General features: G+C 32.9%; 4 protein-coding genes and 1 non-coding gene across 7 annotated transcripts; 4 read left to right on the forward strand and 1 right to left on the reverse strand.

The window, feature by feature from the left end:
- Positions 1 to 12,164: 12,164 nt before the first annotated feature.
- LOC131610049 (uncharacterized) lies at positions 12,165 to 14,491 on the forward strand. Of its 2 annotated transcripts, none has more exons than XM_058881908.1 (4): positions 12,165 to 12,313; positions 12,446 to 13,251; positions 13,860 to 14,032; positions 14,163 to 14,491. In XM_058881908.1, the coding sequence occupies exons 2-4, from the start codon at positions 12,499 to 12,501 to the stop codon at positions 14,287 to 14,289; spliced, it is 1,053 nt and encodes a 350-aa protein (XP_058737891.1). In that variant the 5' UTR covers positions 12,165 to 12,313; positions 12,446 to 12,498; the 3' UTR covers positions 14,290 to 14,491. The 2 variants fall into 2 exon arrangements, with proteins under 2 accessions (XP_058737891.1, XP_058737892.1); XM_058881909.1 differs by having other exon boundaries at positions 12,226 to 12,343.
- Positions 14,492 to 14,865: 374 nt separating this feature from the next.
- On the forward strand, positions 14,866 to 18,078 carry LOC131610047 (uncharacterized). The gene is made up of 12 exons (XM_058881907.1): positions 14,866 to 14,975; positions 15,054 to 15,143; positions 15,846 to 15,923; positions 16,012 to 16,086; positions 16,310 to 16,362; positions 16,513 to 16,663; positions 16,792 to 16,902; positions 17,000 to 17,126; positions 17,243 to 17,343; positions 17,478 to 17,616; positions 17,698 to 17,750; positions 17,824 to 18,078. The coding sequence occupies exons 1-12, from the start codon at positions 14,940 to 14,942 to the stop codon at positions 17,905 to 17,907; spliced, it is 1,098 nt and encodes a 365-aa protein (XP_058737890.1). The 5' UTR covers positions 14,866 to 14,939; the 3' UTR covers positions 17,908 to 18,078.
- An 18-nt stretch (positions 18,079 to 18,096) lies between these two features.
- Positions 18,097 to 18,168, reverse strand: TRNAH-GUG (transfer RNA histidin (anticodon GUG)). The gene has a single exon. It is a non-coding gene; the product is annotated as a tRNA-His (tRNA).
- Positions 18,169 to 25,846: 7,678 nt separating this feature from the next.
- LOC131610050 (uncharacterized) lies at positions 25,847 to 31,458 on the forward strand. Of its 2 annotated transcripts, XM_058881910.1 has the most exons (11): positions 25,847 to 26,104; positions 26,195 to 26,362; positions 26,466 to 26,540; positions 26,649 to 26,701; positions 27,178 to 27,328; positions 28,174 to 28,284; positions 28,625 to 28,751; positions 28,894 to 28,991; positions 29,810 to 29,948; positions 30,723 to 30,775; positions 30,874 to 31,454. In XM_058881910.1, exons 1-11 carry the CDS (start codon positions 25,919 to 25,921, stop codon positions 30,955 to 30,957), a joined length of 1,245 nt encoding a protein of 414 aa, XP_058737893.1. In that variant the 5' UTR covers positions 25,847 to 25,918; the 3' UTR covers positions 30,958 to 31,454. The 2 variants fall into 2 exon arrangements, with proteins under 2 accessions (XP_058737893.1, XP_058737894.1); XM_058881911.1 differs by lacking the exon at positions 28,174 to 28,284 and having other exon boundaries at positions 30,874 to 31,458.
- Positions 31,459 to 39,485: 8,027 nt separating this feature from the next.
- Positions 39,486 to 51,082, forward strand: LOC131610051 (myosin-6-like). Its single transcript, XM_058881913.1, has 39 exons — positions 39,486 to 39,788; positions 40,887 to 41,018; positions 41,247 to 41,390; positions 41,498 to 41,643; positions 41,724 to 41,883; positions 42,030 to 42,088; positions 42,187 to 42,346; positions 42,557 to 42,706; positions 42,805 to 42,941; positions 43,023 to 43,169; positions 43,295 to 43,396; positions 43,593 to 43,650; positions 43,775 to 43,876; positions 44,163 to 44,200; positions 44,286 to 44,412; positions 44,524 to 44,694; positions 44,785 to 44,916; positions 45,027 to 45,136; positions 45,218 to 45,278; positions 45,370 to 45,547; positions 45,639 to 45,844; positions 46,004 to 46,123; positions 46,498 to 46,596; positions 46,845 to 47,057; positions 47,194 to 47,333; positions 47,466 to 47,580; positions 47,667 to 47,711; positions 47,797 to 47,883; positions 47,979 to 48,149; positions 48,493 to 48,648; positions 48,748 to 48,936; positions 49,142 to 49,267; positions 49,384 to 49,454; positions 49,567 to 49,666; positions 49,815 to 49,871; positions 50,139 to 50,195; positions 50,350 to 50,430; positions 50,516 to 50,586; positions 50,720 to 51,082. Exons 1-39 carry the CDS (start codon positions 39,786 to 39,788, stop codon positions 50,832 to 50,834), a joined length of 4,536 nt encoding a protein of 1,511 aa, XP_058737896.1. The 5' UTR covers positions 39,486 to 39,785; the 3' UTR covers positions 50,835 to 51,082.
- Positions 51,083 to 72,089: the final 21,007 nt, after the last annotated feature.

A 72,089-nucleotide genomic window follows, 5' to 3' on the forward strand; every position in this document is an offset into this window, starting at 1 on the left:
TCAATGTTTCAGTATTGTATACTCTGTAGCCTTTTGAGCGTTCAGAATATCCAAGAAGGAAACATTTCTGTGCTTTGGAATCAAACTTACCAAGATAATCTTTAGTGTTCAGAATAAAGCATACACATCCAAAAGGATGGAAATATGAAATGTTGGGCTTTCTATTCTTCCACAATTCATAGGGAGTCTTATTTAGAATAGGTCTGATAGAGATTCTATTCTGAATATAACATGCAGTGTTTATTGCTTCTGCCCAGAAATGCTTAGCCATATTGGTTTCATTGATCATGGTTCTGGCCATTTCTTGCAGAGTCCTATTCTTTCGTTCTACAACCCCATTTTGCTGTGGAGTTCTAGGACAAGAGAAATCATGGGCAATACCATTTTCTTTGAAGAAATCTTCAAAGGATCTGTTCTCAAATTCACCACCATGATCACTTCTGACCTTTATGATTTTACACTCTTTTTCAGATTGAATCTGAATGCAGAAATCAAAGAACACTGAATGAGTCTCATCCTTGTGTTTCAAGAATTTTACCCATGTCCAGCGGCTATAATCATCTACGATGACTAATCCATATTTCTTTCCTCTGACAGATGCTGTTTTGACTGGTCCAAACAGATCAATGTGCAAGAGTTCTAATGGCCTTGAGGTAGAAACAACATTCTTAGACTTGAATGCAGGTTTGGAGAACTTGCCCTTCTGACATGCTTCACAAAGAGCATCTGATTTGAATTTCAGATTAGGGAGTCCTCTGACAAGATTCAGTTTGTTAATCTGAGAGATCTTTCTCAAACTAGCATGACCTAATCTCCTGTGCCAGACCCACTGCTCTTCAGAAACAGACATAAGACAAGTCACCTTCTGACTCATAAGATCTTGCAGATCTGTCTTATAAATGTTGTTCTTCCTCTTGCCTGTAAATAGGATTGAGCCATCCTTCTGATTTACAGCCTTGCAAGACTTTTGATTGAAGATTATATCATAACCATTGTCACTTAATTGACTGATAGATAAGAGGTTATGAGTTAAACCTTCTACAAGAAGTACATTAGAAATGGAAGGAGAATTACCAGACTTTATAGTTCCAGAGCCAATTATCTTGCCCTTCTGATCTCCTCCAAACTTGACTTCTCCTCCAGACTTAAGCACCAGGTCTTGGAACATAGACCTTCTTCCTGTCATGTGTCGCGAGCATCCAGAGTCCAGGTACCATGACATGTTGTGCCTTGTCCTTTTTGCAGTCAAGGATATCTGCAATAGGAATAATCTTATCCTTAGGTACCCACATTTTCTTGGGTCCTTTCTTGTTAGTTCTCCTTAAGTTCTGATTGAACTTGGGTTTAACATTGTAAGCAATAGGAGGAACAGCATGATAATTTTTAATGTGAGTTTCATGATATTTCCTAGGTTGTGTCACATGCTTTTTGGTGTGTGTTATGTGAAAACTTTGTGCATGTGAAGTGTGCCTAATATCATGAGAGTGGCCATACTTGAACTGATCATACAAAGGCTTGTATGTAATTTTCATTTCATCAACAGGTTCAAGTTTGTATGGGGTTTCACCCTCAAAGCCAATGCCAACTCTTTTGTTTCCAGACACAGCATATATCATAGAAGCTAGCTGACTTCTGCCAATACTTCTAGATAAGAACTTCCTGAAACTTAAATCATATTCTTTCAGAATATGGTTTAGACTAGAAGTGGATTTTTCTGAATCAGAAGGAGATCCAACATTATTGGATAATTTTAAAAGTTTTTCTTTTAATTCAGAATTTTCCAACTCAAGCTTCTTTGTTTCAAATTCAAATTGCTTTTTCAGCTTTTTGTATTTGAGACTAATCTGAGACTTGAGTTCCAGAAGTTCAGTTAGACCGGAAACTAACTCATCTCTAGTAAGTTCAGAAAATACCTCTTCAGAATCTGATTCTGATGTAGATTCTGATCCGTCATCTTCTGTCGCCATCAGCGCACAGTTAGCCTGCTCATCTTCTGAATCATCTTCTGACTCATCCCAGGTTGCCATAAGACCTTTCTTCTTATGAAACTTCTTCTTGGGATTCTCCTTCTGAAGATTTGGACATTCATTCCTGAAGTGTCCTGGTTCATTGCATTCATAGCACATGACCTTCTTCTTGTCAGATTTTCTGTCATCAGAAGATTCTCCATGTTCAAATCTCTTTGAACTTCTGAAGCCTCTGAACTTCCTTTGCTTGCTCTTCCAGAGTTGATTTACCCTTCTGGAAATCATGGACAGTTCATCTTCTTCTTCAGATTCTGATTCTTCAGGATCTTCTTCTTTGGCCTGAAAAGCGTTAGTGCATTTCTTGATATTAGATTTTAATGCAATAGATTTACCTTTCTTTTGAGGCTCATTTGCATCCAGCTCAATCTCATGGCTTCTCAAGGCACTGATCAGCTCTTCCAGAGAAACTTCATTCAGATTCTTTGCAATCTTGAATGCAGTCACCATAGGACCCCATCTTCTGGGTAAGCTTCTGATGATCTTCTTTACGTGATCAGCCTTGGTGTATCCCTTGTCAAGAACTCTCAATCCAGCAGTAAGAGTTTGAAATCTTGAAAACATCTTTTCAATGTCTTCATCATCCTCCATCTTGAAGGCTTCATACTTCTGGATTAAAGCTAGAGCTTTAGTTTCCTTGACTTGAGCATTTCCTTCATGAGTCATTTTCAAGGACTCATATATGTCATAGGCCGTTTCCCTGTTAGATATCTTCTCATACTCAGCATGAGAGATAGCATTCAGCAAAACAGTTCTGCATTTATGATGATTCCTGAAAAGCTTTTTCTGATCATCATCCATTTCTTGCCTTGTCAGCTTTACGCCTCTGGCATTTACAGGATGTTTGTAACCATCCATCAGAAGATCCCATAGATCACCATCTAGACCCAGAAAGTAACTTTCCAGTTTATCTTTCCAGTATTCAAAGTTTTCACCATCAAATACCGGCGGTCTAGTATAACCATTGTTACCGTTGTATTGCTCAGCAGAGCCAGATGTAGATGCAGGTGTAGGTGTAGACTTTTCACTTTCATCAACCATCTTTTACTGAAGCGTTTTTCTCTTCCTGAATCTTTTCTAAACACGGTTAAGTGCTTGCACCTTAGAACCGGCGCTCTGATGCCAATTGAAGGATAGAAAAACACTTAGAAAGGGGGGGGATTGAATAAGTGTGACTTTAAATCTTGGACGATAAAAATAAATTGCACAATTATTTTTATCCTGGTTCGCTGTTAACGAAGCTACTCCAGTCCACCCCCGCAGAGATGATTTACCTCAACCTGAGGATTTAATCCACTAATCGCACGGATTACAATGGTTTTCCACTTAGTCCGCAACTAAGTCTTCCAGAGTCTTCTGATCACACACTGATCACTCCAGGAACAACTGCTTAGATACCCTCTAAGACTTTTCTAGAGTCTACTGATCAACACGATCACTCTAGGCTTAGTTCACTCCTAAGACTTCCCTAGAGTATTCTGATCAACACGATCACTCTAGTTCCTTACAACTTAATGTAATCTATTCAAGAGTTTACAAATGCTTCTTAAAAGCGATAATCACAACTGTGATATTTCTCTTAACGTTTAAGCTTAATCTCACTAATATATTACAACAGCAATGTAGTGAGTTGATGAAGATTCTGAGCTTTGATTGAATAGCGTTTCAGCAAGTTTATTTTCGTTCAGAGTTGTTAAGAATTGGTAACCTTGCTTCTCATCAGAACTTCATATTTATAGGCGTTGAGAAGATGACCGTTGAATGCATTTAATGCTTTGCGTGTTCCGTACAGCATCGCATTTAATGTTATACGCTTTTGTCAACTACCTCGAGCCTTGTTCACGCTGTGTCTACTGACGTAGCCTTTAGTAGCTTTTAACGTTCCTTTTGTCAGTCAGCGTAGTCTGCCACGTGTACTTCCTTCTGATCTGATGTTTGTGAATATAACGTTTGAATATCATCAGAGTCAAACAGCTTGGTGCATAGCATCTTCTGATCTTCTGACCTTGAAGTGCTTCTGAGCGTGATACTATCTTCTGATCTTCAGTGCTTCTGATCTCATGTTCTTCTGATGCTTCCATAGACCCATGTTCTGATTCTGCTTCGACCATCTTCTGATGTCTTGCCAGACCATGTTCTGATGTTGCATGCTGAACCATTTGAGACACAACTTCAGAGCGCTGAATTATGCGTACTCTTTATATATATTTCCTGAAAGGGAAATTGCATTGGATTAGAGTACCATATTATCTTAAGCAAAATTCATATTATTGTTATCATCAAAACTAAGATAATTGATAAGAACAAATCTTGTTCTAACACTATATGTTCTACGTAGGGTGACCGCGTGACAACGTCTATAGTTAGTGCATTGATACTCTTTCTATACTCAATAAAACCACATGGGTTTGCATGACTGTCTTTTCATCTATTGGCCTGTGTGGAGCCAATACTGGTAGGAGTAACATGCCTTTCACAAATGGAGGAGCGGTTGTCGTCCCTCAGGGTTACCTAAAACCTATGGCCAAAAGGTCTCTATAAATACTCCTCCCTCTATAGGAAGAGAGACAAATCATTACACCCCAAAGCATAACTATACCATAACTCATACCGATCACAAACCTCAGAAGCTTATTCATAAGCAGATTTTTCATCAATAGAGCATCTCACCTCACGTGAGCATAACTCATAGAACCCCCACAAAACATCATCATACAAGACTTCTCCCCATCATTGACAAACCCTAATCACTATATAGGATAATATACCTACAAAGGCCTTTGAGTTCCCCTACCCTTGCAAGAGGAACACACACTTGTACTTTTTGACCAGTACAGTGACACCCAACGTGGGACCCCGATAAAGCTAACATAGGGCAAATCGTCCTCATCACCATCATTGTGCCCGCTGTTACCCTTCACTCATACACCTAGCCATTTTTAGTCATGGTTAACATGAGTGCTCAATCCCCTACACCAGAAGGTACCAACGGTAGCGGTGATGTTGATGCCTTGGCAAAGATGTGTGCTGCCATGGACGAGTTACGCCGCCATAACCACACACTAGAGGATAACGTCTACAACATCAGATAGCGCCAATAGGAGTCTAATCCTTTAGAGGAGATGCAACTGCAAGACCCCCCAACCACTCTCAGACGGGGTATGGGGGTACCTGTCCCCAAGGGTTTCAAGTCTTCCTCATTGGCCAAGTTTGATGTGCACAACAATCCCTATGAACATGTTGCCTTCATCACTACACAGATGACCATCATAGGAGAACCCGACTCCCTGAAGTTCAAGCTGGTCTCTAGCACTTTTAGGGACGTCGCCCTCAAATAGTATATGAGTTTACCTCGTGCCTCCATCAATTGTTATCTAGAACTAGTAAAGAAACTGGTATAACAGTTCGCCGCCAACCGCCATAGGAAGATGTCCTCCACAATCCTGATTAACATACATCAAGGTCCATCAGAGTTAGGGGTGGGAATAGGCTGAGCTAGACTTTGCCAAGCCTCAGCCTGGCCTGCTAAAAAATTCAAAGCCTAAGCATGGCCTGTAGCCTATCGTATGCTTATTTTTTGGCCTGAGTCTGGCCTTTTTGAAGGCATGATTGACCTATTAGCCTACTTAAAAGTCTATTTCATTTAAAAATTTGTAAATAAGTCATTCAACTCAACTTTATATAGACTAACAAATTAAAAGATTAGTGAGATTAAATGTTTGTTTGCATTGACTTATTTGAGTTTATCTAGTAGCATAAATTTTGTGATACTATTTGTTTGAGAGAACTTATGGAAGCAACTTATGACATTGTTCATAAGGTTTTTTTCATCTTATTTTCATAATTTCTTCAAGATAACTAAGATTTATTTTTATATTTTAATTCAAAGTACAAAACACAATATAATAATAATAAAATTATTCATATTTATTTAAATAGGCCGGTCTCATAGGCTTAAAAGGCTTTTTATATGGCCTGTGCCTAGCCTTTTTAGCTAAATGGGCTTATAAAAAAGCTTAGACCTTTTCTATTTATATAAAAAGTCTGGCCTGACATAGGCCTATGTAAGCTGGACCGTAGGCCCCTGTTAGTCGGTCTGGCCTATTCCCACCCCTAATCAAAATCATTGAGGGACTATCTCACCCGTTTTGATGAGACCACATCAAGGTCGTCCCACCAAACTAAAAAATATTTGTGGAAGCGTTTCAAAATAGACCATTAATTTATATTTTTCTCTAATAGTTTGTTATATATTTTTAAAAAATTCTTTAAATTAAAAATTAAATATAGATTAATTTGCTGAAAAAAGACCATTAAATTTTTTTTTAAAAATGTAAAAATTATCAACTTAGCAACAATACAATAGTCTTGAAAAAATCTCAATTAAAATATATTAGGCAGACTTAAAATTAAATGGTACTATGAGAAAATATGTTTACTTTCAACAATTAAATATATTTAAAGAATCAATTATCTATAACATTGTTATAATTTAGTTTTTTATAATAATAGTTGATTTTACTAAAACCACAATTGATTGATTAAAAGATATACACACTTATTTTATAATACTTAAATTGTCTTCTATAATAAAAAAAATAAAAGATATACACAATTATTGAATATATAGAAAAATGTTGATGTAAAAATATTTGTGAAAGAGAATATTTGAATCAATATAATAAATATTAGAACATAAACCGATATAAAAAAGAATTTCATAAATGGAAGAGATGGTGAAGATATCTTTTAGGTCATTAATTTTAGGGTTATTATTATGGAGTATTTTTACATTTGAGCTTTTATTTATGAACATTATAATTTATGAGAGACACCACATATTTGTTAGAAAATTAATTGTAAATTAAATGGATGGAGAATAGAATTATGACGACGTCACTTTTTTTTAAGTATTTCAAATACTTTTAAATGTTTTAGAGTTAGAATGTGAGAATTAATAAAATATCCAGCACCTATTTGTTATAGATCTAGGGTTTCACCATGGGATAAACCTAAAACTAAGAAAGAAGATAAAATAAAAATTCTGTATAATTTTCTACCATTCATTAAGTCAAAAGTTCCTTAAATACAAGCTGAATCCTATTGGATTGGACTAATGGGCCTAGTCCACTTGAAGGAATATTAAATAAACATAACAAATACAAATTAAATTATGCCATTTTGGAACAAAGTCTTGCATCCACTTGGGCATGATTCTAATTCGTATTGGTCTGTTATCAGGAATATCTAAGATAGTTCAACCTATATTCAAGTTTGCACAACCGATGAAAACTCGGTAGTATGGAAGATGAAATCTATAATTTTTTGTGAAGAGGTTAAATTTTTATTATGTTTTTTCCGAATCTGGAATGCTCAATTTATAGGCCAAACTAATGTTGTTTCATAAGGTTGCGATGCGATCCTTGATGAAACACACACTTTCAACAACATTTTTGTTAAATGTTGCATTGTTTCACCTACTGCAACACTTCAAACTTCGCATTATTTTGCCTACAACAATAATTTTCAAAGGTTGTATTGTTCCGCGTTCTGCAACACTTCATCAAGTGTTGCCAATTTCTAAATTCAAAATTCAAACTGCCTAGTGCAACACTTCACGAAGTGTTACCTATTTTCAAATTCAAAATACAAACTTCCTAGTGTAGCACTTCACAAGTGACTTGATTTTGGACATGTAGTCTGAACACGTCAAAGTATGAAACCAATGGGATATAAATGAGTATATGTGAAAAAACAAAATAAGAATGGTATAAAACTTAATTCGTTGCTCAATGATTTTCACAAAGACGTAAGATAAATTTGATGAAACATTTCCACCTGTAGTGGTTTCAATTAATTTTTTATATTTAAATTAATTAGCCTTTTAAAAAAATGAAAGGCTTAATTTAAATATGATGGATGTTGTGACATTTTATTTATACGACTCACTTAATAGTGACATTTACTAAAACTCTTTAAAGACTTTAATATATCAAATAATCCCTCCGTCCCAAATTATATGTCGCAATGACCCACTTCACACAGATTTAGAAACAGTAATAAATGAAAGAGAGAATTGTGACTTTACCCAATTATCCTGATTAACTATTGATGTATTCGAAATAACATTAATATTAAGTGAGAAAACAATAAATTGAAAGTATTTAATAGAGGGTACAATTGGAAGATTAAATATAAAATTGCATTGGTAATTTAGAGTGAGAAGTATTTTGGGATAAATTTTTTGTCCAAATGTGACATTTATTTTGGGAGAGAGGGAGTATTGTCACCAAACAAACCTTTTATTATTATACAAGCTTATTAGTTATAAGCTTCAAAAATATCTTGCCAAACAGCGTCTTACTTTTCCCTTGTGCAAGTTCGACCCTGTGCAGGAGTAGCATGCTCTACAACACGTAGCTTCTAATTTTGGAGGGTTCCGAATCTTAAAAAGTTTAATTTTTTACTTTAATATTAATAAACATAAAAATATTATAAAAATCCAATAAATCAAGAAAATGGTATGATAATACATTAAATAATAAAAGTGATCAAAATCAAATTAATTATTATTAAACATTTTATTAATATATAATTATATTTTTGATATATTATTTTTAATTATTATAATTATTTTTAAAAAAAAAATTGAACTCATTTTTTAAATTAGTAGAGACCTTTAGTTTAATTAAGTCGACATTGCTCTTATGTACACAATATTCAAATATAAAATAGGAGAAAAAGTTAAGTTTTATTTTTGTATCATATCCCTTAGGGCTTGTTTGGTGCGCTTGATAAAAGACATGATGGATATGTGTATTATATCCTATCTCAATTCAGTGTTTGCTGACACAACAGGATATGATAAGTTAATCCTGAAACTTATCCTATCTTGCCTCATAATTCAAATTGTTATCCTGAATATGAGCTTGGTTAGAATTCGGCAGGATAAGATAAGAAAATGATTTACTAATTTACCCCTATAAAATATAATTTAAAATAAAAAAAGTAAATATGACAAAATATAAATAAAAATTAATTTGATATTAAATTAAAAATATTAATAATTAATTTAATAAAAAAAATTAGATTTAATTTCAAAAATTTTTTTTACAAGAACAAAACTATCTCATATCATTAGTAATAACCATCGCAATACAAGGAGGAACACAGTGCATAGAACTACGCCTAATTTAGAAATTGGCCGCATTTGCTAAGAAATGGACAACCTATTTGTTTGACGTTTAACAAACTTTACCTCAAAGTTGTGAAAATAAGATAAAACCAACTAATGGTACGGATAATAAAATAAAATTCTTACATCCCACTAAAATTAGAATACAAAACATTAACCACACTGAGAGAATCACTTTCAAAAATAATTCGATGAAGCTGAAGAGCTATAAAGTCCTTTATAGCCTCTTTCAGAGCTAAAGTCTCTATTTCGTTAATAGAGAGATTACCAACGTTTCAAGCCACATCTGCATGAATGAAAGTACAATTTTGAAACAGTTTTAAAAGGTAGAAAAGAAGAAAAATAATAAGCTACATCATTGTTATAGATTTATTGTTATATAGTGTGATTTCTAAATATTTTTTAATGATATTAAAGGTAGTGCACTGACAGTGTAAACAAACTTTACACATACATCCAATCAAAATCCTTACACTTGCCATGTCATATTAATTTTTTTAAATTAAAATTGTGTTTTAATTGGATGCATAGTTGTGATTGGTTGACAGTGTAAAATTATTTTACACTGTCAGTGCATATCCCTTTTTCTCTTTTTTAATTAATAATGATAACTTATTTTCATTTAGTAATTTTAACAACTTTTTAAATTAATTTTAGTGTGTATTTATTGTTCATATTCTTTTTATACGACATATTTCTTTTCTATTTAGAGGGTTGCTATTTTTACACTAAAAACTCTATACCATATGCTACACCGTATCAAATACAAATGTGTGTTTGTGATTCAGTATTTGAAAAAAAAGTGGAAAAAAATTTAGATATATTAAAAAAAACCTAAAACCGTATCACGGTGATAGTTGTCACTTTTTGTGTATAATATTATTTCTCTCCTTTTTATATTATGGGTCATGTTAATCTGTACTCCAATGCATTAGTTAAGAATTCTAAATAAAGAAAGTGCTTTATGATCATGTATTGAATACAAATAATATTCTTAAAAAAGGTAATTATTTATATTTTTAATGCATTGAATTAATATACAATTTTTTTTATAAAACTTATCTTTTAATCTTTTTAATTTTTTTAAAAATGTCAAATTTATCTTTTTAATCTCTTAATCAATATTTTGGGAACACTCATTAGTATTTTCTTTATATTATGAGAAACTCTTACCCCACTCATTGATTCTCTCATCCACCATAAGAGTTGCAAAAAATGTCCATATGCTTTCGTAGATGTACACCTAGAACACTTTTTTTTTAAAAAAATTGATTTTTTCGTAAGTACATCTACAGAAGCGTAAAAAACATAGTAAACATTGAGAAAATTCAAATTATTTTAGTTCAATAAATCTTCCGGAGATGTATCTACGGAACGTGTTAAATACAGAGTGTTATATTTGTGTTATATTTTGATGTTCCATTTTTTAAATCATAAACCATAAACCCTAACCTCTAAGACAATGAAAAATAGTACACAAAAAAATATATCTTATACATAGCATAAATTGCACTATAATTTGATGTTCCATTTTTTTAAACTCTAAGGTAACGGAAAATAGTACAACAAAAGAATACATAGTATAAGATTGCACTATAATTTGATGTTCCATATTTGATAAGAAAATTGGAATTTATAATGTTCAGTAGGTACATCTACGGAATACTCTGTTTATGTTGTAAATGCTTCTGTAAATGTACCTACGAAATAAACTAAGTTTTTTTTCAAAAAAAGTTGCTTCTGGATGTTTATCTACGAAGCATAATTGGAACTTCGTCAGGTGGCTGAGAGAATTAAGGGGTATAATAAGATATTCTCTATTATAAGTAGAATGGCAAACGGGCATGCCCTCACCGTTTAGGCCCGCCTTGCAAAAGCTCGCAAAAAAACGGAGCGGGGCGGCATAGTTGAGGGTGCGGGCCTAAAACTTTGGCCCTTCCCGCAAAAAAGTGAGAGCGGAGCGGGGAATGTTCGCAGGCCTTGTACTTTTTAGACGTAAAAATGTAAATTTTCATGTAAATGTCGGTGCCTGCAAAAGCCCGCAAAAAAAGGGGGCGGGGCGGGACAGACATATTAGAGGTTGCGAGTCTAAAATTTTAGTCTACCCTGTAAAAAAATGCGGGCAAAACAGACATGTCCAATGTGCCAGGCCTGTTTTGCCGGCACTAATTATAAGTATGTTTATGATTGAATTATTTAGAAGATACTATTACAAATGATTTAACTAAAAATTATTCAATAAATTGCAAATTCGCATATTCAATTACAATCTCGAAATAAAACACTCATAAAAATAGTCTTGACCATTATTTCATATATATTTTTTACATTATTTCCTTTTTGTTATGTTAAATATCTCATGATTATATATTTCATATTACTTTCTTAAAGAAAAACAAATACAATTTTTGTCATGTTAAATGAATTTCGTAAGGAATTTTACAACTCAATTCCCTCATGCAGAATTTCCAGAACAATAATAAGCGTGAACAATTCAATTTTGGTCACAACATAATAACAATAATAATATTCCACGAAACATTATAAGTGGCACGTGTAGTTACAAATACAGAAGATGTTTTTTCCGTGGCTTAAAACATCTACTATTTCGGTTTCATGAACAATTTTCTCTGCTACCATAACCTTGTGGAGAAAATTCCCTCATCATGTAATGCTTGGCGTAGTTTTTCTTAACCTCATGTTTTCATTTTATCATGTTTTTGTTTCATGTGGAAAAGATAATGACAGTGATTTTTTCAATGTACTTTATGTTTGAGCCAAGTAAAACACCTCACCAAACGTTTGATGTTTTGTCTCAACCAATTGAGACATAAAAATATTCATCCAAACTTTGTCCACCACTCAATTACTACCCTTTTGAACCTTTTATTTTTATTTATTTTTCGGTGAAAATTAATTAAAGTTTTGTTTTTTTCCTCAAAATAATGCATAAGAATATTAGGGTTTAGCTTTAGTTTTTTTCCCTATATATATAGAATAAGAGATAACCCTAGTTTCACATATTAAAAAAAAATGTTCACATTTTCTCTAAAATTCTTTTCTTTCATCTGTTAACTCTCCACTATCTAAAAAGGTATTGCCTTTTTCTTTTTTATATTAAAAGGTATTGCTTCTTTCTTCTCCTTTCTGCTGTTTTTATGCCAATTAGTCTTTTTTGTGTTCAAAAAAACTTCTAGTTTTTTTTTTTTTTTTGTGTGTGTTTTAGATTTCTACTTCAAAAGCAAAGAATCAAGGGACAAGGACAACCAATCAGAAAACATGTTGCTAAGAAGCTCTTCAACACCAATTCTTGGTTCTCTGATATCTTCTTTCACAGACAGTCCTAATCATACTCATAGTCTTCACCTTGAATCCTGTCATATGCTTAATCATCTACCACCACCAACCACTCACAGACTCTCATGCAGTTCTTCTCCAATTTCCCCCTCCATTGCTGATCTTGAAAGGCAAAACAAAGGATTGATTAGAAGGGTTCAATCTGAGGGAAACTTGGAGGATTTAGCCTATGCTACTTGCAATAATGAAGAGAGATACAATCATATGGATCCTTCTAAGAGGTATTCAGGGAAGCAAAGAGGCTTGCCACTTGAGACAATTCCATCTTTCTCTCTTTCTAAACAAACAGGCTTGCGGGAAGAAGAGGAAGATGAAGAATCTGATATGGAAGAGGAAGGGTATGATGAGTTTAGTGTGATGAGTAGGATGATGGTGAGTGAAGAAGTGGAGGATAGAGTTTGCAGGGTGAGTTTTGGTGATGAGGGAGAGGTTGGTAATAGAGAAATGTATCTTGCAAAGGGGCTTGGTATTGATAGTTGTGGTGGTGGTGATGGCATAGGTGGTGGCTGCAGAGGAGGAGGAGGCAATGGAGGTGGTGATTATAATTCTATGGATTCTGACAGAAATGATGGTGATAATAATAATCATGGGGTGGAAGAATATTACAAGAAAATGGTGCAGCAAAATCCTGGGAATCCATTGTTCCTGAGGAATTATGCTCAATACTTGTATCAGGTAACCTCTACTTCCTTCTGTATGCATAAACAACTTGACTAAAAATTCACTAGATAAACTGATGAAAATAAGCTGTGAAAACAACTTATAAACATATTATAAGTTGTTGCTTATGCCAAGTCAATCCAAACAGGCCTGTAGCTCTCAATTGTTGTAAATCTCATTCTGGTAGCCTACTAGTTGTGTATTACTACCATGCTATGTTCATAACTTTTTTCACAATAATATCTTACACAAACCATATTATTTTTCAACTTATGAAGTACGGATGACACGAACACCGGGATACGGACAGGACGCTGACATGTTACATGTTTAACCCTTTTAGATGGGTGTGAAATTTGTTCAAGAAATATATAGGGCGTGTTGAAACAAAGAAAATAATAGAATTTTAATGAACACCTCTCTTAATTGTCCGACACAAGTGTTGTATAAGTGTCATACTAGTGCCAGACACCAATTCAAAGAGTGTCAAATCAAAGAAAAAACCATTTTCTTCGATCCTTGTCTGACTTTTCCGACACGTGTCATACAAATACACAGGCTTTATTAATGGATACTATATTATTGGTGATGATTGGAAAATTGATTTTGTTTTGATTTGACAGTGCAAACAAGACCTTGAAGGAGCAGAGGAGTATTATTCCAGAGCCATATTAGCAGATCCAAATGATGGAGAAGTTTTATCACAGTATGGGAAGCTAATTTGGGAGCTACACCATGACGAAGAAAGAGCTTCAAGCTATTTTGAACGAGCAGTACAAGCCTCTCCTCTAGACAGGTACAAATACAATATCATCTGCTTCACTCATAACATTATGTTAAGATTATTTTTGTTCTTTTTACATTAAGTTGTCATTTTACATGCTTGGAAACCATTCTAACAATAGCTGTTGGTTTCATGATATCAGCCATGTACAAGCAGCATATGCAAGTTTCCTTTGGGACACAGAGGAAGATGAGGGCACAGGTTACAATGACTCACAATGTTTCCCTCAACAATTTCATTTTGGAGAAATGGCCACTACCGGTGCTTAGAAGAGATATGATACAATGAATTGATGAAGAAGCTTTTGTTGAGAGAAATAAGCACACTGTATTCTATAATAACTGAAACAACAAATTGATGTGTAGCTTTGTGTTTCTTCAGCATAGTATGTACAGTTCTTTAGAGATTTTTCAGATTTGTATGCAGACCGTTTAATCAATTGAATTCCAGATTTGGGAACTGATTCTAATACTTAATTTGCATCAAAGACACTCCAACTTAAGATTAACCACGATTATAGTTTTTCACTTTACAATAATGACATATAATGCCATCAATGTGGAAAATGGAATTTCTGCTGTACATCTCTTAAAGATCAAACTTGCTTTATACCAGTTTCAAAACAAAATTTTGAAGTTTCCTGCATTTTATTTAACAATGATAAGTAGGATTCTATTTTTTCAACACAGAATATAACAACATTATTATTATAACCAGATTATAAAACAGATGATCATAGAAAAGCTAGATAATTCAGCTGCAATAAAAGACAAACAGTTTGACTATAATAAGACAAACCAAATTTTCATTTTGACCATATAATATGTGTGTCATAATGGATATATTTGTAATTTTAAAAATAACTTTAAGCTACTCCATAACTTTTCACCCTCTTTGGGTTTGTCTTAGAGTGAGCACTATGTCTGGTGATTTCCTTCCTGAAAATTCAGTTGTGGTGAGTCCTCTCCTTGATTCAATCTCTCCTTTTTAGTCTTTGAAGCTTAAAAATGGAACCTCTATTGTGTTTGTGTAGGTGGGGTGTGGAGCGGCGGGCTTGGATTTCCTGGCCACTGTTGCTGCTTATCCCAACCCAGATCAAAAAATCAGAAGCACTTCCTTCAAAGTACTTTTCTTTTCAACTTATATTCATTCGTGCTTTTTTCTTCCTTCCATCAGAAGCACTCACAACAAATACTTTTTAGTGTGTTTTTTAGGTTTTTGGGCTAAAAATAGTAATAATTGGATTGTGAAGTTGTAAATAATCTGTATTTAAGTCCTTAATCAAAACAATTTTTTTGGTCAAGTAGCCTAGTAGCTAATCTCACACACCTTAAAAGTAGACAAGTGGAAAATCTCGGGTACGAACCCAGACTCATACATTGGGAAATTGCGTGTTCGAACCAGGGCTCCTGCATACGCCATTGAAGCTACAGACGAGTATGAACAATGGACTGGAGGGAGAGAAAAATCATATAAATATATACTGAATGTCGGATTTTGTGTCATTTTTTTAATGGAAAAGATTCTTCTTATTTGAAAGTTCATATATCCAATTAATTTACTTTTTAAACTTAGGAGCCTAATTATAAATTTTTAACAAGTTTTTTCTTTCATAAACCTATTTAAAAATCTCCCGATAGTATTCGGATCTTAAGAGTAATTGAACTTTTCTTATTGTGTGTGTTTCCAATTTAATGAGTTTGTTGGGTGACCTTTAAAAATAAGATTATGAGTTTAAAAACAAACAAAACTTTGTTTTTTATGTAATAGAAAAATACATTTTCTTAGAGATTCTTGTGAGTTGAGTCTGCATTGTTTTCTGTAGATTGAAGGAGGTGGCAATGCAGGCAATGCCTTAACCTGCGCAGCTCGCTTGGGTCTCAAGCCAAGGATCATCTCCAAGGTTTTTCACTACCGCACACACTCTATGCATCTATATTCTCTTCATAAATCTTGTGTTATGACTTCAAGAAAACTGTGATACTCATTAGGTAGCAGATGACACTCAAGGAAGGGGCATATTAAAAGAGCTGCAGGCTGATGGTGTAGATACCTCCTTTATGGTGGTAATTTTCTCACAATATTATGTTCGGAATCTTAATGATGCTTTGTTTTTTCGTAATAACTATGTAGCATTTCGGTGCTGACTTCAAGATTGAGTGTGATCTTGGATTTTTAAGAATACTGTCATAGGGCTTCGGTGCCGACTATTTCATATTTGTTTCTTCAAAATATTTTTAATGCATATGTATGCTCCCTCTTGCTATTTATGGAGCTTCTTATTTGCAGGTTTCTAAGGAAGGCACTTCACCATTTACCTATATCATTGTTGACAGTCAAACGTAAGAATCATTGGTCTAGTCCTCCTTTTAATCTTAAAAACTAAGTTCTATCATGATTTGTTTTAAAATAAGATCTTCAAAGATCTGATGTTAATGCGGCAATTGAAAATTTTATGTGTAACTTGAGTAGTTTTTATTGTAATGTTTCAGCAAGTCGCGCACTTGTATACATACACCAGGTTTTCCTCCAATGAAACGTGAAGATCTTCCTGATTCAAGTGTGTTCTCAGCATTGAATGGAACGAGAATTGCTTATTTTGATGGGAGATTGCATGAAACTGCTCTAGTTCTTGCAAACGAGGTTGTTATTTACATTACTTCTGAAGCTTCCCGATATTCACGGTTATGTCTTTTAGTTGTAATATATGCTAAATGTATCCAATTAGCATGTTTTAGCATATAAACAAAATCTTATATTTTTCAGTACAGGCAGTGAAGATGAATATACCTATCTTAATGGATGCGGAAAGGCTAAGAGAGGGTTTGGATGATCTCTTGAAAGTAGTTGATTATGTTGTTTGCGCTGCCCAGTTTCCACAGGCAAGTTCGTTGTTTTCATTATAAATTATATTTTGTAACAGAATTATAATGCTAAGGTTCTTGCATAAGCTTTGTTTTGTTCAACTATTGGTAATAGGCATGGACAGAGGTAGCAACTATTCCAAAAGCACTTGTTTCTATGCTTCTTAAGTTGCCGAAAGTCAAATTTGTGATTGTAACTTTGGGAAAAGATGGTTGTGTAATGCTTGAGAGAAGTGCTAATGGTTAGTAGTCCATACAACTTTTTTTTACGTTTGCGTGAAATATTAATTGTATTTTGTATGCTCTCTTATTGTATACACTAAACATGCTCTTTTCACTTATTTTGCTTTTCTGGCAGAGGTCCCATCCACAGAAGAAGAAATGGATGTTGACAAATTACTGGAATCTCTGGAAACAAGAAAAAATGGGAGCATATGCACCCCAACCTGCATATCATCGGTAATTGTAATGAAACTCGCAACACCTTTTTCGTCTGAAGTCCTATTTTGCACATAAAAAATTAGTCGCCCTTTCTTGTATATGAATTTATAAAATGGATTGTAGCAGAACTGAATTTTTTGTGTTACTTACAGTTGGCGACAAAGTTGAGAGCAGAAGGTATAGGAACAATTTGTGGTAGGTTGTACATTGGAACGGCGGAAAACATACCACCATCAGAGCTTATCGATACCACTGGTGCCGGTGATGCATTCACGGGAGCTGTTCTCTATGGTAATACCGCTTTATTCGATGTCTTATCCTTGAATCACCATAGCTTTATTGTTTATACAAGATTTCCTTGATTACTTTCAGCAATCTGCGCCAACTTTGCAACAGAGAAAATGCTATGCTTTGCTGCCAATGTGGTAAATACAATAATCTTGCACTCAAGTGGAAATTAGATGGATAGATGTTTATGAATTGTTTTGACAAATGCAGGCAGCTGCCAAGTGCAGAGCTCTCGGGGCGAGAAGTGGTCTTCCGTGCTGCAATGATCCGCGTCTAGCAACCTTCATGCAGTAGTTTTAAATTTGTAGTGAGATGCTGAGTAGTACTGTTTTACTTTTAGTTGGCAAGTTGATGCAATTATGAAAAGCTAAAAAGACTTATTTCCATGAAATCTGAAATTGTTACCCGCAAAAGTGTGCTCCTGAATGTTATTGAAAAATTAGATAGATTTTTATAGTTTGAAAAGGTAAATAAAGGAAAAAATGTGGCTGCTGGGATTCGAGCCCAGGTCTCCACGGCCACAACGTGGAATTCTTACCACTAAACTACAGCCACTTTTGTTGTTTTGTCTGTAAAACGTTCATATATAAACTAATGATTCCATACTGATAAAATCATAAAATACAATAGTAATATTTACCATTAAAAAAAGTAAAACTACTTTCTTATTTAGGTATATATAAGGTTCCATTTTCACATATTTGATTTCTTCACAAAACATGTGTTGTAGAATATCTAATTATCCATATATATTAGTAGTGGAAACTATTACACACATCATGTTATAGTTGATTAATTAGTATGTCATTTTGTGATTGGTATCAAACTCATGGCTTCAATGTTAATTTTTTTTCTTAACACCACTAGTTTAATTCAGTTCGGAGACCAGTTCTGACATCATACTAATGCTAGATGTGACTACCTTTATGGGGCACCATTAGTCATTTAGAGAGGTGTCAGAACTGCTTGATTCAAAGACCTTTGTTTTTACACCGGACAAGACTGTGGTGCATCTTTAGAAGTAACAAATCTAGTCGGAGTCAAGTCTCTTCTACAATGGCAATCTTTTATACCTCGGTTTTAGCGGACATGCAAGCTAACAGTGTTGAAAAAGACCCTTTGGTTCATCCTTCAAGCCAAGGAGTACTTCATGGATCTCCTCCACAACTTTCAAAGGTCATTCTGGCATCAAATAGGTCCAATCCCCTCTAGATTATAGTTTTAAGAGATCAAACCGTAATCCTTTCTACCAAATCCAACATCAATCACTACTGTACCAATTAAAGATTGGTTGGCTTCAATGTTAATTTGTTACTAAAAATAGTCTTGAATTATTTGGTCTTGAAATTATGATCTTACATTTAAAAATGATAAATTCCTTACAAATAAATGAGTGCAATTAATTGAAAAGTACTCAATATTATTATCACAGTTGTTATAAATTTAATTATTATATTTTTTTAACTAAAGAAATTTAATTATTATGTATGAAGTTATTAAATATTTTTTAATTTGGTTTAAAAAATGTTATATTTCAATTAATATGGATGCATTGGCTAAGAAAGGTAAACTTACTCTTGAGAACATGATTTATTTAAGTGAAAATATAAATGATAAATGATAGGCTGGGTCGAGTTAGGGTTGGTCAAGCCTGAGTCTGACCTGTCAAAAAATTTAAAGTCTAAATTTGGTCTGTGGCCTATCAAAGACTTATTTTTAGGATTAAGTTTGGCCTTTTCGAAGGCCTGTTTGGCCTAAGAGCCTACATAAAAACCTATTTTATTTGAACATTTGTAAATAAGAAATTTAACTAATGTTTAAATAGACTAACAAATTTAAAGATCAACAAGACTAAATACTTCTTTGTGTTCACTTATTCAAGTTTACTTATTAACATAAATTTTTTGATGCTATTTGTTTAAGAGAACTAAAGAAAACAACTTATGACATTGTTCATAAAGTTTTTGCAGTTAATTTTCATCTGTTCATCAAAATCACTAAGCTTAATTTGTGTATTTTAATTTAAAGTATGAATACAATATTATAATAATAATTAAATTATTCATATGTAATTAAATAGGTCAGCCTACTGATAACAGGATTTTATATCGCATATTTAGCTTAAAATCCATGAATATTATTAGCATTTTCTTTTATTTATATTGTTTTACTATGATATTACGGGGGTATTTGTGATGTTTCAGGTTTTACGTTCATATCAAGGCTATTTGTGAAAAGGAGAAGAAATGGAGCTAAATTCATTACTATTTATGCTTAAAAGATGAAAAAGAAGTGTTGAAGAAATAAAAGGGGTGCAAAAGGAGACCCAAAAGCCCAAAGAGAGAGACCATCCCACGAAGGAGCTGGAAAAGACCTAAAGAGCATGTGGAGACGCCCGTCTCCAACAGCTCTCTGCCACGTCACGCAATGGAGACGCCAGTCTCCAACCGTTCCTATATTTTCTCCACTTGAGACGCACGTCTCAAGTCATTCACCTGGTCTCCCCAAAAAGTGGAGACGCACGTCTCCCAAGTCCAAGTCAGAAGCCCTATTTTCATGCAATGCAACTGCAAAGCCTCAGCTATAAAAGGAGACCGATACCTCAGTTCTCCAAGTCCGAATTTCTGCTAACGAAGTGCTGCCAATTTTATTCTTCAAGCATTTTAATTCCTTCCGCATTTCATTTAATTGCTTTCTTTTTCTCACAACAATTTCTACACCGAAAATTGTTGTGAACCTTTCATAGATCTAGCCTTACGTTAGATTTATTTTTACATTCCTTGCCTTTAAATTTTACGCCTAATAATTTCTGAAGAACGATCCAGCCAACCTGTGGTGGAAGTTCGAGTACTTCAAGATTCAATTTCATTTTAGATTAATTTTATTCAGGTTTATTATTTACCGCCTTTATTTATATTTATTTGCATGATATATTGTATGCCTTTTGATATGCCTTTTATTACGAACCAAACAAATTTATGCACGTTTAACCGTATCAATATGTCTGGCTAATTAATTAAGATATCGGTATGTAAAGTAAGTTAACCGTAGGATCCGAAATAAATTGGCTTAATTATGTTTTATTAAATATCACTTGTTTTTGGTTTTTATGTCTAATTTAATTAGTAGAGTCTTAAGATCAATAGAGCGAAAGTTTGAGGTTTTAAGGCAGTCAAAGGTTAAAATCAATAGAGCGGAAGTTTGAGATCTTTAACTGGATAGTAGACATAAGGCATTAGTTTTAAGGATGGCGAAAGCGTATTAAAACTAATTGGAAACTATTTACTTTCAAAAAGTATTTTTAAACCCGACGCGGGATGGCGAAAGCGTACGTTAGGGAATACTAGCATGAACCGAGTCAACAGAGCGAGAGTTTGAGACTAGGGGATTTAAGTAGATAACGACTTCATAAAACAAGCATTTTATTAACTATATTGTTTTCAAAGAGCTTTTCTAAATCTCATGGGATTGGCGAGAGCGTACATTACGAGTTAGGATAGTAGTCTAAATCCGCGAGAGTTTGAGAGGAGGACTTTTAATCAATGGAATTAATAAAGATTTTTAATTGGATTAATACATTAGCCAATGAACCTTCGGATCACCTAAGTTAAACGAAATACATACTGATATCCGTTTATTATTATATCTCTTAGAATTCACAATCACATTCCCTTTAGAAACAATCAAAATATTAGTCGCCTTAGCTTTACATAGTAACCTTAGATAACGGTAGATCGATTCATAGTCCCTGTGGATTCGATATCTTTTAAAACTACACGACACAACTGTGCACTTGCAGTCATCAGATTTATAGACACGTAAAGTTGCGATCACCTACTAGGCTTAAAAGACTTTTTATATGGCCTGTGGTCTAGCCTTTTTAGCTAAATAGGCTTTTAAAAAAGTCTAGGCCTTTTCTATTTGAAAAAAAGTCTGGTCTGGCCTGGGCCTATGTAGGCTAGGCCGTAGGCCCCTGTTAGTCGGTCTGGCCTATTCCCATCCACTATTGGTTTCAATTTTGTTTTTATTTTAAATTTGGTATTCAGCCTTGAGATCAATTAATTCAATAAAAGTAATTTCACCGTCTATTAACAGAGACCATTTAAATTCAAAACAAAATTATCTATCGACTAATTTAACATACAAAATTCTCTATCGATTAATCCAACATAAGAATTTTTAGCATTTAACGGCATTTGACACTGAGGTTTTTAGAAGAGTACATTCTCATATCTCAAACATTCATCAACATACAAACCTCTAAATTTCTTTAGTTTTAAATATTATAAAAAAAGTTTTAATAACATACCAACCTCTAAATTTCTTTAGTTTTAAATATTATAAAAAAAAGTTTTAATAGAATAAATGTGCAATCTTATAAAAGATGGTTTGAACTAATCAGCTGAACTCAAAGAACACTACTTCACTCAAAAGAAGGAGCATAAGAGAAGCAAATAATTATATCAGAACCCTATAATTGCACATAAGTTGAATATCACCTGATTCATGCCCATTTCATGAATGATTATTTTGAGCTGAAGATATTAACCGAGAAACTAATATGGGAAGGTTACCTACTACTGTTTGTGGATTAAAAAGATAGACTCAAGGATGCAAACATGTCTCTGTTGCATATTTGTGGTTGTTGGTGGATATGTGGCAGCACTAGAACAAAAAAGGTATTGATGAATGTCGTACTTGAAAAATTTAAAGCGTGTGAATTTCACATTAACCTTTAGGATCAATTTGCTCCACCAATTCTAGTATATTGGATGCAATTAAGACTAATAGTCAATTCCCATCAAGATACTTTAAATTCCTTAATATGAATTGCACAAACACACTAAGCGTATCTTTTGATAATACGTTACAAAAAATGTTTCCTACATTTCACTCATGCATTAATAAAGTAAAGAATTATTTGAGAATAATTGAAATGGTGGAAAACGGGTGCGTATATTTCTATTTTCATGTGTTTTCTATTTCTCAAGTGTCTCTATTTATGGAGAAGTTAATGCCACTTGATAAAGAAGAAAATCTTTTGCAATATAAATTCTGCACCCGTTAAAGAACGAATATAATGTTATAAAGTTCATAACTCTTCACAATCGATGCAATGGCTCAGTTGGTAATGCTTTGCGCCTATAATCTAACAGTTGCATATTCGACCTTTGACATTGCTTCATTTTGAATTTATTTTATTACCATGGGTAAAATAAACATTCAAAAATTGGCAAAAGGGAGTATTCAAACCGTGGACATTTAGGTTGAAGGACACAACTTCTAACCATATATTCCAACATGTTTATTTTTACTTCCAACTAATAATAATTTTAATTGTCAAAAAATATTTTGAAAATCTCTAACAATCCCCCACCATTTTCAAAATATAATTAAATCTCATATTTCTGGAAATATCATGGTTTCAGATAATGGTATCTTACGATTTGAACCATTACTTAATATTTTAAATTTTTACTCATCCCTTAATAAATTGGTAGACAAGTTTTGAACCAATTTTTTACTAGGACAAGAGTGCATAATTCACACATGAAATCTCGACACTATCCAAAGAATTATAAAAATTGACACACTTAACATGGCCTTGTGTCACGTATCCTTTTCACGAAGAATTTAAGAGTAAATCCCTCTAACTCTATGATATAGCCCCACTTCATTCTCATTTAGGTAGACTATATCGGAAATGCACCCATAATTATGCATTCTAGCAAATATATGATATATGTCTATTAAGAGGAAAACTTTATTCTACCACATTTATTCTTAGGTCCAAGTTCTTTTAAGACTTGGGATGTATCTTTTGTCAAGTACTTCAATCACTCTAATAATGTATTAGAACAAGATTTTGTTTTGCATTCAATCTTTAAGTTTTGATGATAACAACACAAATATTTTTTGTGTAATAATTTTGTACTATAATAGTTTCTTAAGTGTGCAGATTTACTATTTTGGTTGATTAAGGATTATTGTCTAGAAAATCATCAAAATCAACGTCAACACACATTAGAAGAACTATTAATCAAATTTCTAAAGTGACATCAGCAGTTTTGAAGAATGTTGAATGCTCATCAGAAAAGGTTATTTGAAAGTGTTTCTAAAGATAAGCTTCTATCATATCTGAAATCAAGATTTCAAGACTCAAATAAACTTTTGCTTCCAACTCGTAAATCAAAATGCATCATTCAGATAAGCTGCTGCTTCAACTCTGAAGACTTCATTCTGACTTTGAAGACTCAACTCTCTTGGGACGTCTACGTTACCTCATCTCTTCCATGCTTTCTCTACTTGCACTAGAAGCAATATGGTACAATAGTACATCATCTTTTCCACTACTGCAAGGACGTATTATACGAATCTGGCGTTGGTGTATTTCAATTTCAAAGAAAACTCATACACCAACTCAAATATGAAAAAAGAAGAAACACAACAAAATCATAGCTCCACATAGGGATAGATACATACCTTGACAGAGACCACAATCAGAAATGGATGCATCAGAGAGGGAAATCCGCGATGGTCGGCAAGGAGGTGGTCATGAGATTTCCCAGCGCAATGGGCTACTACAATGGGTTTGTGGTGGATCTTGCTTGTCGGTGACAATCAGTACCCTTAGCCAATCAAATACTATGATTCAACGTCATGTCATTTTTTATTTTTAAAATAAATTAAAATTTTAACACAAATTACACTAAAGATAGGGATACCCAACTTAAATTTATGGATATCAAAGAATTTATCTTATTATTTTTGGTAAGAGTCCTAAATATTTGACATACATGTAAAGAGTTAAACGGTAAAAATGATAATAATTTAATAAAATTGATTAAGAATACAAAATGACAATTAAGGGTATGAATAATCTTGTTTAATTAGTGTTAATTAGTGTTATGGGGTAATTTTGGTACTAGTAGATTTGTTAAATTTCAGTATTTATTTAAGAGTGAAGACCCATTTTGGTCCCTCACAAATATTACACGAGTCAAATTAGTCTTTCACAAAAAATTGACCCAACTTAATCCCTTACAAAATTTAACCGGATCATATTAGTCCTTCTGCTAATATTTTTCTCAAATCCATTTTTTCCTACTTCTAAACCGGTTCTTTTCATTCTTTTAAACCGTGACTGGACTGACACGTTGAATTTTTTTAATTTTTAATTTTTTAAATACTAAATTATTTTTTATTTTTAATTTCATTTTAAACAGTTATCAATGAATACTATCAAAAAAGTCAAAATTATTTCTTATAAAGTAATTTTTAAACAAGTAATTTCCATGATTTCTACTAATATTAACAAATTCTATACATAAATTTTTACCTATGAGGTCTCAAATTCAAGTCCCTTCAAATTAAATGATTTTCACTTTACAACTACTAGACAGATCAATTTCTATCGTTAATAAAGTGACTATCATTTACAACTAGAAAATTCGATTTCTATTGTTAGTAAAGTGACTATTATTTTACAACAAGACAAATCAATTTTTATTTTTAATAAAGTGACTATTATTTACAACTAGACAAATTAATTTCTATTGTTAGTAAAGTGACTATTATTTACAACTAGATAAATCAATTTCTACGGTTAGTAAAGTGACTATCCATAACAACTAGACAAATCTATTTCTATTGTTAGTAAAGTGACTATCATTTACAACTAGATAAATCAATTTCTACGGTTAGTAAAGTGACTATCCATAACAACTAGACAAATCTATTTCTATTGTTAGTAAAGTGACTATCATGTACAAATAGATAAATCAATTTCTATTGTATTAAATTGACTGTCATTTAATCTGAAGAGACTTAGGTTTGAGACCATATTGATACAAATTTTGTATTTCTTATTTTAAATTTAGAATTGTTTAAGATTAATCACATGGGTCTGAGTTCAACTCCTTATAAGAAACAATTTTAGCTTTTTTATATTATTAATTTATAATTGTTTAAAAATAAAATTAAAAATAAAAATCAATTTAATATTTAAAAAATGAAAAATAAATAAAATTCAACGTGACAGTCTAGTCACAGTTTAAAACTAGAAAAGAACCGGTTTGAAAAAAATATTAACAGAAGGACTAATATGATTCGGTTAAATTTTATAAGGATTAAATTGAGTCTATTTTATTGTGAAAGACTAATTTGACTCCTGTAATATTTGCGTGGGACTAAAATGGATCTTCATTCTATATTTAATTTTTTACAATTTTGTTCGATCAACTTCCATTGTTGAACCACCGTTGAAGGTAGAACAGAACCGCAACTAGCAACCGTAGAATCTCCAATGACATGCATTTCGAAACCATTCAATGCCACCGTTTTCCACAAACATTCATCCCCTTTCCCTCAATTTCCATCCCGCCTCCATTCTAATGCACACTCTTTTTTTCACTCAAACACATTCCGCTCCACGAAAAGCATCAATATCTCATCCCACGCCGTTCCTCCTCTCCCCCAAAACCAAATCATCGTTCGTTCCCTCCTCCTCCTCTCTCTATCTATCTCCCCCACTCTCCTCCTGCGCGCGCGTTTAGTTACATAGCTTTCTTTTTCTGTACAGATCGGATGCGGAATGACGACGGTGGATATCTTAGCTACCGTGGACGGATATCCGAAACCGGACGATAAGATCCGAACAACCTCCTCTAAGGTGCAAGGAGGCGGAAATGCCGGTAATGCTTTAACATGTGCGGCTCGACTCGGTTTGAAACCCAAGCTTATTTCCAAGGTTTTTCAATTTTGTTTCTGTTTATTTATTTTCTGATCTGATGAATCTGATTGGGACTGTTGAATTTTGATTGAGTTGTTTGTTTGTATATGTTTTCGACTAGGTTGCTGATGATGCTAGAGGAAAGAGCATATTGGAGGAACTTGAAGCTGATGGTGTCGATACTTCCTTTATTATTGTAAGATTCAGCTTGTGTGTTTTGTAGGCACAGTGGAAGAACCTTCTTCGTTTTCTTCTAATTAGTTATAACTTTCTGAGTTGAGAGTTTAATGTTTTCATTTTTCAGGTATCCAAGGGTGGTAGTTCTACATTTTCATATGTACTTGTAGACAGCCAAACGTAAGGATTTGTTTCTATCTTTTACTCTTTACTTCCCATGGATTAATATTAGGACGACTTTCATTAACAATATCAAGAAGCCTGTAGACCCAAGGCTTACAATGGTATAATAGGAATTTTTTTTCAGAAAATGCACTCTCGTGAACTTATGGTGAAGCTCTATTATCTTTCAGCCAGTGCCCCACTTATTTAACATAACATGTCCTCAAAATGAAATTATGCGTAAAGTCCAAGTTCTCAATCCTCGTGTATAATGTATATCAATATAAAATTTTAATTCTAGCTAAAGTGACTCTCCTGGCTATGCAGCCGTAGTCTCTCGAAGCTAATATGTATTAACAATACTGCTACATCAATTATATTTTGTAGTATTAGAGCTGATTAAAATAAAAATATATGATTAAATATATTTGAGGCAATCTACCTAGAATTTCAATAGTTTAATTGAGTCAACTAATTATAAGCTATACTCTCAGAAAAACTCGCACAAGTATTTACACCCCTGGAGATCCTCCCTTAATGCCAGATGATTTGTCTCAGTCAATGTTGTTGTCTGCATTTGATGGAGCAAGATTAGTTTATTTTGATGGAATGTCTATCGAAACTGCTCTATTTGTGGGACAAGAGGTAATCATCATCTCACTTGTGCTCACACCTCTTCCACTATGGATGGATAACTTTTTAAGGCATACATACTAGTAAGCTATAAATTACTTTTAGTTGTAGGTTGTCATTTCAAAATTACTCATGAAGACAAAAAGGTCAGGCATAAAGCTTACTTGTTGAGGCTGTGATTTGTCTCGTTGGCGAGGTTTCTTTTTGTTTCCCAGCTACGTGTATGCGAACTATAATATTATGATTGAAAGAATACCTACTACACTTAGTCTGCATGAACATGTTTCTCCAACTCTCAAGTTAACTCATACAATCTTATGTTTCTAGGCATCAAAATCGAATTAACTCGCTTACAGTATCCTTTGTGTCAACTTATGTAGACTCACAAAAACTTGTATAGACCTGTGATTTTGAGGACGATTGAATGAGAGTACACCATAATTGGTATTTTCTCCCAAATATAAACAAATATACAGGGAAGGGGAATGATGCTCCATTGAGTCCCAACCCCACCGTAGTTCCTAGAGTAAACAAAGTCATAACACCAGGAAACATGAACAAATCCATTGTTGCGAGTATGCAATGAACCCAAAAGGCCAACGAGGTGAACGAACCTAAATATGGGCTGAAACCTAGGTCTACCGAGTTGAATCCAGCCCCAATGAGGGGGAGCCCAGTCCCTTCATCTTTCATTCATTTGTAATTTTAAACTGTGATTTTTTAATTTGTCCATCGATTTTGAATATGTAAAGCTCTTTTTCTTTAGTGGGCTGTGAACCTATTTCCTGTCATGTAAATTTGTCCATCAATACTTGTCTGTTCTGGTTTAATCTTTAGAATTTGACAACCTTGTACAGGCAGCTCGCAATAATATTCCTATTTTAGTTGAGGCAGAATCGCCAAGGGAAGGGTTGGATGAGCTATTGAAGCTTGCTGATTTTGTTGTATGTTCAGCAAAGTTTCCACTGGTAATGAGGGGCTCACATGCATTTTTCCATGAATTTGGAACTATATGAAAATGTTTATCTTCTCGGATTCCACTAAGAGGGAGACAATTAATTCAATTTTCAACACTTCATGGTGTTTTCAGAATTTCAGTACTCCCAAAACAAAAAGAAGTTTCTTCAATTTTGGCAATTATCATTATAAATTTACTTTTTAACTCTTCTATCATGTCATGGTTAGCTTGAATTGGTTTTTAGGTAGGGCACACCTCCAATTGCATATATAAGGTGTCCAACTGTCCATATGCTTCTGTTCATGATTAATCTTTCTTGGTGTTCATTTGGTTGGTTCTTGTTGTGTTAGGCTTGGACACAGGCACCATCTATCCCAAGTGCATTGGTTTCCATGCTTATAAGATTGCCAAATGTCAAGTTTGTGATTGTGACTCTGGGTGAAGATGGCTGTCTAATGTTGGAGAGAAGTACAAATGGTGAACACCCGAATGACTTTTTCATTTCAAATTTTTAATTTTACTTCTCGAAAGAGTAGAATGTTCTAAATTATCATTGCTTTGAATCACACGCTTTTCTTTGAACAAATGTAACTTACAAGTTTAATGCTCTTGTGGGCAGAGGATGTCGGCATAGAAGAAAGGAATGTAGAGAGCTTCTTAGAACTCTTGTACAAAGAGAAAGATGATAGCTTGGCTATTCCAACCTGCATATCATCGGTAAACTATTGATGAACCTATAACTTGTATAACTTTTATTTTAATGTGGAGATACATTCTGTAATTCCAGATTGAGTTTAAAAATATATTTTTTGTTTGAATAAAAGAAGAAAATTTGAAGACGGAGACAATAATTTGCATAAGAGAGGGGAATTATATGGCTAATTCAAAAGAATCTTGTCAAATTCTGTCACTAGGTTTCTGTTTAGCGTGGAATTACAGACCATGAAAAGCAATCATGGATTTAAAACCACATGCTTAAATTCGAGTACGGGCGAATCTTGCAAATTACGTCTTTTGGTTCATAAGCATTATTTAAATTGTAAGGAATATCACTGCATTGGCGTGTGAAAAGTATTATTGTCCAGTTTTGTTATTGATATTTTCAATATTACACCAACTGATCAATGACAACCAAGTTTATCTCCGGGTCGGCTGTATCTGTATGTGTCACTGTAAACTGATACCAAAAATCATATCAATATAAAAGTTAAAGCAATTGAGTGAAACATCTTTTTATGATCATAATATCAAACAAGAATCTAAATTTATACTACATTTGTTAGGATTCAATTTTGTGTTTCAATTCATTTAAATTAGACAAGCTATATTCATATTGATTAAGAAATGATAACTTCGTATAGAATTTGCATTTGTATGCCTACTCAAGTTTGACGTTAAAACTGCCAACATAAGTTGAGGGACAACAACATCATAGATAAACCTAGACTAGTTCAATTCTTTGTCAAATAGATGATCATGATAAATTCTTATAAAATAGATTTTCTCCTCTTATCTTCACCCATTTATTTTCTTAGGTGGTGAGAAAGTTCAGATCAAATGGAATAGGCACAGTTTGTGGGAGATTCTTTATCGGAACAGCAGAGAAGATACCAGATTCTGAGCTTATTGATACAACAGGTGCCGGGGATGCATTTATTGGAGCAATTATGTATGGTAGGTGTAGTTACTCGAGACTTCACCTGGATATTCATTTTTGGTTTGTTTACTTGTGTCCATTTACAGTAGAGTCACAAAAAGAAACAAAAACATCTCCATGATGTGGTACACAGACTTCACCCTTTTCATCCTTATGGATGGGCTCATCCTAGTGGCAGTGGGTAGTGATGCCACCCTTGCCTGAACCCCAAAAAGAAATTTTGATTTAATCTCATTGGAAAAAAAATTATGGCGTGTTCCATTCACGATTGTTTGTCTAGGTCAAAGCTTGCATTGTTTCCATATATCTGCTAGTTTCCTGAGGTTTTAAACTGGTCCAACATTTTCATGTGAAATCTTAATCAAGTAGACATGCAACTTTATTTGTTCCAGAATCTTTGCAGTAGTATCTATTCGGCATTATTTTCTTACCTAGAGTCCCATGCTGAGTCAGTTCGCTCGTGAGTTAGCTGTTTTTTTTAGCTAGACAGTTATCAAGTGGGTGGAACTTAACAGAAGTAGAACTCTCAAAATCTCTATGGTTCAACACATTTGTTTGGCTGTTTTGCATGGTTGCAAGAAGATACTCTCCTATCAGTATCTAGTCAAAGACTAAGCTTGGAGTAGCAGAATACAAAACCAATAGCTCAAACTAAGTCCTCTAAGGATAATTGTGAAGTTATATGAATGACACACTTTCCGTCTCTGCATGTTAACATTTTTTTGGAAGTTTATTTTGGCATTTTTTATTTACAAAGTAATTGATTTTGCTCTGACTTGTTTTATTTATAGCCATTTGCTCAAACATGGTACCAGAGATAATGTTACCCTTTGCTGCACAAGTAGTAAGTTGCTCAAGACAATTTATTCATATTATTTCCAACAGAAGTAAGAAAATAGAATGTTGGAGATTTTTTTACTCATTTCATTGTGATAACTGCAGGCAGCTGCCAAGTGTAGAGCTTTGGGAGCTCGAACCGGTCTTCCTCACCGAACAGATCCATGCTTAACATCCTTTTTATGCTGAGAAGGAAGTTCTGTTGTAGTGCTCATGTTTACTTCGTGGTTCTTTATTCATGTCTTAAAAAATGTCCTATAGTTTGTGCAGAATGTGAGTACATGATTTTAATTTTAATTTATCACAGGTAATAAACTTGTCTTAAAGTGTGTGTACTTTTCTTTTGATTAAGACAAAAAAAAATACACTTAATCTTTTCTTATAATAGGGATAACAGATAGTGTTTTACATGCCAAAAAAAACATATTTAACTTTATTTATTGTTATATTTTAATTAAATGTACACCAAAGAATCATAGTGGGAGGAGCAGATACAAAAGGGTCTTTGGGAATGGACTGCATGTAGTCGAACTGACGCATGACGTGCTCAGATAGATAAGGAGCTGTCAAACGTAACCTGCAAGCCAACCATCCTGAGTTTAAGACAATATCATCAAAGGAAATCGTCTCACGGTGATCGGTGTAATAGTGGAAGTGTATATTCTCAAATACCAAGCTGTCAATATACACTCTGAACGACTCTGATGCATGTGATGTCTTAGGTGCCGCCTGGGACTGTGATGTCTGAGGTGTCGCCTGGGCGTGTGATGCATCAGGTGCCGCCTGGGACTGGGACGCCTCAGGTGCTGCTAGTGTCGCCTGGGCCTGTGATGCCTCAGGTGCCTTAGGTGTTGCTTGGGCCTTTGATGCCTCTCCTGCCTCAAGTATCTGAATAGGTGAACTCACGCGTCTACGTGAAAATGGAGGCGATGAGGCATGAGCAAGGGGTCGAAGAAGAAGGCGGAGAGACAAGAGTCCTGGAAATTGACGCCGCCTCCGCATCGACCTGTTTAGAGGTAGATTGAGTCTGGGAAGGTTGACTCTTTTCCCTCTAAACGGATGCATGTTGCGTAACCCGGTTATGTCTTAATATGGATAGTCTTTCAACCATAATTCATGTAAATATACAAGACAGGTGTTACACCATGAGTTCATTACAACAACAAAAAATCGCAAATCGACTGTTTACGAAGATGTATCTCTGATTTCTGAATAAACGTTGAAAAAAGTGTAAATATAGAGAATAAGACGAGCATGCAAATAAATGAGTCTTGGCGTGGAAAAAGAAAATGAGGTGAAGAAAGGTGGAGAAAAAATAATGTGAGTTAAAAAAAACGGGTTTGTTATAGAGAGTAATTCTCTTATTGCATTGAGGGAAAACAAGTGTCTTGTTCCACTTGAGATGTGATTTGAAACAATATAGAGAGTAGTTCTTTTATTGCACTGAGGGAAAACAAGTGTCTTGTTCCACTTGAGATGTGATTTGAAACAATATGTAGTAGAATGTGAAACATTAATAGCAAATATGCAAATTTACAAAGACAGTGTTAACCCCATTTTTTGATAAGTAAAAATTTTAGTTTGAGGGTAATATTGGCTTTGTGCTAATATAAAATTTGAGTTAATTATTGAATAATACATTTATAGGTTTTTTCTGGTAAAAATCAAACATCTTTTATGCACAATTGCAAAAATTAATCTATCGAGTTAAGAATAATCATAATGGGTGGTAGAACCCTATTAACTTTAACACAAAATGATTCAATATTTTTAGGCAAAATATTTATTTTGGTCCCTTAACTATACCCTCTGATTCACTTTTGTCCCATTTTTTTCGTGTCTCTTTGATACTTTAATTTTCTAAAAGCAACAACGTTAGTCCTTCCGTTAGTGAATCGTTAGTCAAAGTCCAAAAACACGTTTCAGGTGGCAGTTGACTTGATGAGGTGGATAAGTGGAGTCCATATGGCAAAGGAAATGAACGGTTGATACTATGTTAGGCAAAATGACGTGAACAAAAGCTCATTTTGTGAATTCTTCTACACTAACACATTAGATAAAACAGACGTGAAGCGACAAAGGCAGTTTCGAAGGAAGATGGTGAATGCGATTGTAGGGACGACTGGAGGCAAAGTTTCGATTCCAGGTAAGTAAAACCTACATGTTTTCGTAATTGAATTATGGCTTTCTACATATTGTTGGTAGATTTTGGGTTTTCTGCAGATTTAGGGTTTGGTAGATTTAGGGCTTTCTGCAGATTTAGGGTTTTGGTAGATTTAGGATTTTGAATGTTTGTTTTGGTCTTGTGTTAGGTGATGATTACTACTTGAATAGTGGTAATGGATGAATTTCTGAAGCTCACAATTCACCACAGTGGTGCATCCGTTGATCCTGAACTTAGTTTGTATGAAGGAGGCTTGGTAGCTCAATTGACCATAGATGTTGATAAGTGGTATTATTTTGAGTTAGTTGATACTTTGAAAGAGTTAGGTTATTGGGACAATGTTGAGAGAATTTATTACAAGAACCCACAATTTGGGATGAATGCCTTAGTTGATGACAAAGGAGCTATAGAAATTGCATACCTTTATACAGTGTGCACCAAAGGATTGATATCTACATTGTACACAATTTGTCTCAACCTAATTATTTTGTTGGTCCCGTGGTTAATGTAGATGAGGCGCCTGGCAATATTGTAGATGAGGTGGAAGAGTTGGTTAACAAGTTGCATGATGACCTTGTGAAGAAGTTGAATAGAGCTAATGTTGGGGATGAAGGTTCCAGTGCTGCACTGAATGATGAGAATCTTGTTCTGCAAGAAGGTGATCTTGGATTGAATGATGGTATTGTTGGGGTGGAAGAAGCTGGCAATGTTGAATTGAATGATAATATTGTTGGGCATGGAGGTGACAATGCTAGTGTAGAAGCAAACAATGTTGAAGTGGAAGCAAACAATATTGAAATGGAATCAACAAATATTGGAGTGGAATCAATAAATGTTGGAGTGGAATCAACAACTGTTGGAGTAGAAGCAGACAATATTGGTGAGGTGCATAATGAATACAATTCTCATGATAATGAGGAAGAGAGCTACCAGTATGATAGTGCTTTTGAAGTAACATTTGAAGATGAATCTGATAGGTATGATGAGATGGATGAAAATGAGCTAGTTGATCTCCTTTTTTGTGAAAGTGATGGAAATGCTAAGCGGAAAGGAGAGAATGGAGAAGATACAGAAGAATACAAGGGGAGTGATAATGACAGTGATGATCTTTAAAGTGGTTGTGACAGTGATGACAGTAATGGAGTTAAGAGGAAGAAGTATCCAATTTTCAAAGCACCCAAAGATATGACCAACTACAAATGGGAGGTAGGCATGTATTTTACCTCAAAGAATAACATTAAGGATGCAATAGCCATGTTGTTCACAATGGTAGAGACCTAAAGTTCAGAAAAAATTGCAAGAGAAAGGTGAGAGTGAGATGTAAGGATGGTTGTGAGTGGGAGGTGTATTTTTCCAAGTTAAAAGATGAGAAATCTTGGGAAGTAAGAAAGGTAATTGACAAATATAACTATATTAGGGAGTATAATGTTAAGATGCTAAGATATTTGACTATTGTTATGAACTATTAAGAGCTAATCCAGGGTCAATAGTTAAGATGAATGTTGAACCTGTTCCAGATGGTATTGAGGACCAAAGACCATTTTTATAAAGGTTTATATATGCTATGCAACATACAAATAAAGCTTTAAATTGTGTAAACATGTCATAGGTCTGGATGGTTATTTTTTAAAGGGGCTTTGTGGAGGTTAAATTTTGGCAACTATTGGAGTAGATCCTAGCGATTAGATGTTTCTGATATCATATGCAATTATGGAAGGTGAAAATAGGGACAATTGAACCTGGTTTCTAGAACTATTGATTGATGACCTAGGAGGTGTAACTGAATGTCTCACATATACTTTCATTTCAGACCAACAAAAGGTAAATTAACTTGATATACAAACTTTTATCATTACATTGTTATATGTTGGTATATAAACTTGTTTCTCAATGTTGAACAAATATTTTATGTTAGGCATTTATACAACAATTTCAAGAAGAGGTGTCTTGGAAAGATGTTTAAGGAAATTATTTGGAAGGCTGCAAAGTCTACATACTCACAAGCTTGGGAAAGAGAGATGAAGGGTATGAGATTAATCAGTGAAGAGGCATTTCTTCGTATGATGAAGACACCACCAATATTCTGAAGTAGATCATATTTGGGGACAACCAACAAGTGTGATGTTTTGCTTAATAACATGTCAGAGATTTTTAATTATGTTATTCTTGACTCAAGAGCTAAACCACTAGTAACAATGCTTGAGGAGATTATAACTTACATCATGGAGAGATGGAAAAAAAATAGGATGAGGTTCCAAGATGTATCTGGAAATGATATATTGCCCAAACATTAGGAAGAAGCTTGATAAAACAAGTTCTTTTACAACTTATGGCTTGTCAGGTATGAAACACATTTTGTGAATAGATATTTTGGTTGTTATTATTACTTATACTTATTGCATTGGTTGTTATTGTAGAATGTCAGATGAGCACGTGCTTGAAGTAAGGCATGTAGAAAACCCAGGTGAAACATTCATTGTGAACTTGAAGGATTACTAGTGCTCTTGTAGAAGATGGGATCTCACAGGACTTCCATGTGTCCATGCATGTCAACTATGAAAAGCAGGAATTTTAAAGTTGATGACTATATTCTAGAATATTATAGGACATCTAGGTACAAGGCAGTCTACAAGCATGTGCTTTACCTTATTAATGGATCCAATTTGTGGGAAAAGACTCCATATCCATATGTGCAACCATCTGAGTATAGGAAGATGCTTGATAGGCCAAAGAAAAGGAGAAACCTTGAGCAAGGTTAGATTGATGGGACTCATAAAAAATTGAGAAGATCGGGTTTTATAGTCAAATGCTCTAGGTGCTAAAAAATAGGACATAACAAAAGACTTGCAAGGTCAGACCAACTGAAGCAACCCATACCACTACTAGACAGGCTTCACCAATACAAGCTGCTACATATCAGGCCAATGCTACACAGTCTTCAAAAACACAAGCTGCTGCATCTCAGGAAAATGTTGCAAATGCCAAAGCTACACTGGCTGCTGCAAAACAAGGTGCTGCAACACAGGGATACATGAATGCAAATTAGTCTTCTCAAGGAAAGGCAACATCAGGGCAAGGCAAAACTGACAATGCAAAAGGAACTGACAAGAAAAAAAACTTGATATAAGAAGGCCATTTTCTCCACCAAGACTAACAACAAGATCCTCTGCATCCAAGAATATGGTTGGTCCTACCACCAAAAGGTTTTTATGTCTGTGTAACATGTCAGTGCACTTTGGAATCTTTATGGAAATATGCCTATATCTTGCAACAATATCAATTAATGTCATTTTGTCTTGCAACAATATCTACTTATGTCTTAATGTCATTTTGTAATAAGCCAACAATTTTCTGTTAATGTTTAGGAAATTTGTTATGTGTTTAAGTGATTTCAATATATTGTGTCATTATGGATGTGAAATTTCTATCCCATATGCCGAAATATTAGGAATAACAATCAACTGATAAACTGTGTCAAACAACATTAATAATATTCAACTGATAATTGTGACCAAATACACATGATATTACACATTTTTGTGACAGTGTTACAAAAACACATAGACATTATACATAATAGCTGATACATACTCCTAAAAAAGTTTAAAACACATACACCTAAAATTATAATACACATCAAGTTCACAATTTTTTTCCACTTCAATATCTTGTTCAGTTGAATTTGTATTTCCATCATCGAATTCTCTAGTTCTTCATTTCTAATCCGCAATTTCTCATACAATTTTTTGGTTTCACCAAATTCTCTTGATATGCATTTCAACCTATTCATTAAGACCTGATTTATGTCTTCTGTCATTTCCTCATTAAACCAACAGAAAAATCCACATCCTCTTTTCAAGGATCCCTGCAAATTTCAAATTTAAATCAAAACGTGTTTACCATATGTTAACATACCCAAACACAAATCAGGGCTTACCTTCTAATTGTGACAACCCCAAAATTTCTTTCCAAAATTCTTCTCAGTAGTTGCCATACGAAGCACAACTTTATCTCCACAATGGCAATTTGGTACAATTAGGGAGCTAGTGTATACACATGACTCATAACTTTCAGAATTTTTCTACTTCAAATGCGAAGAACAATGGCCAACCTTCACCAATCAATGACCAAAATGAGATGAACAACAAAATAACGATGATGGCGAAGAGAACCATGATGGTGGAGATGTTGAACAAACAAAGTGAAAGAGGAAGAAGAACTTACCCTAATTTGGCCTCAGCTGGAAACGACGAGGAAGATAAAAAATAACACATGGGAACACATGAAATATAAAGAACATGAAGAAAACTTGCCAACTCACCTGCCACGTAGCTAAAATAGACGGACATTTGAGGCTAACTGACGGAAGGGACATGTTTGCATCTTTTATAAAATTAAAGGACCAAAGTGACACGAAAGAAAGATAAGGGACCAAAGTGAACCGTAAAGTATAGTTAAGAGACCAAAATAGGTATTTTGCCATATTTTTATTACTAACATAACATTACTTCCAATATTATTATATTCATTTCGAATATGAAATCTAAAATATATTAAAAATAATAATTACACTAACAAATATAGTAATTCATTAAAGTTTCCAAATTATTAAAAAAATTAAATTAAAATATTTAAATGACAACTTCTGATCCACAGATTTTTGGTTTCACAAAATTCTCTTGATATGTATGCATTCCAACTTATTCATGAAGACTTGATTTCTGTCTTATGCCATTTCCTCATTAAACCAACAGAAAAACCCACATCGTCTTTCCAAGGATCCCTGCAAATTTAAAATTTAAATCAAAACGTGTTTACTATATGTTAACATACCCAAATAGAAATCAAGACTTACCTTGTAATTGTGGCAACCTCAAAATTTCTTTCCAAATTTTTCTCAGTAGTTGCCATACAAAGAAAAACTTTATCTCCACAAATGGAAATCTGGTACAATTGGGGAGCTAGTGTATACACATGACTCACAACTTTCAGAATTTTTATGCTTCATATGTGAAGAACAATGACTAACCTTCATCAATCAATGACCAAAACAAGATGAATAACAAGAGAATGATGATGGTGAAGATGTTAAACAAACGAAGAGAAAGAGGAGAAGAACTTGCCCTAATTTGACCTCAGCTGAAAATGACGAGAAAAATGAAGAATAACGCAAAGGAACTCAAGAAATATAAAGAACATGAATAAAACTTGCGAACTCATTTGCCACGTGTGTATATATATATATATATATATATATATATATATATATATATATATATATATATATATATATATATATATATATATATATATATATATATATATATATATATATAATATAAAGCTCAACCTAAAATGATTAATTTTTTAATATTAATGACCTACCATTAATTTCATTCCTTTTTATAAAATCTATTAAAAATAAAATACAAAAAATTGGGTAGTCAACCTCCAACCAATTACATGATTCCATCTCATTTAACACATTTAATCATTTATTAAAATACTATAAATATATTTGTTGTTTTCAAAACATTTTACAAAGGAGGTAATCTTACCCAACTTTTTGAGTTGGGTAGATAAGAATTCACCCTAAATATAATAATGATAATAGTTGACTCACAAATAAAATAATATTATTTATATTAAAATATTAATTAAAAAAATTAGAGTGCAGAGACATCTTATGACGTCACTGTTTAAAATATTAATTTTTTGTTTTTGTTATTGACCAATACATATTCTCATAAATATTTATAAATATAGGAAAATATTAAAACATAAATTTAAATTCATAATTTCAACAAAACTAAAACATTTAAATTGTAAACATTACATTAAATTAAAATAATAATACTTTATATGTGTAGATTCTTAATTCAAATTCTTGTCACCCTAGTTTTTTTTATATGTATATTTATTCAAGAAAAAAATCTTACTTAAAATATTTAGTCAAATTAATTGTATTTCTCATTTAAAAATATATTAAAATATTTTAGTAAATAATAATTTATTAAATTGTAAAATTATTTTAAATTTTTTGTGCATATATATTTTTTTTCCTTTTATTAATACATTAAATTAGTTTTAAACGTTAGAAAAGTTTAAACAAAACCTTTTTTAAGAGAAAGATGAAGTATTAATTATAGAAGATTTTGAGTTAAGTGGGTACCATTACCATATATGATGTGATCATGGACACAGTTTAGCGCCTCAAATTTTTTGATTTTTTTTAAATTTAATGTTTAATTTCCAACAATATCATGTCTGATTGTGACATTTGTCATGAAAAGGGCATTTACGGAAATCTACTGCTTAAACAAACGAACCGTTTCATATTGCTTTATACCTATAATAATATTTTTCATTTAATTTTTTTATTTGTTTAATTTAATTATCAATGAAATTATGTGTGTGAGTGTGAGTTTGAGTGTCACGTGAGTTTCATCTAGAATAAATGAATAATTATTTTTTACTTTAAATTCAAAGGCCAAAATCGGTATAAAAAAAAAAGGAAATGAAAATATATTAGTACCACATTGCACCAATAGAAGGAACGCTATAAACTCTCAGAAACGAAAATTACGCCATTGCAGCACCAAACTTTGCTGTTACAGTTGCAGTATGCTTCAAAAGTTTGATTTTTGTTAAAGGGCTTTTCATTTTAAGCTTCTCATTATTCTATCCACATTATCATTATTCACTTCATAACCATTTTTTATTCCGTGTGCACCGTTTTCTGCATTTGAAAGTTGTTGTAAACCGCGTTAAATTTGAGCTTTGAAGTGGCGGAGTTGTCATTGGAGGTGGATCCAATTGCAAGCTGAGTTTTTCGTCAGATCTTTTTTGGAATATGGTAATTGCTTCTTGTTCATTTGGGTTTTTCTTGTGGTAGTTGTTTAGTCAATTTCTAGTCTGTTGGAATTGAATTTTTCTAGGATAATGGGGGTGTGGTTTTTTCTTGTATTGATTATAATGAGGTTGCGGTGTTCGTTATGTTGATGCAAATGGAGTTGTTGATGCTGTTTTCCTTGTGTTACTGAATTCATCTGCCAATGTAATACAATAGATAACAGATTAGGGTCTCTGTCTTTTGTCTTAGAACTGATTAATGTTACAATTAGTAGTGGTTGTTTTTATTTTCTATGAATGTTGTTCTTTCTTATTGCTAGCTGACAATGTAGGAATCTAATTTTTTATTTTTTTGATTTGTAATGGAACCGATCATAACCACTAGACACTCATACACACGATCCCGAGGGTATGTTTGGATTGGTGGAATGCCATGGAATGGAGTGAAATAGAGTAGTATATAAGTAGATTCCATTGTTTGAATTTGTAAATAATGGATGGAGCGGAATGGAACATGATGAAATCCATTCCATACTATTCCATTCATTTCTTCATTTTTCATTCCCTAATTTGGGATGTATGCAATAGAATGAACTAATTTGCTCTATTCCGTTCCGTCAAATTATGTAAAATACACAAACAATGGAATGAAATATCTGTTCCATTCCGCTCCGTTCTCGTTCACCATAACCTAGCAATATCGGCTTTTTTCCAGCTGAGCTGTGATTTGCGGGCAAGAATCCACTTCTATAGTGTTAGTGATTTTCATTTTAACTATAGTTTATATTGATATGAAGTTATTTCACTATGAATTTTGTGAATGATTTCATCTGTCTTATAAATCTTCTGTTTTGAATTGGTTATTCAAATCTATTAGTTTGTTTTTGAAATCTGACCATGATGGATTGACATTGCTGATTATTACTAAATAAATATACTGCCATTATGTTGTTGATTGATTTAATTTTTTTTCATTGGCTTAAGTGTAGATAGCTTCTTTTTCTATGTTCTTTAATTTCGTCCAAAGTTGACCTTTCCATTTTTCGGTATTTTTGTGAGCTTTACCCTAGTTGCTTGATTGTGCATAAATTTTGGATTGTAGGCTGCTGCGTCTGCCAATCTTATAGTTGGGACCCATGTTTGGTTGGAGGATTCTGATATAGCTTGGATAGATGGCGAGGTCTTGGAGATTAATGGAGAACAAATCAAAGTCCTTTGCACTTCCGGGAAGACGGTGAGTGCATTTTGTAATATTTGCTCAAAGTTAATCTTGGCCTTCACTGATGCATTTCTCTGTTTTTTGAATTACTGGTTTTACATGACTGTTTTGATTTCTTTGAATCTTTGAAGGATAGCATAATATGTACTTATGCACTTTCTTTTAACTCAGAATTTTGAACTTTCTGATGCTTTAGAATTTGTTTATTTTGTCCCCATCATATGTCTGATTTGCAATATGCAGGTTGTTGTTAAAGCCTCCAGTATTTATCATAAAGATACCGAAGTTCCACCGTGTGGGGTGGATGATATGACCAAACTCGCGTACCTGCATGAGCCCGGAGTCCTAAGTAATCTGAGATCAAGATACGAAATCAATGAAATTTATGTACGCATTTTGCTTCCCAATGCTCCTTAGACGGTGTCTTTTGTGTGATTTTTCATGTTTTCATTCATTCTGTATTAACTTGTGCAATTACATCGGTTTGCTTTCAGACTTACACTGGGAATATATTGATTGCTGTGAACCCGTTCATAAAGCTTCCTCATTTATATGATAGCCATATGATGGCGCAATACAGAGGAGCAGCATTTGGTGAGTTAAGTCCACATCCCTTTGCTGTTGCCGATGCAGCATATAGGTAATTTTCATATATGTCCTTTAATTAGAGCATACTGTTAGTTTATAAAGTCTGACTATATAAATTATATGTGTATTTAGGCTCATGATAAATGATGGAATCAGCCAGTCAATATTGGTGAGTGGTGAAAGTGGCGCTGGTAAAACAGAAAGTACTAAGTTACTCATGAGATATCTTGCTTACATGGGAGGGAGAGCGGCTGTTGCTGAAGGTAGAACTGTCGAGCAAAAAGTCCTCGAGGTGAGAGAATTATATCTTTACAAATTTTGTTTGACAAGCGGATTTCATTAACATAACCTATTTATTTTGTTAAATTTCAATCATTGCTTACAATATTAACTAACTAAAGTAGACCTTTTTTTCACACTTTCTTCCTTGATTTACAGTCAAATCCCGTCCTAGAAGCTTTTGGCAATGCAAAGACTGTGAGGAACAATAATTCAAGGTGAAAAATCATAAGTGTTCTGGTTGTGACTATAGTGCAACTGTTTATGTCATACCATCTTATGTGCTTTAATTTTTTCTCACTTATGACTTCTGCAGTCGGTTTGGTAAGTTCGTGGAGATTCAATTTGATAAAAAAGGAAGAATATCAGGCGCTGCTATCAGAACTTATCTTCTGGAAAAATCACGTGTTTGCCAAGTGTCAGATCCTGAGAGGAATTACCATTGCTTCTACATGCTCTGTACTGCACCTCCAGAGGTAACAAGATTCTTTTGTTTTTTATATTGATTTGTTTTTAGGCTGGGAATTTGGTTCATAAAATTAAAATGCAGTTAGTTAACGGTAGAAAAACTGTCTACAAATGAACCTGTAGAATGTTTGGAAGTTCTTTATTGGTAAGTTCATGCTTGGCATTTTGGGATTTTGCATTTTAATTTTACGGACCTTTTTTTGTGTTTTTTTTTTCAGGATGTTAAGAAGTACAAATTAGGGCATCCAAGAACGTTTCATTATCTGAATCAATCAAATTGCTATGAATTAACCGGGGTTGATGAATCTAAAGAATATAGCGCTCTAAGAAATGCAATGGATGTTGTTGGAATAGGTTCTGAGGAACAGGTATTTATTTGGAGTTTCTCTAGTTTCATGTTTATTTTTTTCAAGCATGATCTATAACTCTATTATTTGTTTTTTTTATTTCTTCCATGTCTCTCCAGGATGCAATATTTCAAGTTGTTGCTGCAATTTTGCATCTTGGGAATATTGAATTTGTGAAAGGGGAGGAGATAGATTCATCTATGCCCAAAGATGATAAATCCCGGTTCCACCTACAGACTGCAGCTGAGCTTTTTATGTGAGCAAACATTGAACATTTGCACCATTTTAAAATTTACATTTTATATCGTTTCCACCTTGACTAAAAAACTTTATTCAGGTGTGATGCAAAGGCACTTGAAGATTCTCTTTGCAAACGTGTACTTGTTACTCGTGATGAAACAGTTACAAGATGGCTGGATCCAGAAGCTGCTGCACAAAGTCGAGATGCGTTGGCTAAGATTGTATACACAAGATTGTTTGACTGGTAAGTCTGTGAACAGATTGGTCAGATATGCTTTTTTGAACCTTGGTTAGAGGTACTTACAAATTTGGTCAGTTCGTTCCCAAGTATTGGTATCATATGGTAAATTTTCCATCATTCTTTTGCAGGTTGGTTGCTACAATAAATAATTCCATCGGCCAAGATCCCGAGTCAAAATCCATAATTGGTGTGCTGGATATTTATGGTTTTGAGAGTTTCAAGACTAACAGGTGTGTAACTAGTACACCTTTTATTGTGTAATTAGCACGGAACAGTTTCTTCAAATCAACAGTTGCTCCAATAAACTTGCGTATTGTTAAAAACCGCTTTGCCAGTTTGGTTTCCTATTAATCTACATTATTATGAAATGATATTCTTTTCCCTGACTTTGTATATTAACCCCTGTCTGTCACATGTACTCTGCAGTTTTGAGCAATTTTGTATTAATTTGACCAATGAAAAGCTTCAGCAGCATTTTAATCAGGTTTCTTTTTTATGGAAGATACATATTTTCCGCTTATAATTGATTGTGTATTTGAATCAGACAATGACATCACCTTTTTGTTACTCCACATGCTATTTTTGCCCTCAAATATTTTGTTCTACAGCATGTTTTCAAAATGGAGCAAGAAGAATACAAAAAAGAAGAAATTGATTGGAGTTACATTGAATTTGTGGATAATCAAGATATTCTGGATCTGATTGAAAAGGTTTTTGTTTCTAACTCTGCAATGCTTAAGCTGATTGGTCTTTATCTCTCGTTGCATGATTTTTATTTAAGATATTCATTCCTTCTAAGGAGAAATCCTTGCTTACAATGGACTCCCATGGAAAGTTAACTTCAGGGCTTATTTGTTTGAGAAAACATTTTTACTTTAACTACCCCTTTGTTTTAACTTCTGGGCTTATTTGAGAAAACATTATTACTCATTAATGAATATATTATTTATCAGTTGGAATACTTTTAACTTTTGAATTGCCTTGCATTCATTTCAGAAACCTGGCGGCATTATTTCGCTTTTGGACGAAGCTTGGTACACATTTATACTGAGCCCATATTTATTCGTTTTAACAATTTCTATGGATGCTAAGTAAATTAGTTATATGCGTGTTATCCAGCATGTTTCCTAGATCAACGCATGAAACTTTTTCCCAAAAGTTGTATCAGACCTTCAAAGACCATAAAAGGTTTAGCAAGCCCAAATTATCACCTAGTGACTTCACAATATGCCATTATGCTGGTGATGTAAGTTGGTAAAATTATAAATTTAGTTCAGAAATATAATAAACAGGATTCATAATATGACATAATGCATGTCAAGATTGCTTGGTGTGATATGTGTATTCTTTTTTGTAGGTCACTTATCAAACCGAGTTTTTCCTTGACAAGAACAAAGATTATGTTGTTGCGGAACACCAGGCACTTCTTAATGCTTCCAAATGCTCCTTTGTGTCGGGCTTGTTTCCCCCTTCACCTGTGGAAACTTCTAAACAATCTAAGTTCTCTTCAATAGGTTCCGGATTTAAGGTGTTTTTATTTATATAAAAATACAACTAATATATCTTTCTTGCTTAATCTTTGGGATTGTTAAAACTCTTCATATATCTTGCACTGCAGCTTCAATTGCAATCTTTACTTGAAACTCTAAGTTCCAGCGAGCCACACTACATTCGATGTGTGAAACCTAATAATCTTCTTAAACCGGCAATTTTTGAGAATAAAAATGTTTTGCAGCAACTGCGCTGTGGGGTAAGACTGCAACAGTTTGTATCCTGTTTTTTTACCATAAACTTCATGTCGTAGTTGAAAGTCAACTAAAGATTATGTAAGTTTATGCTGATTAGTTTATCTGGTTGTAGGGAGTTATGGAAGCAATTAGGATTAGCTGTGCTGGATATCCCACTAGAAAAACTTTCGATGAATTTGTTGATCGATTTGGCCTTCTAGCTTCCGAAGCATTGGACAGAAGGTATGTTGTTCACCCTCCTTATCAGGAATGTTGATTGTTAGTCTGAAAATGTTTACTTATTACATATCATAATTATGCTAGTTCTGACGAGACCACTGCTTGCAAGAGGATTCTCAAGAAAGTTGGACTTGAGGGTTATCAGGTGACTATTACCATTGCATTCAGTGATTTCAGATTGGCCACACAAGTTTATGTTATCCTTTTCTGACTAATTTTACTGGTTATTGGCATAGATTGGTAAAACAAAGGTGTTTCTTCGAGCTGGTCAAATGGCAGAACTAGATACCCGTAGAAGTGAGATCTTGGGAAAGTCAGCAAGTATTATTCAGAGGAAAGTCCGCTCCTATTTGGCACATCAAAGTTTCATTTCACTTCGTTTGTCAGCCGTGCAGATTCAAGCTGCATGCAGAGGTATCTGCTCTTTGCTTCTTGAGATATTAGCTCACAGTAATAACTTAGAATTTTGAAGTCCAACCAATGGCTTGCTTTATACTGATTGCAGGACAACTTGCGAGGCAAGTTTTCGAGGGAATGCGGCGGGAGGCTTCTAGTCTGCTCATTCAAAGGTCTCTCCGCATGCATATTGCTAGGAAGGCGTACAAAGAATTGTATGTCTCTGCTGTCTCTATCCAGACTGGTATGCGGGCAATGGGTGCTCGATGTGACCTACACTTTAGAAGAAGAACTGCTGCAACAGTTGTCATTCAGGTAGGGAATATTTGGAAAAGATATCATTGAAAGATGTTTTGAACATTTTTTACTACTGTTGTTGTTCATCCATTGTATGCAAAACTGTAGCGGCTGAACTTAGTTTATTTGTTTTGGTTTAAAAAGCTTTTACAAATCTGATGAATTTGTGTCTTGCAGAGCCACTACAGGAAATACTTGGCACAACTTCATTTCACAAAATTAAAGAAGGCAGCAATTGCAACACAATGTGCATGGCGAGGAAAAGTTGCCCGGCGAGAATTGCGGAAACTCAAGATGGTAATTACCTTTTTTTAATAAGTTAAACCTTTGAATTGGTCAATGAATATTAGCTTTACGTAAAATTGTTATAATTATCATATTACTGATATGACTCGAGAATCGAGATAATAGTTATACAAAATGAGTTTATAATTCTATGAACATTAAGAGTTGGCTATAAATACATTTTGAATGAAAGATTACAGTCAGAGTTGCTAGAGATGCAATTTAAATACATTTTGAATGAATTTATGGTATGTGCCTTTTTTTGTGGTAAGGAGGGGGAACCATTTAAAATTATTAGATTTTGTCACTAAATGACTTTGCGTTGACGATCGGCCTCTTTTGCTTTTCTCATTTAATGATTGAGATTTTTGCTATTTTGGTTGTAGGCTGCGAGAGAAACAGGGGCTCTCCAAGATGCCAAAACTAAGCTTGAAAAACAAGTTGAAGACCTTACATTGAAGTGGCAGCTGGAAAAACATTTAAGGGTAAATAAATGACTAAGATTTTGTTAGTACTAACTGTTAACATAAATCATTTAACTGTGGTATACTGGAAAATTTCCTATAGTATGAATTAAATACTCCAAATTTAGTAAAATATTGTAGTGGAACAACAACGATTTGTGTAACTTATAAAAAGGTTTTTTGTCTGCTTTATCTGTCAAACATGTAAGAAAGTGGTAGCATAAAATTTAGTATCCGACGTTGCAATAAGCTTCTAATATTAAATGTAGGTGGCCATTGAAGAAGCCAAAACAAAAGAAAATGAAAAATTACAGTCAGAGTTGCTAGAGATGCAATTTAAGTTCAAAGAAACGAAATCACTTCTTGAAAAGGAGCGGGAGGCTACAAAAATATTGGAGGAGAAAGTTCCTGTCATACAAGAGGTTCCAGTTGTTGACCATGCTTTGCTGGAGAAGCTAAGTAGTGAAAACGAGAAACTCAAGGTGATGTGGTTTTGGGCTTAGATAGCTGTGTTTTAATTAAAGTATTAGTATTTTGATGGTATGCTTCAGATATTTTAGCATAAGATAGGTTGTCGCATTGTATTACTAATATAATGCTTTATGGAATTTTTTACAGAACTTGGTGAGTTCACTGGAAAAGAAAATTGATGAAACTGAAAAAAGGTATGAAGAGGAAACTAAAGTTAGTGAAGAAAGGTTGAAGCAAGCTTTGGATGCAGAATCGAAAGTAATCCAGATGAAGACTGCCATGCAAAGGTATGGTCCATGATTAAGTTTTGCTAATATCAGAGAAATATTTAATTGAACATTACGCCTCTGGTTCTAACTGTAATAATCCGGTTACCCTTTTCTCGATGACCAATTTAATTTCTTAATTAATATTGATAGGCTTGAAGAGAAATTTGCAGACATGGAACTTGCAAAACATATTCTTCAAACACAACCTCTTATAAACCCGTCTGTGAAAACGACAGTGGAGAACCTCTCTACCCCTGTATCTGAGGTAATTTATAGCAGCTAAATTACGTCGGTCCTTATTCTCTGTTATTACGCCTGCAATGTTTGAAATATTGACTTTGTGATATGCAGAAGTTGGTAAATGGTCACCATGCAGCAGAAGAACAGAATGGCGTTGTAAGTACATTTTTTGCTATTAATTCTACGTCCCTTTTAACAAGCGACTGTGTCTAGTGGAATATAAAATGATTTGTCCTTACAGGATGCATTTGTTACTCCTGTGAAAGTGAAACAACTTGGCACCGAATCTGACTCAAAATTGAAGAAATCATGCAGTGAACGACGTCATGTATGTACTTAAGCTTAAGAATTTGGCTTTGTTAGTTTTCATAGAATTTTCATCAAAGGTACGATTCTCAATCTTAAAATTCGGTTTCACTGCAGGGGAGTTTCGACTCACTTGTCAACTGTGTTAGTAAAAATATTGGGTTCAACCATGGAAAGCCTATTGCTGCATATACCATTTACAAATGTCTTCTCCACTGGAAATCATTTGAAGATGAAAGATCTAGTGTATTTGATCGCCTTATCCAGATGATTGGTTCCGCAATTGAGGTGACTTTCCTACTCTATTCTTAGTTATACTTTGTGGGACATGATAACACCGGGAAAAAGCATAGGAAATAAATTATACTTAGAACAAGAGCATGCAAATATCCAATTAATTGTGACAATTTAAACTGTATTTCACCTTTTTTTTTTTTTTTTGACAAAATTGTATTTCATGTTTAAGTATGTCAAAATGTTAGACAGTGAATTATTTTGTGGCAACTAAAATGTTTGATGATGATCTATATTTATGGTGCTTTTCTTTTCTGGTATAATAAAGAAGTATTAGAGCACTTGTTTAAAGTTAATTATTCGGATTCTTCAAACATACTCTCTTTTTACCTTGCAGGATCAAGATGACAATGATCTTATGGCCTATTGGATGTCAAATTTATCTGCATTATTGTTTTTACTTGATCAAAGCCTGAATACTGGGAATTCAACAAATTCCACCCCGGTTGGAAAACCGCCTAATCCAACATCCCTCTTTGGAAGAATGACTAAGGTAATGAATATTTCTTACTATATTATATATTTTCTAATTTCCAATAAACACTTCAAAATTAAAATATTCCTCTTATTCATTTTCAATGGTAAACTGCAGAGTTTTCTTTCATCCCCTTCTTCTGCCAGCTTTACTTCCCCTTCATCAGTGGTGGTACGCAAGGTAGAGGCTAAGTACCCTGCTTTACTTTTCAAACAGCAGCTCACAGCCTATTTGGAGAAAATATATGGCATCATTCGAGATAACTTGATGCAGGAGTTAACGTCGGTTCTTGCACTATGTATCCAGGTGTGTTGAAATCTAGTTGGAAACTCATGTTGGTTTTAAACCAACCGTTTCCTCATCTGATATAGTTCTCATAGTATGTTTCCATGCACATTTTTCCCTTCTGGAGATATTTTCTAAAAACTTCAAAAGGATTGAGTCTACGTTTTGTTTTTAATCAGATTTTTTTTATTCTCTTCTTTATGCAACCCTCGTTGGTGATATACAGGCACCAAGAACATCAAAGGGAGTGTTACGCTCTGGCCGATCCATTGGTAAAGATTCCCCAATGGCTCATTGGCAGAATATTATCGCATCCCTCAACGCCCTCCTATGCACATTGAAAGAGAACTTTGTAAGGAACTTTGAGATTATTAACGTCTGAATATTATGCAATTACCTCTATGGAAAGCCTTGTCCATTTGATTTCTAAAATTACTGAAAGAAGATAAATATTCTTTTGGGTTTCAGGTGCCTCCAGTTCTTATCCGAAAGATCTTCAGTCAAACATTCTCATATATCAATGTGCAACTCTTCAATAGGTAAGTGGTTTTGATACACTTCCTTTAACATAATTTTTTTTGTTCTATTGTAATGTTTTTATTTTATAAATGTGGATAAGTTAACAATTTACCCCCCTAAAATGGTTACTAGTTTGCTAGTTCGTCCCGGTTGTTGCACATTCAGCAATGGGGAATATGTGAAAGCTGGACTAGCTGAATTAGAGCTGTGGTGTTGCCAAGCGAAGGAGGAGGTAACTTGTTTTCACATTTACTATAATATTTTTAATCTTGAGTTCACACACATGTTACTTGGTATGTTGAATTGGTGATGACATGTCATTTTAGCACTGGTGTAGACAATTTTATCAAAGCTCCAAAATAATTTCCTTAAGTTTGCAGTATGCAGGAACGTCTTGGGATGAACTCAAACACATAAGACAGGCTGTTGGGTTCTTGGTAAGTGTGTCTCGCTAGATGATATAGTATCTTTTCATTCCAATTCCTTTTAATATTATGTACCTGATTCTCATATACCCTGAGAGGCCAAGATTATGATGATTAGGTTTGTATACAACTTGGATCCAGTAAAGCTAAATGACTTGTCATTTGCTTCTACTTTAAGATCAAGTTTCTGTTTTTCTTGATGTATATTTCTTTTAAATGAAATGATCAAAATCTAACTTTTTTGTTTTAATTACTTCTACATCTCATTTTATATAACAGGTTATTCATCAAAAGTATAGGATTTCGTACGAAGAAATCGTTAATGATTTATGCCCTGTAAGTCTATACGTCTCAAACTCCACATGTGCTGTGCATGAGACTTGCATCCCTCATTTATACTCGCCATTATACTCTTAACATTTTAACTCTTGCCATCATAGTTTTTATAGTTTATATGTTTTTTCTCATATTTTGCTCGGTTTTTCTACAGATTTTGAATGTCCAGCAGCTGTGTAAAATATGTACACTTTATTGGGATGATAACTACAATACACAAAGCGTATCACCTCATGTAAGTTCGTGTCTCTATTTTTCCAGTCACGGCAAAAAGTATCCTTGAAATGACAAATGTTTGATGCATTTAAATCTTCCTTCAGGTCCTTGCTAGCATGAGGATGGACTCCAATAATCCTCATAGCGATTCTTTCTTGTTGGATGACAGTTTTAGGTGAGGCTGCTTGATAGTGCTTTACTAACACATGCTCCAAGCCTATATGAATAAACAACTTAATTAAGAGCTTATACCTTAAGTCTTTATCATATAAATGCTTATAGATAACATGTTTTTTTTTTTTTTACAGCATTCCCTTCTCAGTGGATGACCTCTCAGCATCACTGCAAGAGAAGGACTTCTCAGACATGAAACCAGCTGACGAACTTCTTGAGAATCCAGCATTCCAATTTTTAAATGAGTAACCTTACCATACTTTTTTGATTGTGCCATTTGGTGCTTGTATATAAGCCATTTTATATTTACTTTATAGATTTTTTTTCCTTTAAAAGAAAATTATAGTTCATTTTCTGGCCATATCCCTGCAATCCTGCATCATGAGCATGATGCTACCCCAGCTGTATAGTTATTTTTTCCCATTCTTTTGTTAGGCATTCATTTGTTAGCATTCAACTATAATATATATAGTAATGAAAATCAGGAATTTGAACAATAGTGTTTACTTTCTTATTTTTCGCTCCTTTTTGAAGTGATATGATTTTTTTCCGATGTAAAGATTTTTTTGGTGGATAATCTGTCTGTATTTCTATAAACGCTACTTGACTCAGATGAATTCTAGAATCCACCTCGAAATGTTAGTAAAAATTGTGAAGATTTGAAACATCTTGTGGCCAACCCATTTGAAATTCACATGGCACAAGCCCAATAAAAGGGTTTGGGACCAAGTTCTTACTATTTTGGACCACCCTATACTCTTGTCTAAATTTGAAGGCATTACAACTGTGACCTTACTATTGAGTGATTGTGGATTTGGATAAGCTTTGGTTTACAAGAAAACGAGTAAAGGAGTTTATTCCAGGTTATGATTTCTGGTCCATTCTTTGTGCCAGTGTTACTTCACCTGATTTTCTCACCAATTGTTGGTCCATTTTTTCCAAGGGCTACAAGGTCCTTACCCTAGACCTAAGCATATGTAAGCTAGGTGTGGAAATTCTCTTACCATTCACATTCTCATCATAATTTTCAATGATTTGGTATTGTTAGATTTAATTCACTTTGATACGCGTCAATGTTTAATGTCAGATGATTGGTTATATTCTCAATTTTAGCCTCAAAGCTTTTAATAAATTAGTATTTTTTTTATAATAATAATAAAATTGTCACTTTTCATCATCATAGCAATATTAATGTTTTTTTACGTACTTTTCCGTATTGAATTATATAATGTTTTGATTATTCATAATTTAAACAATTATTTTTCTTAAAAGTTATCTTTTATTAGTGGCATTAGAAAGAAAAATTTAAATAATAAAACGAAAAAGGAATAATAAATTGTAAGGAAATATATGATGGGGTTACATTGAAATTGTAAAATAATAATTTGGAATAAATTTTTTTTAAACTAATTTATCATTTGAGAAATAAAAATGCCCCAATAGTTAACATGGGCAATTGAGGTCATTTATCGACTTTTTTTTATTTTTTTTATTTTGCTATTGTCTTAGTCGAAGTACATACTTAAATTAAACATTTACTGAAAAAAGAATAGTAGTGATTCAGATTCAAATTTAGAATTTCACATAAAATACCACCACATATTATGAATGCACTTTAAAGGCCAAATTTATTTATGACTTACACGTATTAAATGTGGGAAAAAAAAATTAAGAATCTTAAATTCAAATATAGCCCAAGTGCTTGGTTACTAACTAAGTTATACCTTTGTGACTGATAAAATGCGTTTCTAGTAAATATGAAATGGTATCGAAATGAATGCATTTTAATTTTTTTTTTTTTGACACCAAACTTCAAAAATGTTCTAATGTGTATTGTATTTGTGATTTTGTTGTTTTATTCATGTCATGTTGCAGTGTTTATTTCATTCAGTTTAATAAAACTTCAATTCTAAATGCACTGTGTATTCACGAATATTCATTTTATTGTATTGACATCATCAACGTTGCATCAAGCTAGCTGCTTGATTGCTTCAATATCAGTTTCAGTTCAATTGTAACTAAAGGTCTTTATAATCGTCCCTTCATTATTACTAGTAATCACAGTAGGAAACTTCACCTCAAACCATTTTTCTTTATTCGGAAGAACTATCTACCAACTAAATAAGGTACTTTGATACCAACTTTACCCTAAAAACTCAATAACAACTCAGTGGTCTCATACATCTTTATCTCTTATCTTAAGCAAAATTTATTAAACTGTTATGAAACAACTTTCAAGTAGTTATCATGAACTAACCTCAAATCCCATAGTTTAATCTTGTTATGAAAGTCTTCACTAATAAATAATGAATGAACATACCTCACATTGTGAATAATAAACCCACGATCATCAAACATTTTAAGTCTAATCATACAAATACCACGAACCTTGCAATCCTTATTATCACTAAGGCGAACTATTCCATCTTACTCCAGCTTCAAAGTCTCAAAGTATTATATTCTTAGACACGTGTGGTAAGAGGAACCTGACTCTCAGACCTAACTATGTTCAATCTCTAAACTAGATACCACTAGTGCATCAACACTCACATAACGATTCTAATCTAAGACAGCCACAACTTGAGCAAAATGAACATTAACCTTTTTCTCTGGACAATCCTTCTTGAATTGACGATTTTTCTGACAATTATAGCATTTTACCTTTGACTTGTTAAGCCTCTTTGATTTTAACATCCTTTTACACCTACTTCCTCTTCTTAAGACACTCAAGCCTTCATCACTATCATCAATCTTCAAATCTTTCGCCTTTAAAAATTCTTTGGATTTCACCGCCGTCTAAAATAATAATATATTCCTTACCATAAAGTAGAAGATCCTTAAAATACTTCAAAGAATTTGAATAATAACCTCAAGAAAAATAGAGTCTTTCCATTAACAATAATTGAGTAAATGTGTATATGCTACAAAAGCCTACAAATATTCCAGCCCATTAGACATGAATTTGGACAATGCATATTAAATGCTGATTAGTGTGTATTAATCAAAAACTTATGCCAACTATAATCTATAATTAAGGCACCCAAAGCTATCACTATCATGAAATTCCCTGTCACAAAGAGGTGCAATCTTTTTGCTTTGCTTTGTCTTACTTGTGATATGTAATAAAGATGGTCATTTTCAATTTTTCATATGGCTCATCAAATGGTCCCTAGCCACAAACTTCCTAAATTAGATTTATATGATACATCACTGTCTATATAAGTACACACACATGTCTTAGTTGCAAAAAAAATTGTGGCTTAGGGTTAAGGAAACAAAATGAAGATAATCAACATGTTCATATTTTTCAGTATGACAGTTCTAGTGTGAAAGGAAGAATATACTCAAAATGATGGGCCTTTAATGTTCTTGATCCAGTTTTCATTAGCTGGTAATCATTTTTATTTTTAAATAACTAATTATTAGTATGAGTGATGTGATTAGGTAAATTGATTGTGAAGGGTACCGTTGGATCAAGAGGGTTTTTTTTTTAAAAACTTTTATTTTTGATGCGTTTTTTTACAGAGTTTAAAAGAGGATAATATTATTTTATGCATATAGAAAAATAATTATAAACAAAGATCAAAATGTAAATGTATTTATTTTATTTTGAAATGTCGTAGCTCAAAACCTAGACTATGTTTGAGTAAAATTCTACTGACACAAATTTCCTTATAGTCTTCGTATTTGTTCTATTTTTATTGAAATTTAAAGAAGATGAAGTTTCAAGAAAAATAAAATATTCGAAACCATACTGTTAGGAAATAATTATCACATGTTTGTTAAAAAATTATTCCAATATATTAAAGTTCCTAAGAACGAAAAAACAGAAGATATTATGTGAAAAAATAGAGAAAAGAGAGACAACTTCTCACTCGTTAAACCTCCAACCTTCAATGTGACTTTTCAATCCTCGCTTTTGATATTTTCCAATTCCTTTTCAAAAGGAAATTGCTGTTACACGTGACAATTAGTCATTATTTCCAATGCCCATTTAATTACTCATAATTTGGAAGACTAAAATAAATATGAAATTATTTAAAAAACAAAATAAAAATTATAACAATAATAATAAGATTTCTTAAAGTAGAAACTATTAAAATTGTAAGTTGTCTAGAATTGTGCCACTTGTCAAAATTGTCAATAAATTTATTTTGCTTTATTATTATGTATAATGCATGATTAGTTAAGAGAATAAAATAGAATCTTAAATTTTTTTTGACTAAAAAGATATTCATTCATTCAAATTAAAAAAATACATCGATCATTACAAATTTAAGATCGCTAAAAACTGAAAAAGGTGAAACTACAAACAATCTTGCAGCACCTACGTTAATAGCATACAACGGCAATATGAAAGTGCCTATAAATATGACAAAATAAAAGCCACCAGAATATTCATACTTTTGGATCTGCAACATTGACGCCCAAGTCTTCCTTAGATCTGCAATAATTTGAAGTAAATGTGTCAATCTGAGCCAACAAACACCGTACTAAGACGGAAAACCAACAAACACCGTACTAAGACGGGAAAACCAAAAAACACCGCACAAGACGATGAAAATTTAAAAACACACAAAAGAATAAGCAACTCTATATGGATAACCACTTATTTAAATAATTATTTATTTAAATAAAAAAAGAAAGAAAAACGATGTTGATGGGTGATTTTTAGCAAAAAAAATGACAAAAAACCACCCATACAATAGAAGAATGAAAAGAGAGAAAGAGAGAACTGAGAGGATAAATCTTAAATAGAATCTTAAGTTAAATTAAAAGACTATAGGACGGAACTAATTAAATCTAAAAATAGTTATTGATCGGACTTTACTTATTTTATTTCATTTCATGACTAAACTTGAAATTACTTATTTTATTTCATTTCATGACTGAACTTGAAATTAGGACAAAAAAAATCTTAATAAAAGTAGTTAATGCAATAGTACATCACAATATTTGTTCTTGGTACAAATTAATGATCTTTATTCATCCCAATATTATTAGTTTTTTCTCCCTCACTACACACTGAAATGGAATACTATTTGTACCTAAATATCATATACATGCTGGTCAACTTTAAAGCAAAAGATTTGTTGACAAGATTTAAAACAAGATTATTGATGATAATTAACCACCAAACTATATACCTACTGCACATGTAAGTTTCCTAATTAGTTTATAATAAACAATATTCCATTTTGCATGTAATTAAAGTTTCCTTTCCATGTGGTCTCATGTGTTTCACTAGAGAGTCCACATTTCTTCCTAGTGATATGGTATATTTTTTAAAAATATAATTGTATATATAGTCAAACAGGTTTCATAACATGTAGTTAATTAATACTAATATATCATTAATATCATAAGCATCTAATCCTTCAATCATGTTCTTTTGGTAAACGGCCGGTCATGTTCTAACCATATTCAATTTCATTCTTCCTAACTATATCTTGATACATGCATGATTATTAATTGGTACTATATAGTAAAATAATGCATCGAAGTTTCTTTTAAATTCGTTACATATCTTTGCCGTTATGGTAGTTAGTAGTTAATAGTAATGTGACTGATTATATAATATGTACTTAGTCAGATGGAACAGATCAAGTTGTTGTAGAATTTTTAATTTTTTTTTTTTGAAATTCATATGCTCTCTAATTTGTCGTTGTGTGCAACGTGAATCATAAATGAATAATTTGCATGTAATTCAAATAGATTATACGAATGCTCAATATAAATTGTTAGTTTAAACACTTATTTATGTATTTGTCAGGAAAAACAAAGATGATTCATGGTTGCTTATGTTTGACCATTGAATTATCATACCAAACATTTATGAAGAAAGATTTGAACTTATCCCCCTAAATCACTTAAGATGGAATTAATCAAGTTTTCTAATTAATTAATTTATTGATTCTTTTTGAACAAATTCATTAATTTTTAAAATAAATATAAAATAAAATCAGAGACAAAAATATGATAATTAAATAGATAAAGAAATCTAAAAAATTTCTTAGAAAAAAAATTATGCACTGACAATATAAAATAAATTTTACACTATCAATTTATCAGAAGCGTGTATCCAATTAAATTATACTTTTAATTTAAAAATACTGATATGTTATAACAGAATGTTATAATTCTGTCACTACTAGAAAAAGTTGTAATAGCCACGGAAATTTTAAAATAATGTCATTATCTGAAGAAATTGATGTGATGTATAAAGATTTAAATAACACAATGAATGAAATAAATAAAAATATTATATTATTAATAGAAAATACCAATAAAATTGCAGATTATACCTTTAATAAAATAAAAAATGGTCTTAATGAAATAAATAATATACATGAAACCCTTGATGAAATTAATAGAGATAAAGAAATTGATGAAGATATAAATATTCAAAAAATTAGGAAAATTCTTTATCAATTAGAAACCTTATTAAAACATGAAGAAAGTAATAGAAGTATAACAATAAAAGATTTAGAAGAAATATTAGTTAGAGCAAAAGAAGTAAACCAACTAAAAGTAGTTAAACAAGAACCTATAACTACATTTATGTTAATAAATCCATCATCTTCATGGAGGGGATAAAAACTAAATACATAGAAGCATTAAGAAAATCTAATGATATTGAAGAAATTAGACAGTTGATGGAACAACTACAAATAATAGAAGAAGAAAATAAACAAGTAGAAAAAATAGAAAAAATAGAAACTAAGGAAGAGAATGAAGAAGTAATATTAAATTATAATTCTTCAGAAATAGGATCTGAATTAGGATCTGAATTAGGATCTGAATCAGATATAGACGAAATATTTATGGAAAAAGGAGAAACAAGTAATTCTAAACAAAAAAGAAAACGTGAAGAGAGTTGGAATCCTCATAGTTCTTGGGAAAACTATGAAAATGAAACTATGAATAAAAAAGGTTATGCAAAGGCCAGTGGAAAATGGACAAAAGTTGCGGAAGAATTTAAACCTTATTATGAAGAAACTAAATCTAAAAAATTATTAAACTTAGACTGTGTAAGAAATCCAGAGGATATACTACAAAGGTGGTCTAATGATATGATTATGCTTATAGCAACCGATGAAAAATTTTCTAAGATAAATCTAATGGATGTCAAGAATTTAATAGCTTATAGAACAACAGGAAATGTGCTGAAATTCTTAACAAGTATTGATGATGAAACATGGAATCAATATATAGGAATGATAGAAAATAATAATCAACAATTTGCTAAACTAATAATGGAACTAATATATAAAGAATTCATAGGCTACAATACTCTTGAACATAAAACAGAAGTAAATAAACTTTTGCGAGAAAAGGCAGAAATTCATCTAATTAATATGCAAATATGTAATATGTGTGAAATAGATAGTTTCATTTGTGAGTATAAAAAATACTATTATGAATTAGATAATGAAACTAGGGAAATATATAGAGGAGTCTTTATATCCAAGTTACCATACCCACTTAGTACAAAAATAAGAGATATATGGAAATCCCAACCAATTGAATTAGGTGATAGCTTAGGAGGAATTATTCAAATTTTATATAATGAATTAAGACGGCAATGTATAAAGAGTACAAGAGCTAAACAATTAAATAGAGGTAGGACCTCACTTTGTTGTGATATACCAGAGATAGAGCAACCAGTAAATTATGGTTGTAATCAACGAAGTAGGAAAATTTATAAAAGAAAACATAAATTAAGAAAAACTTATCCAAGAAAAAAGGCCTATAAAAATACTAGAAGAAAGTATTTTAGAAAGAGAAAACAGACACCTAAAAAATATTGTCCAAAAGGAAAAAAGAAATGCGTATGTTGGATATGCAATGTAGAAGGTCATTATGCCAATGAATGTCCAACAAAGAAAGAAAAAGATGTTAAAGAAAAATCAAAACTAATAAAGAAAGTATATAAAATATATAATTTAGAACCATTAGAAGATGAATTAAGTGATTCTGATTGTAGTGTATATGAATATATAGAGGATGAATTATCTTCAGAAGAAACAGAATCTGAATAGTACATATATCAAAATTAAAATTGAAAAAGAAAACAAAGAAACTGAAGCCTATATAGATACAGGAGCAAGTATTTGTATAGCAACCAAAGCATTATTTAGTAAATGGAAAAGATTAGAAAAACCATTAAAGATTCAAATAGCAGATGGCTCAATACACCCACTAAATTGGGTAGCTACAAGAATTACTTTAAATATTGAAAATAAATTATTCATAGTACCTACAATATATCAACAAGAAACAGGGTTAGATATAATAATAGGAAATAATTTCTTACGACTATATGCACCCTTTTGCCAATACTTAGAGTATATATCGATTAAGGCTCCATATATTAAAGGAAAACAACTGAAAGAAATTATAGATATCCCTATTATTCATTCCTCACAAACAATTTATTCAAGAAAACAATCAGAGCTCTCCAGACTAAAACGTGGTGAAATTATAGATTTAGTTTGTAGAAAAATGCGTTATGCATTAATTAATTTAGAACCAGGAAGAAAAATCCCAATACATATTGAAGAACTATTAGATAAAGTGTGTAGTGAAAACCCACTAGATCCTAAAATTAATAATAAAAACATGGAACTAGTTGAATTGAAACTAAAAGATCCAACAAAAGAAATCAAATGTAAGCCTATGATATACACAAAACAAGATAGAGATGAATTTGCTTAATAAGACCATCAAAAAGTAAACATTCAGCACCAGCGTTTTATGTTGAAAATCATAATGAGATTAAAAGAGGAAAGAGAAGGATGGTAATTAATTATAAACAAATAAATGATGCTATGGAAGGAGATGCGTATTTTCTTCCAAGAAAGGATTTAATTATTGAAAGAGTTAGAAATATGAACTGGTTTAGTACTTTTGATTGTAAATCTGGATTTTATCAAATAAGATTATCAGAAGAATCTAAAGCTTTAACAGCATTTAGTTGTCCTCAAGGTCAATATGAATGGAATGTTCTTCCAATGGGAATGAAACAATCACCAGGTATTTTCCAACGCAGGATGAATTCTATTCTTAAAGAATTCAAAGATTTTTGTCTTATTTATATTGATGATATATTAGTTTTTTCAAATAAGGATCTAGATGATCACTTTAAAAAAGTAGAATTAGTACTTAATAGGTGTTTAGAACATGGAGTAGTATTAAGTAAGAAAAAAGCTGTAGTAGCTCAAAATAAAATCAATTATTTAGGATTAGAAATTGAAAAAGGGAAAATAATAATGCGAAAACATGTATTAGAAAAACTTCAAAATTTTCCCACTAAACTAAAAGACAAAAAGGAATTACAAAGATTTCTTGGATTACTAACATATATTTCAAATGAAGGTTTTATTAAAAATCTTGCAGCTGAAAAAAAATTACTTCAACAAAAACTTAAGAAGGATGCTATTTGGTCATGGACCGAAGAAGACGAAATACTTATTACTAAATTGAAATATTTATGTCAAGATCTTCCTGAATTATATCATCCATCAGATGATGATCTAATTATTATTGAAACTGACGCATCAAATGAATGTTGGGGAGGTGTTATGAAGGCTAAGCCCCCTGGCCAAAAGAAAGAATTACTATGCAGATATATGTCTGGAACCTTTTCAGACAGTGAAATTAATTATCCTACTCATGAAAAAGAAACATTAGCATTAATTCGGATGTTAGAAAAACATCGAATTTATGTTCTTGATAAAGAATTTATTGTTAGAACTTATAAGATGGCAGATGAAACTAGCCGAATATAATTACTCAATTACTCACATTAAGGGCGAAAAGAACGTACTTGCAGATATACTTTCAAGAGAATGGAACGAATCTCAGAAGAAATTTTGAAACAACAATTGGAGTTAAAAGAAGCACTAAGAATTCACAAAATAAAAGAGCAAGAACTGATTGGAAAGGAAGTGGAATTAATCGATAAGGAAATAGAAATTTTAAAATCTCAACTTAAGATGAAGAATCCACTTGAAGAGATTAAATTAAAAGAACCTAAGAAATGGTATGTAGTATTTAACGGACCATTTCCAGGAATTTACGATGAATGGTATAAAGCAGCCCCTCATTGTACAAAAATCTCAGGAGTTACTTATAAAGGGTATGCCACCAAAGAAGAAGCTAAAAAAGCAATGAATGATCATAGAGAATCAGAAAAATCAAGAAAAGAGATTTATCTTGGCCCAAGAACTTTTTCAGAAACAACAAAGAATAATGCACCAGAAAGAACATCTATGAAAATCTTAGGAAGAATTCCTTCTTCCCTGGATAATTTGCCAATTATGTCTCGAAAAGAGCATGAAAATCAGGTTAAATTCTCTGAAGAAAAATTTAAGGAGAATTTAAAAAGACTTACTTACTGGACCGAGAAAGAAAATACTAATTGTTTCTATATGGTGGATAGAAAGCTTTTTGGAGTAAAAGCTATAATTACACCATGAGCATCCCAGTTACTAACATTTAATATGTTCCAATTTGGACTTATTGAATGCCTTTATTTAAGTAAAAATCTGGAAGAAATTAATCTTTTCCCATATAATTTTAAAGAATCAGTCCAGAATTTTAAAAAGAATATTGCTGGAGAAAGAAATATTTATTTAAAATTTTATTCAGCCTATCCGGATTTTACAACGAATCAACCAGCCAAGCACTTTGTCTTCATTGGAGTAAGCAATAATCAATTTCCTTTAAGAGATGACTCAAAAGAAGAAATGTATGATGATGATCACTTAAATATAATTTTATCCAATCAACTTTCAAGCATATTCTTTCAATGTCAAGCTATTGGAAAGAATTCATGTATGAAAGTATTGTACAAAGCACCTAATCTCCTACTACTAAGCAAGACAAGTGGAAAGGTACTAAAGGATAGAGATATCCATCTATTGACCTCTTTTGAGCTACCATTCTATGCATTTGATAAGGAGACAATGAATTATAAGTCATGTGTACTTAAGGAGTTATGTTCAAGTATAAAAAAGAGTGAAAATCATGCATGTGAAAGATGTTTTCAAGAAAAAGATGCCGTGGAAGTAACCAAGTGTCTAGAAAAGTCCATGTGTCTTAAGGATGATGACAAGGATGAAGCAATAATGGAGTCATGAAGATGAGGATAAAGGAAAGCAATAATAGAGTCATGAAGATGAGGATAAGGGGAAGTAATAATAGAGTCATGAAGTAGATAAAAAGTAAAGTCATTTGTCATGTAATGTTAAAGTGTCTTAAATAAGTAGTACTATAGATGAATAGTACTATGCATTATTGTGAATAGAAAATAATATTATAATGTGTGTTTAGGGCTATAAATAAGGGCTTCTACCATGGGAAGAAGCAAGTTGTAAAAAACAACCTTTGTGTAAGTTTCTCTTTAGAAACATATGCTAATCCTTGTAGGATTTAGCTTGGCACCTTTTGTGTGCATTGTTGTAACATAAACTTATATTAATAAAACCATGTTTCTACTTATTCAAGACTCATTCAATTAAATTACACAACATATATATCTATTAATCAACTATCTCACATAAACTTACGGAAGCAGCGGTGGACCAAAATTTCAGAAGAAATCATGATCAGGTATAATTTCTTTACTTACTTACTTTTATTAAGTGTTATAATTTTCTTATATGTCTAGCATAACAAAAATGGATAAAGAAATAGTAAATGATATAGAACATTTACATATTACTGAAGAAGATGGAAATTACGAAGGAAGTATTTTAATAGATCCAACCCTATTTCAAAAAATACAAAAGGAAGACTTAGATTTAACTAAGGATGCAAATATGAAGGGAAAAGATAGAATTGGAGGAATAATGAAAAGATTTAACCAAAAGGATAATATTATATATTATGGTAAAATAATTAATGAAACACCAACTGATATAGCAGATGCCCAAGGACATACCTATATACAATTATTAAATAAAAAGAAACTTATGGAACTCAAGAAAAATATAAAGAAAGATGAACATAGAAATAAGATAGGATATATTCATATAGGAGCAGTGCAAGTATTAATCAAAACAACTTTTCAAGAAGGAATAAATTCTCCAGTAGAACTAATATTAAAAGATGATAGAATTACAGACCCAGTAGATAAAATACTTGGAGTAGTAGAAGGAAATTTAGCTTATGGTAAACTAAAATTTGAAATACATCCAAATATTGGAATACCTTTAAATACTCAAAGATTAGAGCAAACTCTAACTCTTGAACACAAATTCCTTAGAGGAAATTTAATGAGATCAGGAGATAAAATATTTTCAATCACTTATTGTGTTAATTATGCATTAACTAATTCTCACCATAGTATTACCTTTAGAAATAATAATAGAATTGATATTCCAAGTCTTTTTGAAGATATAGGAAAAATTTATTATCCAAAGAAAAATGAAATAACTGAGCTAGAAACTTTTATGAATAAATCAAAGTTTTTAGAGTTAAGAAAAAATCAAATACCAAAACCACTTAGATTTTATGAACCTGAAAATATTGAAGAAAGTGATATTGATAAACTCTCAAACCAAGTAAAGGACTTAACAACATATTTAAAAAATAAATTATAAATTTAAACAAAATGAGTATTGCTGAATTTAGTATAAAAGAAAAAGAAAAAGAAATAGTTATAAAAATAAAAGAAATAGATATAACTTATTTTGATAATATTGAAAATAAAGAGAAAGATTTTTATGAAAAATTAAGATGTATTTGGAAATTTACTTTACCAAATGACTTAAAAACAAAAATATGTAAAGAATATGGAAAATTATGTGCACAAGCTATACTTTTTGAAAATGAAATAGATTATGCACTAGAAAGTGATGTAAATTATATTTTATTAGTTGAAAGTTTTTATGATGATGAATTTATAATAGACTTAGCTTTAATAGAAAATGATGAAATTTGGGACTATTTTGATGATGACTAAGCTAATAAAAATAAATTATAAAATTATTTCAATAAATAATGAGGTATCATTTTTGGTATCAGAGCACTAAGATTCAAATTAATTAAATTAAAAAAAAAACACTAGAAAATGAGTATAGTTAATGAAAATTTACGAATTATAGAACTTAATAGTTTAATTAAAAGAACAAGAGGTCACATAAAAATATTATATGATAGACTAGATTATTATTTAATAATAGGAGTTGATTTTGAAATTGAAAGAATTACAAAACACCTTTTAGAATATGAAAATAAATTAGATTTTTATAAAGCAAGGTTAAAAGAATTAAATGAATATAAAAATATCCGTCACTGAGATTTGCGACCAAGAAATTAGAGACCAAAGTTAAAATTCGGTCGATAAAAACCGTCACTATCATGACTTATTTTAGCTGTGTGTTAGATGATGGTGTAGAACTAATTTTTACCGACAAATATCTTTAAAAAGGAGTTGGTTAAACTCCCTAAAAAGAGACTCTAATAATAAATCTAAAATAAAAGTAACACTAAATCTAGTAAGCTAATCGGTACATCTTTTACCTTCATGCCAAATGTGGATACAGGTAGGGGTGGGAATAGGCTGGGCCGAGCTAGGCTTTGCCAAGCCTGAGCCTGGCCTGCTATAATATTCAAAGCCTAAGCCTGGCCTGTAGCCTATCATAGGCTTGTTTTTTTGGCCTGGGCCTGGCCTTTTTGAAGGCCTGATTGGCCTATTAGCCTACTTAAAAGCCTATTTCATTTGAACATTTGTAAATAAGTCATTCAACTCGTCTTTATATAGACTAACAAATTAAAAGATCGATGAGATTAAATGTTTGTTTGCATTAGTTTATTTGAGTTTACCTAGTAGCATAAATTTTGTGATATTATTTGTTTGAGAGAACTTATCGAAACAACTTATGACATTGTGCATAAGATTCTTTTCATCTTATTTTCATAATTTCTTCAAGATAACTAAAATTTATTTTTATATTTTTAATTCAAAGCAAAAAATATAATATAATAATAATAAAATTATTCATATTTATTTAAATAGGCCGGCCTCTTAGGCTTAAAAGGTTTTTCATGTGGCCTGTGGCCTAGCCTTTTTAGCTAAATAGGCTTATAAAAAAGCCTAGGCCTTTTCTATTTATCTAAAAAGCCTGGCCTGACCTAGGCCTATGTAGGCTGGGCCGTAGGCCCCTGTTAGTCGGCCTGGCCTATTCCCACCCCTAGATACAGGGTCTCTTTTAGGAAAAAAATAGCGGTCGACTGATAAGTTAAATAATAATTTATGACTGATGATTGATAGCTTATATGTTATAACTGATAAGTTGATTGAAGTGTTTGATAAAATTAGCGGAGCGGACCAAAGGTTTAGGCCCTCACTCTCTAATTTGTCCGCTCATCTCCGCCTCGTTTTCAACGGAGACTTTTGCAAACACGTGCATTTACATACATTTTGTATTTTTATATTTAAAAGGTGCAATGCCGGTGGACTTTTTCTAATAAGCCATCACTTTTTTGTGGGACATAGTTAGATTTTAAGTCCACATTCTTAACTATATCTGCTCCACTATACATTTCTTTCATAGATTTTTGTAAAAGAGACCTAAACGGGACGGATATGTTTGTTTGCCACATAGACTAAAATATATCCCCTTCATATGAGAATACTTTGAAACTAGTATACTTCCTACATGCATGTCTTGAAATTTTTTGGTATCACTCCCCAATAAGTAATAGAAAAAATAAAATAAAAGTGCATAAAAAGTAGGAAGAGATATATACGTGGAACGTGCATGAATCTTGTTGCACCTAAATCATCCACGTAGACATTTTAAAGTTTAAAAGTTTAAAAACTCCCATTCTCGAAACAATGCCTGGGGATTCTATATGCAGTTGAATTATTCGACGCTCTATCCTTCACCCCACTATTTCATTCTGACACCAAGAATTTTCTAGGAGAAACAAACTGTAACAACAATATAAAATTCTTACCCACTTTTCAAAATAATATAAAAATTATTATTCTACGTGGCTGAGATGATCGAGAAGAGTATATGAACCAGTTCTGAAAATGCGTTTTTGATGAGTTAGAAATGAGTGCAGGTAGTACAATTATTATCAATATATTTAATATGGAATCACATGTTGCGGTTAGTGATTCACTTAACTGCCAAGAAGAATGAATAACTTTGATACTCGCATACATTCATTTGTTAAAGCTTAACTACATACATTATTTACATGCTCCTAACTAGTGGGATTTATTTACTCCTAAATTGATTTGTTTATTTGGATACTGGTTAGTCAACATATTCATGTATATTTTAATTAGTTGGTCTTGAATAGCAAAAATAACAAAAATTTATATGGAAGCTAGATCAGCTGAACAAATTAATCTCCAACAACACTTAACAATATTATGAAATTTTATATATAACAACAATTATATAAAAATAAAAAATAAATAGACAACAAACTTCACCACTATCTCTTTTTAAATGATAAAATTATTTTTAAAAATAATATTTATTAGACTACTATACTGAGTTTTAATTTTTTTTTATGAAAGATCTAATGTCTTTTAAGGTTAGGGAATAAAAAATGTCAAAGAAAAATGTTATGAAAATATGTATATTGTCGGAACACGTTTTCTTCTGTTTAAACATTTCATTTGTTGCGGCTTCGAGGCTGTCTATTCTAAAGTAATATCTCCAGTCCTCAGTCGTAATAGTGAAAAAATCTCGATCATGCTAACACATGCTTGTTTCCCTCCTACCCATTCGTATAACCGAACATCTATAATGGTTTAAGTATCAATCTCACATCCTTTGAATCAGTCAACAAATTCATATGCGTCTCTTTCTTCATAGATATATACATTGGTGCACCGAAATATATTCAATAGGACATTCTTGAAAGTCATATTGATATTTGAAGCATGGTAACTCTTTATAATAAATCATGTGCTCTTCAAATGTGTTAAAGCATGTCTTGCAATAAACATGACGAACATGATCAATATGAAATAAGAAATTTAGAAGGAAATATTTAAGGATAGTACAATACTCTACCGATGACATGTGTTGATATAACTCATCAATAAAGATAGAAATAAGAAAATCTTAAGCATTTGTTGGTTGCAAACAACCAAAATTTACCTTCTTTCTTATGGTCATATCAAACTATACGTCTATGTCCTAAATACTTTTATTTAAAAGGGAACTCGTCAAAACAATTAGTGTTTTAAAAGGAACAATATCCTTGCTAATAAAACTATTAAGGTCAAAATTTGAAATCGCAGCACTAAAATATCCGAAACTTTGACAAAATTAGAGTTCGTACCATACAGAATCAAAGTAAAAAAATTCCTTAGCAAATACATTAACTCAACAGCTCTTTTTATAGACAAGTTATAAAATAAAAATTGAGAAATACTCATCCACTTTCACAACACTAACAATTAACAAAAATAATAATACATAATTTAATACTCCACAAAAGTAAAAAAGTTAAAACAAAGATCAGTTAAGAATTCTCTTAAATAAATATAGTATGGCACTATAAATTATGTTATTAGGAAAGAAGGTATGGAGCGTCGTTTTCAGGGGCAAGGTGTTAAGAGGGATGGTCGGACTTTTGCGGAGGTATTAGCAGAAAAGAAGGTGGGTGAGGGTTCTGGTATGAAGCCGACAGTGGTGTTCCTATCGAAGGAGCAACAGAGGATTAGTTTTTGTAAGGAGATGATCGGAGAAGTTGTGATACCGGGATCAACATACAAGATTCAAGCGGCTCTAGAGATGGAGGGCTTCTATAACATTCGTATCTCAGTGTTAGGGCCAAATCTTTTTATTTTAGAAGAATACTTTTCTAGAGCTTTGAAGATCTTTATGGAGGATAATTGGCAGATATGGTTCAAGGTGATCAAGGGGTGGAAAGAGGACGTTGTGAATGACAAGCGGTTGATGCGAGTTAAATTATATGGAGTACCTTCTTCAGTTTGGTGTGAAGAATTTTTCGTTACAATGGCGGATTCGATAGGTTCTTTTGTTTCCCTGGATGATAAAACCTCTGTTGGCTTGGACTTAGATGTCGCAACATTCACAATCATGGTGGATAATGATTTTAGATTGGAACAAACGCTTCTATTGAAGATTAATGGAAAGCGAAAGATTCTTCAATTGCGTGAGGAAGTCATGTGCAAGCAGCCTTTTCCAGGTACCCCTATTTCTCTTTTCTCTGGAATAACTTTCTCTGAGTCTCTTGATTCGCACGAAGTCTGGTCGTGTGAATCTGGTAGGGAGGGGGCGTTTACAGGTGGTTCTCTGGGTGTGGAGGAAGTGGAAGAAGATGTAGAAGAGTACCAAAATGGTCATTTTAAATATGGCAGGAAGGATTCAGGGCAAAGGGCGAAGTCTGTAGATAAAATCAACAGAGGTAAAGGGAAACTTTTTCTGAGTGGAAGAGGAATTAATAATTTCACTTCAAAGGAAGATGAAGTAGAGTTAGTGAGTATCAAAATGGTAGCCCCTAAACTGAACCAAAAACTAAATCTATCACAACAAGCTAGCCCGATTTATCTCTTAATAGTAGGTCTAACAAGGGGTCTGTGGAGGAAGTGATGGCTTGTTCTACGTTCGGTCTTGCTGAAGATTCCATTGAGAATTTTTCTGAAAACTCGAGTGACTTGGACAAGTTGGGAGGAATAAATATGGCAGAGGCAGCGGTTTCCAGTAGGGAAGGTGTATGTAGTAATGGTGGGAAGGAAGAAGTGGATGGGCTGTTTGATTTTAATATTCTAGCAACAAATAAAAGTTCTCTAGGTAAAGAAGCTCTGATTTTGGCACCAGTAGGTACAACACAGAAGGTTAATCAGGGAGGAATAAGGGAGCAGTTTGTTACAAGCAAATCTTTAAACCGTGTCAAAAAGATAAAGTACAAGAATATAGCAGATTTTGGAGGAAAGTGGAGTAGAGGTCTCATAAAGGGAATGAACAAGAAGGGTGCAGTCACCGTGCATAGATAAAAATCTATGCACCATGCATAGATTATTATGGACCCTTGGATCATTGGATCAAATTCTAGACATCAATTGTTATTACTCAATACTCACCACTCAATACTCAATACTGGATTAAAAACATGATTCAATGGCTTATGTAGGCTTATGCATGGTGCATAAGTAAAATCCTTATGCATATTAGCCAAAGCCGAACAAGAAGGTGAAAAAGAAGAGGAAACTGGTACCTATAAGACAATATTCTGATCCTAATGTAAATGCTTTTTCGGAGGCGATTTTAGGAGAAAATATGGATTATCCAGGCGGATTGGTAGAAGTTAACAGTGAGTCTTTTCTCAAAAGGGGACTGTTTCTTATGGCCATAGTGATCCATCGGAATATTCGGATATTTGTAGGAATAGTCACAATCAATGGGAATTCTTACAAGGTGAAAAGGGAGGAAAATTGAGGGAAGCTGTAAGGGCGTTGGGAGTGGTTCAAAGTGTAGAAGAAAAAACTTATTTATTCAACAAAACATAGAGTTTGATGAAGGAAGAAAATAAATGTAGGGGAGGTGGGAAGGAGAAGTTTAATGGTTCACCATGATTGTTGGGTCTCTGAATATTAGGGGGGAGGCAATGCCTTGAAAAGAAAAAGAATTAGCTCTTTGATAGTAAAAGGTAGATCGGACGTATTTTTGATACAAGAAACAAAAATGACATCTATGCAAGAGGAGTGGGTAAAAAGTGTTTGGAGAAATTCTAATATAGGATATTCCTTCTCTAATTCCAATGGAATGTCAGGAGGAATTATTACTCTATGGAAGGAAGAGACGGTGGAGGTGATTTCTATTTTAATGGAGAATGTTTTTTGGGAATTAAAGCTCAATGGAAGAATGACTTATATTATATTGTGAATGTGTATTCTTCTTGTTGCTTGAGAAAGAAGAAATATATTTGGAAGACTTTGTTGGAATTAAAGGAGAAGTTTACGGATGGGGAGTGGTTGATAGGGGGGATTTTAATGCTATTAAATATCGAAGTGAAAGGAAGGGGATGAGCATGCAAGAGAACAATAATGAATGCAACCTTTTTGCGGATTTTATAGGGGAAAGTGGTTTGGTGGACACTCCTTGTAAAGGGAAGAGATATTCTTGGTATAGTGGAGATGGGAGGTCTATGAGCTGGATTGATCGGTTTATAATGTCGGACATTATTATGAATAGGTGGAGTGTGGTAGGACAATTGATAGGGGAAAGATACATATCGTACCATTGCCCAATTTGGCTTGTTTTGGATGAGGAAAATTGAGGCCCTAAACCTTTCAAGTTCAACAATGAATGATTTTCGAACAAAAATTTCATTTCGTTTGTTGAAAAGGAGTGGAGGGAGATGGTAGTGGAAGGGAGAGGAGACTTTATTTTGAAAGAGAAACTTCAGATTCTAAAAGAAAGACTTAGATGGTGGAACAAAGTTGTCTTTGGGAGGGTTAACTTGGAGGTGGAGGAAAAGGTGAGAGATATCCATTTGGCCGAGGAACACTTGGAACAAGATATTGAATTTTTTAATTTCAACACCGTTCTTAACCGGAAGGAGGCGACTAGGGAATTTTTGATGAAGTTGAGAATTAAAGAGAATATGCTTGCTCAAAAATTCAAGGTGAAGTGGCTTAATGAGGGTGATTGTAATAGTTCTTTTTTCCACAAAGTGTTGAAGGAAAAAAGAAGGATTAATCATATTGGTCCTATTTCCTCTTCGGGAATTATTCTAGAAAGGGTATAAGAGGCAAAGGAGGAAGTTTGGAGGCATTTTTCAAATAAGTATATTAGAGCCGTGAGGGAGAGGTGGGGTTTAGAAGGGATTGAGTTTGATCGTATTAGTGAGGCGGAGAAGGTGGCTCTTGAAGAACCTTTCTTAGAGGAGGAGATTAAAGAGGCGGTGTGGAGTTATGGTAGCACTGAAACCCCAGGGCCGGATGGTTACACCTTTATGTTCATAAAAAATGTTGGTATTTTCTTAAAGAAGATTTCCTTATTTTTTTCAATTGCTTCCATTCTTGCGAGGTTCTATCTAAGGCGATAACATCATCCTTCTTGACGCTTGTTCCAAAAACTCAAAATCCGATTTCTTTGGATGAATATAGGCCTATATGTTTAGTGGGTTTCTTGTACAAGGTAGCTGCTAAATTATTGGCAGGAAGGTTAAAAAATATCATTTCTTCTTTTGTTTCTCCGTGTCAAAGTGCCTTTATACCGGGGAGACAATTACTTGATGGGGTTTTGGTGGCAAATGAGGTGGTAGATTTTGCTAGAAAGGAGGGGCGGAGTTGTTTTCTTTTTAAAGTAGATTTCGAAAAAGCGTATGATAATGTTGATTGGGATTACTTGAGATTTATATTGGTGAATATGGGTTTTGGCTCGTTGTGGAGGAAATGGATGGAACTTTTAATCTTTCAAAGAAAGATGTCAGTTTTGGTAAATGGTAGTCCTACTAAGGAGTTTGAGGTAGGAAAAGGCTTGAGACAAGGTGATCCGTTATCTCCATTCCTTTATGTTTTGGTGGCGGAAGGATTAAAGAAGTTAGTGAGCAAATCAATTGAGATTGGGGATTTTAGTGTCTTTGATATCAATGGTAGATGTCAAGTGGATATTTTACAATTCGCGGACGACACTCTTTTGGTGGGAGAAGGTACTTGAAAACAAGTTTGGGCTATCAAATCGGTGTTAAAAGCTTTTGAGTTGGTTTCGGGTCTCGAAATTAATTATCATAAGAGAAAGTTGATTGGTATCAATGTTTCTAATAATTTTGTGTAGGCCGCGACTTATGTTTTAGCTTGTAAGGTGGAATCTTATAAATTCACTTTTCTCGATATTCCGATTGGTGCTAATCCGAGGAATCATGCTTCTTGGGTTCCGCTTGTGGATAAAATGAAGAAAAGGATTTCGGGGTGGAGAAATCGCTTCTTAAATCTATGAGGTAGGATTACTCTCTTGAAATCAATTCTTTATTCTTTATCCATCTTTACTATGTCTTTTTATAAGATGCCTTTGCGAGTTGCCAAAGAGATAACTTCTATTCAAAGTAATTTTTTATGGGGGGGAGTGGACGAAAAGAGGAGAATACATTGGATCAGTTGGAAGAAAGTGTGTTTACCCCGATCTTTAGGAGGTTTGGGAATTAAAAATATTTCAGATTTCAATTTTGCTCTTCTTAACAAGTGGAGATGGAGGATTTTACAAGGTTCCGAGAGTCTTTGGTATGAAGTTTTAAAAGCTCGTTACGGGGACATTTCGATGTTAATTTTCCATGAAGGTAAAAGTGGTAGAATTATTTCTTCTTTTTCTTGGTGGTGGAAGGACGTTCTTAAGTTTGGATATAATTCTTTAAGCGATCCTATAGAAGCGTTATGTAAGTTTGAAGTTGAGAGAGGCTACAATGTTCCTTTTTGGGAGGCTAGGTGGGTGGATGATATCTCTTTAAAGGAGAAGTTTCCGATTTTATTTTATAATTCTTGTTTGAAGCTTGTTTCGG

This window comes from Vicia villosa, linkage group LG6 (genome assembly GCF_029867415.1).
Source record: "Vicia villosa cultivar HV-30 ecotype Madison, WI linkage group LG6, Vvil1.0, whole genome shotgun sequence".
Classification (NCBI taxonomy): domain Eukaryota; kingdom Viridiplantae; phylum Streptophyta; class Magnoliopsida; order Fabales; family Fabaceae; genus Vicia; species Vicia villosa.

Bases quoted from the DNA above. Each gene is read 5' to 3' on its own strand.
- LOC131610049 (XM_058881908.1), top strand. From the start codon at position 12,499: ATGTTGCTAAGAAGCTCTTCAACACCAATTCTTGGTTCTCTGATATCT. The intron at 13,252-13,859 runs GTAACCTCTACT...TTGATTTGACAG, and splicing joins ATGCTCAATACTTGTATCAG to TGCAAACAAGACCTTGAAGG. The intron at 14,033-14,162 runs GTACAAATACAA...TCATGATATCAG, and splicing joins CAAGCCTCTCCTCTAGACAG to CCATGTACAAGCAGCATATG.
- LOC131610047 (XM_058881907.1), top strand. From the start codon at position 14,940: ATGTCTGGTGATTTCCTTCCTGAAAATTCAGTTGTG. The intron at 15,924-16,011 runs GTTTTTCACTAC...GATACTCATTAG, and splicing joins AGCCAAGGATCATCTCCAAG to GTAGCAGATGACACTCAAGG. The intron at 16,363-16,512 runs GTAAGAATCATT...GTAATGTTTCAG, and splicing joins ATCATTGTTGACAGTCAAAC to CAAGTCGCGCACTTGTATAC.
- LOC131610050 (XM_058881910.1), top strand. From the start codon at position 25,919: ATGACATGCATTTCGAAACCATTCAATGCCACCGTTTTCCACAAACAT. The intron at 26,105-26,194 runs GTTCGTTCCCTC...TTTTCTGTACAG, and splicing joins TCCCCCAAAACCAAATCATC to ATCGGATGCGGAATGACGAC. The intron at 26,702-27,177 runs GTAAGGATTTGT...CTATACTCTCAG, and splicing joins GTACTTGTAGACAGCCAAAC to AAAAACTCGCACAAGTATTT.
- LOC131610051 (XM_058881913.1), top strand. The intron at 41,019-41,246 runs GTGAGTGCATTT...TGCAATATGCAG, and splicing joins TTTGCACTTCCGGGAAGACG to GTTGTTGTTAAAGCCTCCAG. The intron at 47,334-47,465 runs GTATGGTCCATG...TAATATTGATAG, and splicing joins ATGAAGACTGCCATGCAAAG to GCTTGAAGAGAAATTTGCAG.